The sequence below is a fragment of the Nymphaea colorata genome, chromosome 13 (genome assembly GCF_008831285.2).
Source record: "Nymphaea colorata isolate Beijing-Zhang1983 chromosome 13, ASM883128v2, whole genome shotgun sequence".
Taxonomy (NCBI): domain Eukaryota; kingdom Viridiplantae; phylum Streptophyta; class Magnoliopsida; order Nymphaeales; family Nymphaeaceae; genus Nymphaea; species Nymphaea colorata.
This window is the reverse complement of record NC_045150.1, coordinates 9,608,043-9,664,102: the sequence shown is the minus strand read 5'-3', so window position 1 is coordinate 9,664,102 and position 56,060 is coordinate 9,608,043. Positions and strand designations below refer to the sequence as shown.

Genomic DNA, 56,060 nt, shown 5'->3' with positions numbered 1-56,060 from the left:
CGGTGATTGAAAAAGGGGATTTCGGGCCACCAAACGCGGAAGCTAATGAGAAGGGCCGGGGGATGCGTCCAAGTTATCACGTTCCCTCCCTTCCAAAGGTGCGCAGGCACTTTCGTTTTCATGGAGACATCTCGCAAATTAGCTGCTGAAGTGCAATTAAGGTGATGCTTGACTGGCTCTGTGCGGTTGGAAATTTCAGTCACCGCTGTATGATTCATAATTTCATTAGTGCATGATCCCGTAAGAACAAGCAGGATTATACTTGAATAGGTTTGAAATATCTTCCAAGACTGGTTTGAAACCTCTGATTCTTTGAGAGCTTTATGCCGATGGAGCTGCAGTTTCCTCATGTGGCAGACTCTGGAAAGAACTTGATGCCCGGTTAGGTGCTGTGAAAGCTCCTAGACAAAGGCTTTAAACTCTTCCTGGATTGAAAAATGACACAAGAAGACAGAAATTTGCCGTTTTATAGGCTTGCTCCGGCTGACAGGACCTCTTCAACTCCAGCAGGCCCATCCGAACGTGGTAAAAATGTATTTGTGAGATCTCTTTGATCTTCCCTCGCATCGATATTGATCTGCCATAAGAATCCTGTCAGCCAGAACAACTTATATTTACAACTTTGTGTCTAACCATTCCAAAAGCAAGTGATAGCCATATGTGTGAATGGTGATACATTGACATCTATAATTAGTAGACGAGCTGCGCAGCATTTTCTCAGATGTGGCCGGCTAAATCATTTGTTAATCAGCTTCTCATTTGATGGTCGATACCTGCGCTTAAATCAACTCGATCTGTTTTATAAAGAAAGTGTCAAATGGGTTATCGAAATTAGACTCATTTATATAGTAACGTCTATATGTTTCTTTCGGTGGTGTCCGCTGCAGCACTTCTGACGACAGTCAGTCAACCTAGCAATTTTTGGTATTTATATTTAAAATGGTGGGAAGCCGCAGGGTTCGATTTGGAACGACAGTCGGCCAATCTTGGAAAAGCCCCTTTTACGCCAATGGGCAGTCTGGGCAATACAACATGATCTTTAAAACTTTTTATTTTATTTTAAAAAAGATTAGAAGCAAAACAAACAAAATATTCTTTCATGATCATTAAAGGTTATGGCTTAATACACCGCAAGTTTAAGATGTCGATACGCGATGGCATCTGATTTTTGCAACATTGATATATAAATTTAGCATGTCTCAATGAAAAATAGAAACCAATATTTACAACATTGCTCATAAAAGTGATCTACCTCGCCAGAGTTGTCTAGGACCGTCATCGTTGGAGACCTCCTGTATGTCATGCCTCGAGTAGGGGTGGGAGGAATAAAGAAAGAGAAAAGAAACCCGCTGAGAAAGGGAGACGTGGGGTGACAAGGGACCTGAGAACAATGTACACTCACATTCCAGTAGAAACCTGTCTGGTGTCAGGTTGCTAAAAAGATCGAACCATCAGCCTTTCTAGAAACATTTCTGCCTTTCTAGAAACACTTCTCTGAGAACAAAGCTGGATAGAGAACATTCACACTCAACTGATTCTTGCAAACTTGGATAAGAGATTATGCACTCAGAGATTAGCAAATATAGAAACAGAAAAAGAGCATGAAACCATAATGATACTTGTCGACAACGATCGACTGTAAGCCTGTAATGCAGTTTATTCCCGTAGCAAGTAAAAAAAATTCGATACACTGAACCACCAGCACAAATAGAATATTATGCCACTTTCCCGACTGGGCATAATTCAAGTTCTTCTTACGACTGTATAAAACAAAAATTCAATATCATGTGAGGTATAACCATTTTGCTGACACCAATCTTTCACCTATACATAACCCTGTATAAAGCACAACCTACTGCCGTATCATTTCTTTTCAGACTTGCAGAGAAGGCTGCAGTCACAAGCTTCATGGAAAATGTCAAATATAGTAGAGACCACGGAGAGACTCAGTTTGTTCGAGACATACCTGTGAAGTGAACAAGTCATCCTAGGGAGATGCTAATCATTTATATATTTCACCTTTACATGAACCCTAACAAAAGGGTGATCGCATTGTTTCTGCTTATATGCGAATAAAACCTGGCTTATTTACGGTTTTGGCCATCCTCTCCTCTAATCCTTTCAGGTATTTCCACACCACGGACTGGATTCAATTTTACCCTACGCTCAGGGCTACCATTTATCTGCAGGATATTTCATGACTGTTCTGAACTTTCATTGATATACGTACATCTTCCAAGCCCGAGTATCTGACCTGCGTCCATTTTGGTGCAAGCAGCAGCATGTATAACAGGAGACTTAATCTTCAGGTTCTCTTGTTGGCCCTCGAAAACTTTTTTCCAATCAATCACTTTTGATTTTCAATTGGTGCTCCTCCAGAACGAAAGACCAGGCAGCTGCGAGAGAGAAGATCTTCTCGTTGGAGGACCCTTTCTTGGAGATGGGCACTCAGATGCAGCTTCTGCATCACGCCAAAATTTCAGAACATGAAGTCTCTCTTCCTCGGTTGACCTCTGAACCACAATCCGAGAAGCATATCCCTTGTCCCTCATCAGGCGGCAAATTTGTGAGGGATTGTTTGCAGTTAGTGTGACCATATAGAACCAGCCCCTCAATGAAAGAAGCTCATCGATTACTGGCAGGAATCTGTCAATTACAGTTCGCCCATTCTCACCACCGGCCCAGGCAGCCGTTAGTCCTTCACTGCCCACTTCGTCTTCAGGAGTGGGGACATAAGGAGGGTTCACCACAATTACATCGACTGATCTTGCCAAACGCTTACTCAAACCAGAAGCAATGTCGGTTGAGATGACCTCGGCATGAACTCCATGAGCTTCCAATGTTTCTACCGTTACACGAGTGGCATCTTCATTCATGTCCGTGGCAAAATAATGGGTTCCAAATTCCTCCTGTCCAAGCATCAGGGCCAAAGATGTAATCACATAACCACTCCCAGAACCTAACTCCATGCAGATCACAGGTCTAAGTTCTAACAAATTGGATCGATCAGCAAGGAGAGCATCAACGAGTGCAAATGAATCATCACATGGCTCATAGACATCAGGATGACGACCAACTAATTGGATTCGTGCAGTTCTGAAGGAATTTTTAGGTGTACTCTGCCAAAAAAAAAAAAACAGCTAGGGTAAGAAGACTGCACATCAATCCAAGAATAAACACAGTTCTGATATGTTTCCAAACATGAACACCTTTGGGTGAATCAAGTGGAAAACCAAAATCAGTATAATAGGACATCAGTCCGTACAAGCACAGATGTGATATTCTATTCCTACATGCTCCGAATGGAAGACTTGGCCTCCACAACTGGTTACAGAAGGACATCCACAAGAACCAAGGACGTTGCTAGAAAGGGAAGGAAAAAGGTTATTGGCTTATCACCAGCAACGCCTAAATCCAGAACCTCAAAGAGCAAGGGCCTTGTGGGGATTCACCATCCAACCCTTTATCTCCCATTGCTTGGCTCCCAGAAAGGAGCCTTAGTTCAATAAAAATAGCAAAAAAGCTCCTGTTTGAGGAAAACTTGATGCCAAGCTAGTTTCTGTTAGGAAGAACAGCACTCACCGCTTTAACTTCGTTGTGCGCCATGTGAAAGTGAACTTTCTGAAATGAAGAGAAAAATATTTAGAAGACAGAACAATATGTTGCAAAGGATAACACAACAAGAATCAATTACGGTAAAAAACAAGCTCTGCTTTGCAGAACCTGCATAGCACATCATGGATAGCATGATAGATGTCAAAAGAAAAGATAGGGAAGACACACATGATGATGCTCCACTATGTTTCTTACATGATTTTCAGAAAATAAATTGAAACAGCAAGAGACCCATAACAGTGTTTTTAGATGCAAATACATATGGGGGCCAATCAGGTTTCTGAAAGTCCTCATTTTTCATGAACCTGCACAAAACTATTTCAAAGATTTGTGGTGGTGCAACCTAAAAAACAGTGGAAGGCCTCCAATATTAATTATGCAATTTCACAACCAACTTCTTCTAGCAGCAGGCGAATATGTCAGAACATTCTGGATCACTTCAACCATCTCCTACATCAAGGGTCTCATTTGAAAACCATATCAGCTCAACTGCTCGTCCAATAAGCATTATAAGACACAGAAGGAAGACTATGTTCTCTTAAAACATTGCTAAAAGTAACCTCAATCACAGATCACATTAGTTTTCTGCTTGAAAACCAAATGTTGCTAATATTCCTTCCACTGCTAGGAGCTCAAGGGTTCGCAAAAAACGTATTAACACCATCTTCTTCAGGCTGTATTTGGCAAGCCTGAGGAGTAAGTTGAGTCGTCCAAGTTGAAACAGGATAAGACTTTAAATAGGTGACCAATTCATTGCTTAAAAACTGAACCTCAGTTACTGATCACATCAAGTCTGATAAAGAAACTCAACCATTTAGAATTTTTTCTGCCCAAATGCACCCAATATGTGAGTCACAAAGTCTATCCAGAATGCACCTCAAACAGCTCACTAATGCATTGATTAGACACAATCGAACTCTAACTTTAGTTTCCTATATGTATAACATCATGGTCTTCAACAAGGACAAAAAGAAAAATGTGGTATGCATCACAATGATTACACAGCTTTTGTACCATGTATTTTACGGTTTTCTTGTCAATATTCACATAACCATACTTGCTCTAAAAAATCAAATATTGGTCAATGTTGATGAATGCACACAATTGAATATTTGTATAGGTAAATAACTATTAACAATTTTTGGTCATGAGGGTGTTCCACCAGCATCAAGTCTTATAAGCACAACACTGAAAATCTCAGGCAAGAGAATAGCAGAGTTGGAACTTGATATAGGGTCTTCAACTTGGCACTTTCCACAATTCCCTTTTACCGCCTTCTCACCGACTACGTTGCTATTTGTACATGTAAATTATTGATACTATGTGCTTGCTTTAACGATTTACTCAGACTTTGCTTGAATGTATAATTCTATATCTTATTTGTATGCCGAGAATAAAAAATTAAGACCCAAACTCATCTAAGTTACTGAGTCAATCAGCGGAACAAGTGGCAGGCGGTTAGCATTCAAACTCATGTTGCCAACTCTGCTTCAAACTGATTATAAATACAGAAGTTTAGAGTCTTCGACATGTCATGTTAACGGCCCGTATGAGACACATGCTGTTAAAGATTTGTCTTGCTGCAAGAGGTCCAACAATTATCAGCAATAGATTAACCAGATCCTTGAGGCCACACACAACATCTAAATTTAGATACGTAACAGAAAGATTCTCGCTGAAAAAATAAAGATTGATATAATGTCTCATGCCAAAGAGGCAAGATGCTTGATATGGGGCTAAACAGTATAGTGGTTCGCTGATTGCTTCAAGGTTGGTAGCTGCACATAAAAATTTACCAATCAGAGAGAGTGTGAAAAGACTTCTACTTTTACGCTTGGAACCAGAAGCCAAGCAGGTGTCGTAACATTTGAAAAGAGAAAAAAACACTAGAGAGATTAACTCAAGTTTGATTGTTTCTATCAAAAGACAGCATACCATGGAAAACTTGGAGACTACGATCCTAATGACAAAAGTGAACTTGACTGGTTAGGCATTATCCTATCTCTTGAGACTAGGATCCAAAAAGGAACCTGATGTTCATTTTAGACTTGAGAAACCATCCAGATTGGAGCATATCCACACCCACAGACAACACCAAACAACTACACGCCAAAGAAATTATCGAAAAGTTCAAACCATATACGAAGTTCCCCTCAACTCGTCTGGGCGTCACTAAGCTCTGAGATTCATGGTCAGACTCTAAGGATCAGAAATCAAAAGTATCAATCTGCCTATCAACTAAATCATACTACAATCAGACAATCAATAAAAGCCCCATGATTTGACACAATTCATGCTCAATCTACCAATCAATTAAATCATACCACAACCAGACAATGAATACAAACGTCACCTTCATAACTCAGCAATGTCAATAAATAACTCATTTTGAAAGTTAAGGTAAACAACAACCACATGTCGTAAACAGGCGCCGAATTAAGTCCCAACCTTATTATTTTGATATTCTCGTAAGGCATGAGGGTCAGGCTCACCGTCATCATTAAAAAATAAATAAATAAATAGAATCATACGCATGGACAAAAGTCTTTTATGGATTTTTTTCCGAAACTTAAAATTTTTTCCGGGCGCACATAAATTCGCCTTAAATTTTTCTCGAATCCAGAACGGATGCAGGAAAAAAATGCATGGAAAAAAGTCGGACCATGAGGGATCCGACTGTTTTCCACGCATTTTTCTTGTGTCCGTTAGGGGCCTGGCGACATCCACATCCTCTCTCTCGCCATCGCCTTCTTCCTCTTTCAGCTTTAAGTATTGGGCGAGTCTCTAGCGTCTCTCTCGCTTGGTGTCTCTCTCTCTAGCATGAGTATCATCTCGTCACACACTCTCTCCGGTTTCAGGCAATCGGCGAGACCGGCCCCAAAAAGAAAGCGCCAAGGCAACCCAACGCCGAAGAAACCACAGATCCACAAGAAAACAAATCACAACCCCCCACCCCCAAAAAAAAAAAAAAAGAAAGACAATCACCTTGCCTTTTCGTCGGTTTTTCTTCTCTGAAGAACCTATTCGACTCGCAGGGACGCGTCGCGAGCAGGATGAAACCCCGGTTGGGAACAGCAAACCCTCGAAGACAGGAGAGAAGAGAGAGAAAATGAACCAGGAAAATGAGAAAAAATAGCGTCAAAAGGGTATTAGAACCTGCTCAAAAGCAATTTCATGGAGCCCCCTAAACTTTTAGAAAAACGGTAAATCATTTTATAAAAAAAGATTTCATATGATCGTTTCAGAAACTTTCAATAAAACTATGCTCTTTCATAAGATATTTCGAATCGCCCCAAAACTTTTCAGTAATCTTCAATAATAGAACGGCCATAACCTTTTACAAACATCGTAGTTCTTAAGTGTTGGGATAAATAAAATTTATGTGGAAGAATATCACGCACAGTCAGGATGGCCGAGTGGTCTAAGGCGCCAGACTCAAGTTCTGGTCCTCGTTTGAGGGCGTGGGTTCAAATCCCACTTCTGACAAATATTAAGCGTCCTTTTTATCTGACGACTTTCATGTCTCCACCTTTCGCATTTGTCAAAAAGGCATATTATATTGTTGGCCTATTTTCTTCCTCATCAAATTTTTTGACGTTTTTACAGAAACACGTTCAAGTTTCAATAGTATAATCTGATAAGTTTGTACTCCCTTTATTTAGCCATGTAGCTTTAAAGTTAAATAGGAGTGACTATGTCCTTAGCGCTACTTTCTTGCATTTCTCTCTTGTCCTATTGATTATTTATTCAAATTTATTTTTGTGTTATAAGGAACAAAAAAGTTATTTGAATCGTGCTTAGGTTCACCTTATAGTGTCTACTAGTTTATAAAGATCTAAAAATCATGGTCTAAACATTTTCATTCTGTAAATTTTAATTGGTAAGAAGGAAACGATCGATTCTATGTCGGTATTGCTAACTCCATCATATGAAGAAGCATTTTTATAGCCTTTGAGTTGAATAAAAGCTGCTCGATGTACTCCTCATAGACTAATAATTGCAAATAGTGACGTAGTCGGAAGCTTCTAGGTGAGGGGTACTAATTGCCAAAAAAAAAAAAATTCAAATATATAACTAAATATATAACTAAATGATTAAGGGGCACTCTATATATACAAAAGTGAATCTTTGGAAGGCCCGATATAGGTCTTTAACATGCAAATGTTAGACATCAACGATAAATAAAGAAATTTTGTGGAACTATATGGGCAATGGCCGCACAAATGCAACCTCCAAAGGAATCGGGATATTCTTTTTTAGGCAGAAAAATTTTCAAATAAAGATTTGAAAATTTTAATGGGGGTCAAATTAAAGCTTTTCAAAATATTAATTTAGCTCTCAAAAGAGATTTCGTATTTGATCCTCGAGTGGTTGTTTGACAACAAAAGGAGTTTGTAAGTGTTTTACAAATATGTTTTACAGATTAGATTATTAGGTACATGAATTAATCTTTGGGTCAAATTCATAGGACACTTAAAAGGTGTTCTTACTTTCATAGGACACTTAAAAGGTGTCCAAACTACCATTGAAATTTACAGGTTCAATTTGGACATGATCGGACTTATCCGACTTAAAGAAAAAAAAAGATCTAATTTAAAGAATAACACCCAAATGTAATCTGAAACAAGATCAAATCAGCTCGAGCTCGACTCAAGCTGAGCAATATGCGACTCGAGGCAAGCTCGAGCTTCCATATAATTCGTGTTCTGCGGCGAAATAAACACGCTCATATAATGCCCTTTGGATATATATATATATATATATATATGAAAGATTTAAAAAATAGAATAATGAAGGGTGTTTTGGGGATTGAGTTTGGGAGAAAGGAGCAGCATGGGATGGACCATCCATGGATGCTGGTTCTTGTGTGGATGAAAACAAGGGGCTACAGTGAAGAAATGGGAGGAGGGGACTGGGAAAGGGAAGGGAATGTCTTTTTGTTATGGCACAAGGAAAGGCATGTCCCCTCACAGCCACTCACCAACATGTGACCGAAGCGGTGGCTCTGTCCTTCGCCATTCAATGGGCACCACTCGCTCCTCCAATTTGCCACTCAATCACTAAGTTCTGTGAAAGAGAAGCCTTTGGCTATTTCTCCAAACTCCACACTTTTCACTCTCACTCTCCTTTCCTTTTTCTCAAAAGCTTTTATCACTATTGGTCAGGCTTTGCTTTGGATTCTTGTCTGTTATTCAAGATTGGAATTTCTAAATGCTTACTTTGTAAAAGTTGGAAAGCTCTTTGAGGGAATTGGATAAGTTTCTAAATTGATGTTTGTTCCTATAAGCGCATGCGGGCGCATTTCTTTTGTGCTTCTATATTTTTTATGACGAGAAATATGTGCGCGAAATAAATGTAAAAAGTTCAGCTTTGCATTAATGTAAGGAGCTAGATATCGAAGACTCTAAGGGACATAGAGTAGCTGGTCGGCCCGGTGAGTCATAGTGAGAGTATGATTGTCAGATTAATCCTTGTGAGTGGTCAATGCGGTGAGATGCAATAACTTGTTGAAGGTAAACTAACCGCGATGCAGTCTTGGACCTCGGAAGCCTCTATTTAACAAACATATACAGTAATACCAACATAAACAAACATATATTCATAGCTAGCTAATTAGATTTTAGATCTGAGCATCTTTTGAGCATCGCCGTTGTAAAGAGAGAGCAATTGAACAACTTCAAATCAGAGAACTCGACTAATTATTTAGTTGATCTGTGATTCAGAAATGGTAGCACCTATTATATTTGGATGACTAATTAAGGAAGAGGTAAACAAAAAAGAATGAAAAGTTGCATTTGGTAAAAATTTTCATTGACAGTCAACTGGACCATAAATATCACACTGCACCGACCAAAGTTTTGAGAAAGAAAATCTAAAATAAATTGTTAATACATAATTGTACAAGAATTTGGATTGAAACATGAGCAAACTTTAGAACAAGCGCATGTAGTGGTCCACTTAGACGTATTATCGATCAAGCAACGTGGGCACAAAGAACACAGGCACATGCATGAACACATAATGTGCATAAAAAAGCATGTAGCTTCTTTGTCCATTGTAATTGTCCTCGCCCCCACATATTTTTTGTCATATACTTGAGAATTACTTGCTTTAAATATACTAGATAATTAAACTTATCCATAGGATATATATATATATATATACATAGCATGTGAAATCCGTCAACCATGCAGACATCTGTCTCATCATGGCCGCCTCATACATTATGGCATGGCATGATTTCTGATATATATATATATACCACTCCTACGCTAAATGTAACTAACACTCTACCAATGTTACATGAATTTGTCAGGGTAGATTCATAGGACATTCAAAGTGTGTTCTTGGCTTCTTGCTGCCAAACATACCCATAGAGTCGAAAAGAGGGGCCCGCAAGGGTGGGTTAATCTAAGATTGTAGGATCTTAAATTCAAGGCCTTCAAATTCTTGTTTTCTAACAAAGATTTGAAATCTTATGTTTGAAAGATGCAAGGATTGGCCCACATTTTTGTAAACCTGATGCATTTGAAATTCATGGATGTTAAGTGAGACCCCAATCTCCTCCGACTTGAGATCCACGAATTCGTTGGTCTGCCAAGAAATTTACCTCAAGAAAAGTTTTACCCTGAGATAAACCGGCATCGAGAAGAATACGAGTTCATCAAGCCGGAAGCGAAAGTCATTTTTTACAATCTTTCACACAACCCATCAAATCGAACGCCCCAAGGATTCCATAAATCCACCTTTTGTCAGTTCTCGAGATCCATGGCTCAAAATCACCAACGCAGCTAAAAGAGAACAAGAAAAAAAAAAACCGGATCTCGGGTTCAATATCTTCAATATGAAAAACAAAAACACTAAAATTTACATGTCCAACCAAAAAAGGACAACCGAATCCCCCAGAAGACAATGTTTGCGTTCGTTACAGCGTCAACCCCAACAAGTCAGTTGTCCTCCACAAGCAATTCAACAATAAATACATACATACATTTTCTACATACTTATAACATATATTCGGTATCGATCCAAATGAAAATTGAACTGTTGCTTTTGGCGTTACTGTCTTCATCCACCCGTCAGTGGTGAGACGCTGGTTCCAGAACTGAACCAAGATGGACGGTGGTCTTGGTTGGGGTAATTGAAGTCACACATGGGACTCGTGTCCTGGTGTGGTAGGACAAGAGAAGCACGTTCCCAAGTTATCTGCACAATAGAATTAGCAAGAAACGTGAGCCAATAATTTCCACTTCTTTTTTTCTTGAAAGGGCAAATTAATAAAACAAAATAACAACTAAAGTAAAAGCTACAACATTATAGATAGAAACCAGAATGAAATTTAAGTCATTTGTTTTATAAATTGTAGTTCATATAATGATCTTAACTTATAATTACGTTTATATGAAAGAGTCATGAATTGAGGCTGCATTGGAGTCAAGAACAGCTGGGTGGCTGATGTAGAGGGCTTGATTTAACAAGTCAAGTCATGGTCATGGCTCATGAATGAAACCACCGTGCACACACTGGGGATGAAAGTGTCAAAATTTTTTTGTCCGAATGCTCCCAAAGAAGGACAAGAAATTGCCATGTGCCAAGTTATATGGCTCTTAGTTGAAATTGAAAGAGACCTATAAAGAAAAAGAGAAAAAAAATAGGAAAATAGGAAATGACAGTCCTGCCCTTGACTCTTATTGACAATGACCTGATGTCCAGGGGCAGGACGCCTCCTGGTCGGGGAGGGAGACAAACATGGATTTTGGGGACAATGGGGGTCGGGGATGTGCCCCAGCTGTTCACCCCTAGTGGGACCCAAAAATCAAGCTCCATAATCTCATGCCGCTGGTTACGCAAAAGAACAAAGTCGAACGGTCGATAAAGAAACCTTTTAAAAAAGTAAGAACAGAACACCCTTTTCATGGATTACTTTCTGAGTTCACCAATGCGTCAGATAGCATTAGCCAGAGAAACCCGGAGTGCTATCAGTTAGAAATATAAGAATACCATCTATGGGCTCCATGGATTCATTCATATAGCCATCTGTTCAGTAGCAGTCTCGTTTTTTTAAGACATTTTTTTGTGTTGATAACAACTGAGGGATATGTAATCGTTTTATAAATCAGTTGAAAAAATTTGACGTAGATTTATGAAACACTAAAACTAATGTTGGATGAATTTGACCTAACTTTATGCTTAGAATTATAAAGCACTCAGTGACATACTATGAGTGCTTTATAATTCTAGCCTAAAGTTAGGTCAAATTCATTTAACATTAGTTTTAGTGTTTATAAGACGATTACATGGTATCTTTGCTGTCAAAGGACCCCTAAAACAAATAGATTTGAACTAGTATCAAAATGACACATATCGATTGCTATGATTCAAAATCCTTGGAAATTAAACACCTAACGCCATCTGGAATTATTACAATACGGTCTAAGCAAGCTTTGCCAGCAGCAAGGTCATAAGTGCCAACCTTACAATTCGAACACAGTATCTTATGTTTCCATGAAATCGTTTTCGACCCTTGGAAAGTACCAAACACGTTGAAGAATTGCTAGGAAATGAGGTTGCAAGAGCATATAGAAATAACACACCATTCACCCGCCCCGACCTCCTATGATGATGACAAAAGATTCCAAAGGGGTGGTCGGACAAATTTTCCGGCGACGTATTTTCCAAGTTCGCCGGCGAACTAAAGAGTAAACCCCATGTGTAAAAATCCCAACTCTGACGACCTAACTCTTTGAGCCTTCGAAACGACAAAACCAACCACTGAACCACATGCATCGTATGCGAATCTTCTTTGGTTCCAACACATCTTGACAATAAGAAAAGACCAAATGAAGTGTTGTTACAGCTTGCCTGTATAAGTTCCTGTTGTCTTGTGTGTATTGAATAGAAAGAAGAAGCAATATAAGTACTATTCTTTCTCGAGCATGTTCAATTATGTATTTTAAAAGTATCTTAGATGTAATAAAGCTAAAGGCGTTGCCAGAAACTAAGAAGAAGAAGAAGAAGGTGATCGAGGTTACGCTTAAATATAAACATTACCAAATTCAAATAAAGAAATTTAAACGAAAACCAAAAAGCCAGCAAAAATTCAGGAGCGAATGGGGAAAAATGAAGCCAAATGAAATGAAGCTCACCTGCAACTCGAGACGATCTCTGCGGGTGAAGCATCCCGTCGTCCACGGACCACCTGTGCCCCGAGCCCATCCCGCCGTACCCAACCTCGGCGCACTCTTTCCTCGCCGTCTCGTTGACCGTGCTAACGTCAGAGACCGAGCTCCGACTCTTCCGTCCGGCCGGCCTCCTCTGGCTCCGGTTCAGCTTTCTGAAGATGCGGTGGATAGACGTCCGGCACCTTTGGAAGAAGGTCTGGCGTTGGCGCGGGCAGCCGGGGGCGTCGGAGCTGTCGGTGGACTCCGGTGGGGAGGCGGCGGAGTCGAGCAACTCGGGTTCGAGGTGGGTGAGGTGGAGAGGAAGGAGGTGGCCGTCGAGGAAGAGACGGTCGGCGGGGACGAGGGTCAGCGGCTGAGAGGTGGGGAAGATGAAGTCGTTGCTGCCATGGCAGTGGTGGTTGCTGGAAGCGGTGGTGGTGGTGGTGCACGTCGTGGTGGTGGTAGGGGCGGCGGTGGCGGTGAGAAGAGGGGTCATCTTGAGGAGGTCGATCTCGATGAAGGGGCCGTCGTCGAGGGAGTCGATGGAAAACTTGCGGGAGTGAAGGTCGCCGGAGGCGTCGAAGGAAGAAGGCTTCAGGTGGAGCACCCAACTGTAGGAGAAGCTCTCATTGTACATCGGTCTCGCATCCATGGCCAATCCAAACAGCAATCTCTCTCTCTCTCTCTCTCTCTACAGGTTGTCACAGGCAATATGAAGCTCCTCCTCCTTCCATATATATTGGTGATCTGTCCTCTCATAGAGAGAGAGAGAGAGAGAGAGAGAGAGAGAGATTCCCGATCCCTTAACATATTGCACACTTTGGAAATGGCGAAACTACCCTTTACGTAATTTGGCCTTACATATGAAAAAAAATTCATTTATAAACATTTAAATAGTTTCACTTCTGTGAATTTTTTTTTAAAGAAGATTAGACTTTTCATAAGGAACTGTCACATGAAAGGCATAACGTAAACTTTCGCCAACTTTGGAAAAAAAAAAAATCTCGGCTTCAATTTTTCGGTATTCCCCCAAATTACTAAATAAGTTTTATTTTTATGAATTTTGCTTGGCAATTTCTTTCTCAAGCTGTTAACAGGATATCTAAATAGTAGGGCGCGTATAATAAATTATTGTTTTAGGCGACAAGATCAACGCTTCTTTATGGTTACTGTTCAAGTTCTTAAACGAATAAATTTAAAATGGCAATCTTCACGCAGATCTGGTGATGATTCCTTTCCACTTTTCTTATTATATTGCCCCGATTAACTGCTCTCCCTCGTTACGAAGAAACAAGAAAAGCATTGCAGATCAGGCCAAGAACCGTTCTTCCAACTTAAGATCTAGAATCCATTTCTTGGCCAGGCATGGATCTATGGTAAAATCCATTGTTGATCAGACTAAAGATACTTCTTTTACTAACTAGGCAACACTAAGATCCTTATTTTGCTTCTTTTTTTTTTAAAAAGGGCCGGATTTAAGATCAAAAGGAGGAGGGTCCGATCTTAAATCTATAGTTTTCAAATCTTAAATTCGATGCAGTCAATACCCAACTAGTTTCATGACATAATAAATACGCTGCAATTCCATTTCTCTTCATTTCATTATCCACCGACTTCTTTACATTTCACACCCGACTGCTTAACAGTTTAGCTAAAATAATATATATATATATATATAAAGAAAAGATTGCATCTCACTAGAAAATCATGTTAGGATGCAATCATTTGGCCTGTTGCATATGAAGTTATGTTAGACCCAATCACGGCTCAATCATAGTACATAAGGTGTGGATTATTGCGATCTACCAGATTTGATGTAGAGATATGTGTGGATTCATCAGATACGGGCTCGATAATAAACTAATTAGTGAAGACGATTCATTCATTCACAGGCAGCTTGTTTTGTTCTCGAATTTTGGAGGAGTATCTATGCATGTGATGCCGGAAAAATAAAATAGAAAAGCAATTCTCCTCGCTTTCGATAGGAGCGCTTGATTCCCGGCCAACAAGACCTTTTTGATCCTCTGAAAGAAATATTGTTTTCTTATTTTTAATCTTTATTTAGCCCACTTAATGAGTTTTTTTGTTTTCTTATACATTACTAGATACAGAAAGGTACATGGACCATATTATTTCATCTAGAAGTTTACCTCAACATAAATGTCGGGTCGGATCCGGATCGTTAGATGATGGGCTGAATTTCAAAAAGTTTGTTATATATACATTAACTATTTTTAACCTTCATCTTCTTATATATATATAATGTTTTCATAAATAAATATGCATCACTATTTGAAATATATAAGAAAGGGCAGAAGTCCTCCACCCTTTGTCAAAGATACCAGTTCTGCTTTTTGTGTTGGTGCCATCGTTAAACTTCCAATTGCACATCGGTTTTCTTTGCAGGGTACAGAAAAAAAACAAATACTGACCAAGGAGATAGCCATGAATCTCCGTTAGATCGCCATGAATCTCCCTTGCTCTCTGTGTGAAGTAGTTGAAAAGAAGTGCCAAAGAGTTATTTCCAAATTTACTGTTCTGGTTGGCTTTGAAGATATGAATCGAAAAGTGAAGTGCATGATTAATGGGTGCGACCGGTCGGAAGCTGGACAGCTCCACGCCGAGCAACCCCCACAAAGAGAACACGGCCAAATCGGAAAACTGGTGAGAAGAAGACGATGATGGCCAATTGAGCAAAAAGCGTTCCAAGGCTGCCATTTTGTCCCGGCACGACTACAACAAAGCCCACTGCTGAAAACGGCCGGTGCATCCAGCAGCAGCTACAGTAATGGCCAACCTGCCTCGTCTTACATGTGAAAGGGAGATAAGATCTCCCACGTTACACGCTCTTTCATGGCCCCTCTTTTTACGTGCAACCCATAGCCTGAACGTGGTCATATGCACCACCGTGCACCATTTAGGCTTATAAGATTCACTACCAAACTCTTCTGTTTCTCTCCTTCGTACCAACCATTTCTGTATGTTCTTACATGAGCACGAGCGCCTGCACCCTGTTGCGGCTCCAGTTTTTTTTATATATTTATGGTCTCATTGCCTACCCACTGAAATCACTGTAGACTTGAAAGTCAGTCTTTGAGGGGAAGGCCGGTAGGCACTAGGTTTTGGAGTTCAGAACTGACATCAATCTTTTGTATTGCAATATGCAAGTTGAAGGGCACTCAAAGACACCAAAAGTATAATTATATTGTAAGGAGATAAAGGGTTGAGTAAAAGCTTCGACTCTTTGCTGGGTGGTAGGTCTTTCCTTTCTTAGTATTCAAATATGTAAGCATTCTATACATCCGATATGGTCATTCGATTCTGATCTAACTCATTGACATTCCTAACTAAACATTCCTAACTAAGGTGAAGCCTCGTATTGCAGCTCAAATTGAGCAAGAATTTAACTAAGGTGAAGCCTCGTATTGCAGCTCAAATTGAGCAAGCATTGACAAATATAAAATCAGCATTGAATCGATTTCATTTGAAAACAATAATACTTTAATTATGAGCAATGATAAACGCACTAAGAGTCTGAAACTGAAATGATCACATGTGTCAAAAAGCTATGAATTGTCTAGGAATTGCAACTCGTGTATGAAATTAATATTAGGAAAATTGATTATGTGTGAAAACTTTGGTCAACCATTGGCTAATTTATTACCACGTGCAAGCATGAACAAAACTTGCAACTATGATCCTACGCTACTACATGAAAAAGTTACATACTCACAATTTTGGTTAATCCAAACAAAAATCTTAGAAATATGCTCTTTGTCATTTTCTTCACCTGAGCTATTATTAGAGTTTTTTAATTCCTATATAAGAGATCCCTCGAACAAGGCAAAACATTTTCTTTGGCCCAATGGGGTTGAGATAGGCCTGCTTACAAGCCGAGTCGAACTCAAGTTGGGTCAGCTCAAACTCGACTCGACTCAAAAACTCAAGTTCGATGAGCTCGAGGGAACAAGCTCAAGCTAAACTCCTCATGTAGTTGCTACTTGTTTAATCATTTTGCATTTATAATTTAATATTCATTGTGTAGTAGAGTTGAGTTGAGTTTAAACAATTCATACTCGATTCATTTAACATTTCAAACATACAGTTGAACTCGACTCTCGTTTATAATATAGTCGGCATTAAACAAAGTTATGCAACCCTAAGTATGACACTGAAATAGGAAAGATAACGACGAGAGCGTCAACCCACGGAAAGCAGGTTTCTCATGTTATCAGAAATTGACTTTCAACGCCCAGGAAGGACTCATGAAGGTGGAGGTGTCCATATTTTCTGCTAGCAGCCAAATCGTCACATTCTTGTCCCCTCCTTTGCATATTGCCGGATTCCGGCTGTCGGGTCCGGTGGAGGACCACCCCGGTAGGTCACACTCACCCTGAAAGGCTCCGACCATCGGAATCTTTGCCACCAGATGTGCATGGCTTCCCATTCGTGAAGTTGGGTCCATCTGCCTGAAAATGAAATAAGATAATGGTTGCGCCCGTAGTTCTGCTTCCGGTTCACACCATAGAAAATTGCCTGGTTCCTGCCAGGGTGCAGGATCCATTGTAGAGGTCATCTCACAAATACTACACCGGTACCTACAAGTATGATTGAACAAAAATTCATTTTCAACAATGAAAACATGTATACAGGTCAAATAATAGCTCCATCCACCGTAGCCGAGAAGTTGAGCATAGGGATGCTTTTGATGCCGCAGAGAGGTTATCAGCAGTACCCACCCCGTACAGGCAGTGGAGGAAATCAAACACGAGTCCTTGCACAATCCAAGGGTGGCTGCTCTGTGCCCAACACACCCTAGGCAGACAAGATGAACACGAAGGTAATGTTCTATTGAATCTGTCCTAACAATTGTAGCATTTTCATGAACCACTGGGGACAATGTTTTATAAATATGTCTAAACATATTTATAAAACATCTACTGTCCATGAATATACTTCAATCTTTGAGACGGAGAACCATATGACTCAATACTATTTAAGGTGTCATCCTTAGCATAACTTAGTGAAGGTATATGTGTGTGTGTTTGTGTGAGCCGAGCCAAGCTCGAGCTCGGCTCAAGCTCGATTTGGAACACCCAGTCCGAGCTTGACTCATTTAAGCTCGTGTCACTTAATTCATAGCATTTTTTCCTTAAATGAAAATGAAAAGCACAAAAAAGTATTGACATTCATAAAAAGGTACCGACATATCCTTGAAAATTAACAAACAAGGCACAAGCTGAGTTGAGTTTAAACAAGTTGAACTCAGCTTTTTTATAATTCAAGTTTTAACTCAAGCTCAAGCTCATCTAGAGCTTATACAAACAAGTTTGAGTCGAGTCAGAGTTGTATGTGTGTGTATATATATATATATATATATTCTATATAATTGGTCCAGGCTAACTAGAGTTTTTGTGGGACTTCGCCTACACATAGATTTGCCACTTGCCACACACACACCAAACAATCAATCTCCCCTCTTAGAATAATTTGTAGAGGTCTACGCAACCCTAGCTTATACAATACGTACATATATGCATGCGTGGCCACATAAACATCCACATAATGTCTTTGATTCGAGTCATCAGGGATGAGATTAGCGTGCCTTCAAGGTTCTATTATGGATATCAGGAGCCTTGAGTGGTTTTGGTTGGTTCAAGTATATTAGACACGAAAATAATTTGAAAAAGATAGTCTATGGAACTGGACTGCAAATGTTGGCACCTGTTGGACGCAACACAGACTTGCCGGCAAAATTGTCCCAAATAAGAACAAAATACAAACATCAAGTTTCACCGAAACTGAGAAAACATATATCTTGGCACCCAGCACACCTTACAGTTGCAGACAAAACTGAGAACAAAACTCAGACATCAAGTTTTCATATGAATCCCAGATTTCAAATTGTAGAAGTTCTCATCATCCAGGAAAAGACTTACAGTTCAAGGAGTTACAAAGAGCAACACACAATGAAACCAAGTGTTCTGCAGTGCCTTAATAAGAAGCTCAAGAGGAGAGCAGGCCGGGTAGATAGTAATTTAACATGTAGTTACTAAGGAACGCTCTTCAAATTTAGTTTTGAGAATGGAAAAGCAAGCACAAAACTAGAAGCGAGGGCGGAGTTAGAAATTTTTTTCTGTGAGACACTAAATATATAGTTAACAAATTTTCAGTAGTGACCTAGGTTTACTGGGGCTACTTCATACATATAATTGGACACAGGTCCACCGATGACCAACATGTAAATTCAAAGTTTCAAATTGAGCTCCACCAATCTCCACCCCTGACTAGAAGGTGAGAGCCCCTTGAGTATAAGGATTAATCTTCACTATCATAGTTAAATTTGATCTCATGACCAATTGCCTAGTGGCTGGAGTCCCATCTCAATTGTGCTAACCCTTAATGAACTCAAAATATGTCTTTTACATGAGAAGAATTGTAAACTACTATTATGAATCTATCTTTTATTTTTTGACGCATATTTATGAGACAGTAACATTTTGTTGTTATTGACAAACTGTCATTTAAAGTAACCTAGTTCACTCTATCCTCCATAATCAAAAGAAACGAGCTCTTATTTGTTCCAATTATTGTGATAAATCCTTGTGAAAATGATGTGATCGATGAACTCTGTTAATTTTCAGTGTCATTTCATGGAGAATTTACTGTTTATCAAGTCCATATCAACACGGAAGAGCTCAATTGGATCTGCTGTGAACTGGGCCAAGCCCGGAATTAGTGGGAACTGAATCTTAGTCAACGAAAACTTTTTCACGTCACATTATGAAATGAAAATTTGACCCATGGTTGTCATCCATTGTGCTCTCGCTACTCCCATGGTTGTTCTAGATCCACAATTTCTTCTTTGACTAACAAAAGGAAAAAGAAAGGGAACACCTTCGATTATGTGGTTGATATAATATATGGTAGATGATGAGAAAACCGTTGCAACATCACGCATGGATTTGGCAAGTTTTCCTTCCTTATTAACTCTGCTACTGTTGCCATTCATGCCTCATCTAGCCGTTAATGGGACGTTGAGAAATATTCCTTTATTGTAAATCTTTCTCCAACGTATATCTATTCCTTGTAAGTCTGGAAAATAATGGAATGGAAAACCAGAGCGAGACTGCGTGATGTTTTTGCCGTGGATGTAGGATTTACAAATCCGAACCACGTAAATCCGTGCGTGCACTCTCCTTCCTCCTCTTTCTCTCAAATTCTAACATGGTATCAGAGCAGTTTACCTGAGCACTTGGAGATAATTAGTGAGGAGCTGAAATCGGTTCATCTCTGACATATGCAGCAGAGAAATTCTGTCGACTGTGAGAATTTCAGCGATAGGAGTTGCTGTGGAGTACAGGAAGAACGGACAGAGATAGACGCAACGCTTGAAAACAGAGGACCGACAGAGGAGTCTCTGCTCAGTCCGTGATTCCAACCTATGGCGTTGTTTTCTCCCATAATCTCAGCTGTCGAGCATGGAACGAATTGAATTCTAGGTCTTTGAAGATCGTTCCTGTACTATCCCATATTTTTTTGGAGAACTCTGGAGGAAGCAGTCGATTTTTGCAGTTCCGTTTTTTTTCAGGAAGTTGTGTGAGACAGCCAGTGACCAACTCTCATCCGCTCCCCAAATCTGATAAGGACGTTTTTGTTCTATGTGATATTCTTCATCCTCTATGTTCAGTTGATCATAAAGCAGTGATAGCCTTCAAAGGGTCAAGTTCTTTTTTTATTTTCTTACTTATCCATGGCATCGTCGTACGATGGAACCAATGACTCTCAGGGACAGAACTCGACAAATGGATCTTCTACACAACAACATATCGTCGTGGAGACAGGTACCACTATTCTCAAAATTACAAATGTTCCATTGAATGGCTTAAATTATATGTCATGGTCCAAAGCTGCTACTTTGTTTTTGAGTGGGAAACTTAAACTAGGGTACGTTAATGGAAAAAAACCAAAACCAGCCATTGACGATCCTAACTATGATGAATGGGAGTCTGGAAATCATATGGTCATGTCTTGGTTATTAAACTCGATGGATTATAAAATCGCTGAAAGCTTTTATTACTTTGATACGGCCGAAGAAATATGGAATGCTGCTAAAGAATTATATAGTGAAAAATATAGTACGGCGCGCATGTATCAACTCTCCCATGAAATCTATGAGTTGAAGAAAGGTCATATGTCCTTGAGTGACTATATTGCTACACTCAAAGGAAAGTGGAATGAGATGGACTCACATTGCCCCCTCTCAACCGATCTTGCTCGCATTAAGAGGCAGCGAGACCAAGAAAGAACTTTCAAACTCTTAGCTGGTTTAGGCGAGGATTATGAACAAGCAAAAAGCCAAATATTAATGACCCCTGATCTGCCCTCTTTGGATATGGTGTGTAACACCCTTTTACGAGAAGAGAAAAGGAGAAAGGTGATGAAGACCAGTGACACTATTGATACTAAAACCACCAGTGAAAATATTGAAAAAGTTGCTTTTAATGTCTCGGCCAGCAAAAGATTTGAAGGAAAAATAGAAGCTCAGCAGTCGTTCAGAAATAGAGGCAAACGACCAGTGTGCACTTATTGCAAAAAAGAAGGGCATGTTCGAGAAAAGTGCTGGAATTTACACGGAAAGCCTACAAACAAGGGAGATTTTCCAAAGCAGCAGTATAAGCCTCAGGCCCAGCTAGTTCAGTCCGATGTTCAATCCGACAAAGGTGAGGTTACACTTGCCACTATTGCAAAGATGATTAAAAATATGAATGGCCAGAGACACACCAACACGGTAACAGCCGCATCGGCATTCACTTCACCCGGGAATCAGCCAGGTATGAATTCAAACTTCTCTCTTACTAGAAAATACTCTTGGATCGTGGATTCCGGCGCATCCAAACATATGTCTTGTTTTCACAATAACTTGAAAGATATAGAAAATAAAAGTGAAAATAGAACTGTCACTATAGCAGATGGTACCTCCATTAAAATTGTTGGAGTTGGAAAAACAAATCTCTTTGAAAAGGAATTGAAGACTCTTTATATGCCTAATCTTGCATCCAATCTTTTATCTGTCTCTAAGATTACACATAATCTAAATTGCAATGTTATTTTTTCTCCCAACAATGTAATCTTTCAGGACAGGTTGACGAAGAGGACGATTGGTGAAGGAAAAGAAGAGAATGGAGTGTATGTGATCAATCAAAATCATAATGTTGCTATGATTGCTAGTTCGGGATTTGATTTTCACTTGTGGCATTGCAGACTTGGTCACCCCTCCAATAGAGTCATGTCTTTAGTTTTTCCTCATGAAATATTTGACTTACATGTGTGTGAAATTTGTCAATATGTGAAAATGACTCGCCCTCCTTTTGGTTTGTCTGAAACTGTTGCTAGTAAACCATTTGATTTGGTACATGCCGATGTTTGGGGTCCTGCCCCAGTAGTCTCTTATAATGGTTTTAAATACTACTTATCTTTTATTGATGATTTCTCTAAGGTAACTTGGTTATATCTTCTTAATTCCAAGGACCAAGTTTTTGAAAATTTTGTGATTTACTATAATATGGTAAGAACTCAATACAATGTTCGTATTAAGACCTTGAGAACTGATAATGGGACTGAGTTTAAAAATTGTTTTTTTGAAAATTTTGAAAATACGAGTGGTATGATGCATCAATACTCATGTGTAAAAACTCCGCAACAAAATGGAGTAGTCGAGAGGAAAAATCGTCATATTCTTGAAATTACTCGTTCCTTACTTTTTCAGTCTTGTATGCCTAAACAGTTTTGGAGCGAGGCGATTATGAGTGCTTGCTATTTGATTAACCGAACTCCTAGTTGCAGACTAAGAGGAAGATCACCACTTCACATCCTTACTGGGCGCAAGATCAGTATCAATCACTTGAAGTTGTTTGGCAGTACCGTGTATGTTATGATCGACAAAACTGAACGCGACAAACTTAGTCCGAAAGCTCGCAAATGTGTGTTTATGGGATATTCAGTCAGCAAAAAGGGCTATAGATGCTACAACCCTCATGACCAGCGCATGTATATTTCTAGAGATGTCAAATTTGATGAGTCAGTGCCATATTTTAAAAATCACCGTCATCAAGAAAGGCGACAGGGGGAGACTACCTTACCAAATATTAGCATATATGATGATTTGGTCGCTATTTCTACAAACCAAGGATATCCAAATGAACAAGAAGAAGCTCAAGTGCAAACCTTGATCGAAAGCATGGGAGCTCATGAAGTTGAAATTGAAGGCCACACAACTGGAGTCGCTGAGCCAAGAAGATCACAAAGAATCATTCAAGCGCCTAGGCACTTGAAAGATTATGTTACATACAAGGCAGTCATGCATCCCATCGAAAAATGTGTGACATTCAAAAATTTCTCCGAAAAACACTGTGCTTTTTTGGCCACCATAGAAAAAGAAGTAGAACCAAGATCATATGAGGAGGCCAAAGATAACCCTGTTTGGATCAAAGCCATGCAGGAAGAGATTGATGCCCTAAACAAAAATCAAACATGGGAAATTACTCAATTGCCTGAAGGAAAACACGTAGTTGGCTGCAAATGGGTTTTTAAAATCAAATACAATAGCGATGGTACAGTGGAAAGATACAAGGCTAGGCTTGTTGCAAAAGGGTACACTCAAACACAAGGATTGGATTATGAGGAAACTTTTGCCCCGGTAGCCAAGATGAATACTGTTCGAATATTGCTCTCGATCGCCTGTAATTATGATTGGCCATTATTTCAATTAGATGTAAAAAATGCCTTTTTGCAGGGAGACTTACAAGAAGAATTATATATGAAGCTACCTCCTGGATGGTCTCAAGAGAACTCTACATCAGTATGCAAGTTACGAAAATCGATATACGGACTTAAACAATCTCCTCGAATGTGGCACTTCAAATTGAGCAAAGCTCTCGAACAATATGGATTCTATAGGAGCAAAGCCGACAACTCTCTGTTTATCAGTAAGAAAGACAATGACATTACTTTGGTGCTTATATATGTAGATGACATAATTATCACAGGTAGCAACGGTCTCAAAATCAAGGACGCAAAAGAATTGCTTCAGAAAACCTTCGACATAAAGGATTTGGGAAGGTTAAAATATTTTCTAGGGATAGAGATTGCTCAGTCGAGGAAAGGGTTGTTTATGTCACAAAGAAAATATGTCATTTATCTACTCAAAGAAACCGGAAAACTTGGATGTCGCCCTGCAGATACACCTATGGTTTTCAACCACAAAGAAGATATCACAAAGAGAAATGACATCCCAGAAATTTCAAGATATCAACGATTGGTAGGGAAACTTATATATCTCACTGTTACAAGACCCGACATCACCTACGCAGTAAACCTTGTTAGTCAACATATGCATGATCCAACTGAGAAACATTGGAATATGGTTGAACGGATTCTCAAGTATTTGAAAAAGTCTCCCGGCCAAGGATTATTATATAAACGAAATGGTCATGTTAACATTAGAGCATATTCTGATGCAGATTGGGGAGGAAGCATAGATCGTAAATCCACTACCGGTTATTGTATTTACGTGGGTGAGAACCTTGTATCTTGGCGAAGTAAGAAACAACGAGTCACTTCTAGGTCCAGTGCAGAAGTAGAGTACAGGGCGATGGCCACTACAGCTAGTGAAATCATTTGGATTCGCACTCTTTTATTTGAAATTGGCTTAGAATTCAATTCTCCCACGCCAATGCATTGCGACAATCAAGCTGCTATACACATCGCAGCAAATGCTGTGTTTCATGAAAGAACAAAACATATAGAAATTGACTGTCATTTCATACGAGAAAAAGTTCAAAATGGTGAAATCAGTACTCCCTTCACACCGAGCTCAAGACAACTTGCAGATGGATTAACCAAAGCGATATCAAGAAAAGAATTACATGATGCTATTAACAAGTGGGGCTGCCATGACTTGTACGCCCCACTTGAGGGGGAGTGATGAGAAAACCGTTGCAACATCACGCATGGATTTGGCAAGTTTTCCTTCCTTATTAACTCTGCTACTGTTGCCATTCATGCCTCATCTAGCCGTGACGTTGAGAAATATTCCTTTATTGTAAATCTTTCCCCAACGTATATCTATTCCTTGTAAGTCTGGAAAATAATGGAATGGAAAACCAGAGCGAGACTGCGTGATGTTTTTGCCGTGGATGTAGGATTTACATATCCGAACCACGTAAATCCGTGCGTGCACTCTCCTTCCTCCTCTTTCTCTCAAATTCTAACAGTAGAAATTGCCCACACACGTCGGAGAGTGTTTGATTTCCCATCTTGGGAAAGCCAGAAACAGAACAATCTGTCTGGAACGATCCTAACATTCAAAAAAGGGACGCACAACGAGGGCCGGGAACAGCCTTGTGCGGAATGTCAGTTCCCTGTCGTTCGGCTATTGTGGCGGAATGACAAGCAACGCCTGTACCTGCTTCTAGAACAAAGTTTGGATGGGAATTTTTGCCTTTGTATACTCAAATCATGTTCATAATTAATAGGTACGTACCTTGTATTTTATTCCATTGTCATATATTGTTCTGTTTCCCCTATCCCTTGAGGTAACACAAATACTGACACCTATTTTGTTATTTTATTTGATTTGCGAAGATCTAGAGCTACTTTTGATAGCTTACTTGGTTCGAAAGCTAACTGATTATGACAACATCACTCTTAATTAAGTCCATTAATCTCCTAATGTGTTCCTCCTTTTAGTATTGTAGTGAAGGCACGCTGGAAGCCATTCATTTGCTCGCCTTCCTTTTGTCATGTAACGTTCTGGTGTTCTCTCAAAAGTTAAAGGTGTTTCTATTGTTGAATCTACATAAATCAGTGATTCCAAAGTAGAAAACTTCCATGATGGAAAACTCCCATGAACTTAGTTGCATCTCCACCTGAGTTGAGTTCAAATCAACAGTTAAACTTGATGAATTAACCAGGCTAGCCCGAGTTCTATATGCTTGGCGGATGAGAGGCCGAAATCTTCCCCCCACCCTTGGGGTTTAGGGCTGCATCCGGACTTGACTGATCCTATAGTTAGAGTGTGGCGTATGTCGCAGTTTGCAAAAAAGAGAAGTAGCGCTCACATGAATCGAACTGATGGCTGGGGTTCTCACCAACCCGCCAACCCAACCAACTGCACTATGCCCTTTGAGGCAAACTGGGCTTCCTATGGCCCGAGTCATCTAACTTGGCGCAAAACACGGCTTGTGGACTAGGGATGTAGAATTGGATCTAATCTAATCAGATTTCAAGTTAGATTGGGACTTGGATATGTCGGACTAGCTCAAATACGTGCCTGCCATAGCCGAGGTGCATATGTTTTGGATTTTCTCGTCTGATTTTGGAATCTATTCGAATAGCTCGGGAATGAAATGCAAAGCTACAATCGGATTATGAATCTGCTTAGTAAATGGTTAATATTTCCTCTACCAAGTTTGATTAGATCGATCAAGAGTAAGGTCAGCAGACGAGACTTCACGATCGGGCAAGGGTTTGGCAGCTCTTTCTGCAATGTCAACAGGTCGGATTCATCTGATTGTCAATATGGATTCGGTTGAATTGAACAAGACGAGAACTGATTAGCAAGTTTTTGATTTAGGCTTTAAAACACGATCTCGGATCCAAGTCATATAAGCAACTAGCATTTGGACTCTACTCTAGTTAGCGATAGATTTAATAAAATAAAACAAGTTAAATACATCAACAAATCACGAAGGTTATGGTACCAAATGATCAAGATCAGACCTAAGACTGCAACATAAATGGGCCTAGGCGTGACCAGAATCTCAGAATTTGAACACAAGGATCCATATGCATTACCGCCAAATTCAAATCTGAATATGGATGAAGAATTTTCATGCCCATCTTGCTGCCTAAGCACATTTGTGATGATCAAACCAAAGATGTGGCTATATCCATGTTTAGATTTTCATCATATGCATCATCATGTTGCGGTATCTTACTTTTTTGGACCGCAAATGGTGGCAAGTATGATACCCGAATTGAAGTATGTATTGTAAGTTTACCTAAGCCCCAAAAGCAAACCATAACCTTGTAAGGTATAAGGGAAATGACCTTTGAGGTCAAAGACAGTTTTCTTAAGTAAACATTTAAACTTTAAAAAAAAGTTTACTTTAGGAAGTATAATTATCAAAAGATTGGTGTAAGTAGAAAACAATAGAAGCCAACCTTTTTAACAACCAAATCCGTAAGAGTTACAGCAATTAAACATCGAATCGCTCTAGTCCATTTCACACTGCAAAAATATGTGGAGATTGTAGATATTGATCAGTTTTATTTCATAACTTTGCAAAGATAAAGTGACCTGCCAACTTTGTTTAGGTGAACATGTTTAAGCCAAAGATGATGAGCCCATGGCCAACTAAAACAGGTGGCCTGACTCCAAATCCATATGCCACCAGAACTCCATTAATTAATATTTGATGCTTCCTTGTTCATGATCAACTGGCAAATTAATGGCAACAAGGTTTTTGGAAGACGATGGAATCTCAAGAGATGCTGATTAAGATCCCTGGTAGATGATACGATAAAGATTGCTTCTTTTTCTCATTAACTAGGGAGTTGCTTGTACACTTCATCTACTCGTTGCGTTGGAGATTGCTAAAGAAGTTATAGATGACAATCAGTAATGCCTTCAATCATTCTGTGAGGAATAATGCTCGTATATTGCCATGTCATTCTGACGAGATCAAAGAAAAGAGAGGGTGGATTCCAGAAGCATGCTTCCCCCTTAAGCATAACATATAGTACTATGCCTTTCAAGGAAAACTAGTTTTTTAAATCGTGTGTTCGTGAATTCTTTTCTAAACCAATTTTAGGTAGTCATTTGCAATTTATCAAGCACCAAACTCGAATATCTGTAAAAATGTGAACAGCTGAATGCTTATCGTAAATTTCTCTTTTATATTTTAAGCATTCCCATAAGTTCTTGGATCAGCTACAATTTTTTTTTTTCATGTTGGTTGATAGGGAGCTCTGAAACTCACCATCTTGTTGTTTCTTTAATGTGTTCCAATCATTTTCTTTACCAAAACCTGCTTTGACAGCTAAACAAGCATACAACTAAGTCAGGTTTAGAGGCAAAACCATGTTCAGTGGAAGAACCCTCCTATAAATTAATTAATTGAGAGCAGTGGTAGAGCTAAAAAATTTTCTCAACCAACCAAGACCGATAAATATATCAGTCCGAAAGCCAAAAAAAAATGTACAAATCGGGGTGAAAAGGAGACCGACTTATACATTGTGGTCCCTAACAAGGAACCATGTGTTATGGACAGAAAATAATCAAAATATTTTTATTTGTTAAATAAAAAACTTTTCCTTTAATGGCAAAAGTGAAATTTGAAAAAAAAAATATTTCATAAAATTACCAAATTGTCCCCTCTTATAACAAGTGCGAACATGTCTTCCCATGTTGTTAACAGTATAATATGTACATCGATTTAACAAGTATCACTTCTCCTTATTTCCCCTTGCCCCCCCAAGGATTAGGATTGCTTCCCCAAATGGATGGCTGATCATGCTTTGTGCCTATAGAATTAAACCGATAATGGAAATTTCATTTGTTCAACCAGTTATGCTATGCCAATTTATCCAGTTATACTAGGTCCCTTATTATTTCTCAATTTACCATTGCAGGCTTGTGACTTAACGTCCGGATGCATGTAAAATATAACTTTTCCTAACTTTTCAATTCAAAATACACTACTTTATTTTGATTATTTTGATTTTTTGATTTTTTTTTTTTTTTGCGGCTACGGACGAGAAACAAATCGCAAACCCTAACTGGCGATCCCTCCACGCTCACGGCCAATATGGTAGGTTTTTTAAATATTGATTCTTTCCCCCTAATTATTTGAATAAAAAATGGAGAAGATAAGTTGGTTTATTTTGTGAGAGAGGAACATGTGGCGGACACGTGGGAGAGCGTACACAGAGTGCCTGAGCACTCGACAAAACCGCATGCAGATTTGGACCAAAACCGGGTCCGCTAGCCCGTAGTTCATCTTCTCCGATTTAATTGAGTTTCCCAACTTTTACCAGCGTTGCATCAAATATTACTATACAGGGCGTTTTAAAGATTTACCATCTTATATATATATATATGTAAAGTTGAAACGTAACAATAAAGACATTTTAAGATAAAACAAGAGATTGAATCAGCTTTTCAATCCAATGTTGTAAAAAATGGCAGTGGCGGATTAAAAAGCAATTTAATATGTTTCATATCGATGTTAATTATTTCTAAGTTTTCCGACGTCTAGGAGTCATGATTTTTAGAGCAAAATGATAAATGCGATTCAAGCTTTCCGTTTCAACGTGAATAAATCTTCAAAGGACCAACTGTTTCTAATAATGGGCTCCCCACATTTTTATAGCCCAAAAGAATAATTATAATCAGAAACATACCAAGGACCAAACTGTTTTAAACGACTTACATTCGATACTTAACAATCCCAAGTAGGATCCAGCCACCAATAATGCAGAAATGAAATGAAATAAAAATAAATAAAATAAAGAGCCATTCAATAGCAAAGCTGGAGCTAGATATTTTTTGCAAAGAGACAAAAGTGATGGCTTGAGTAAGCAGAAGAAGATTCTCTCATCAAATTACAGTAACAGACTCAAGATCCGTTCACAATTTAAAGGACCTTCAGTCTCAAAGTTTTGGGCAGAGGTCAGTGGAAGCACCTCACATGGCTGCACCCAACTCAAGCCTCATTTTATCTGCGTGGCCTTCGTACTCGAATCTTCGAAATTGTCTAAAGAGAAAATAATCCATTTTTTAAATTTTAAGAGGTTTTAAGAGACATATTTCAAATGGTAATTTGAAAAAAATGTTGTCACTATCCGACTAACTGCTGGTGATCCTGAACTCTATTTCAAAGTATATCTGCTGATTCATAATATGTTCGAATGGATCCATTTAGGAATTGGCAGCTTTGATTATTCATGCTTTATGGATCTGCTTTCATAATTGGGACAGATTTGTGGGCCGCTCATTGAATGTCAGCATTTTTAAATATAAATATACAAGTATTTAAACGTCTTAGCCCCTCTGTTTATATCAATATGCAAGCAATCCAAGTGCTGAATTCCAGACTTACAATCACAATAACTTTCGAAAAGAACATTAAGGATGTCTTCCTTTGTTTTAAAAGAAAAGAGGGACGCATAGCGGGAAAGTAGATCGGTCACGCAACAAAAGGTTTATATGGTTGTCTGACTGAGACTTCGTGGGCTCCTTTCTCTACAACTTGCATTAGGAATCACGCATAAAACTCTATAGATTCTTGCAATTGAACAAGAAAAAAGAATAGTTTTATGTTGTTAGTTATTAAACACTTAGCAACTCCGATATGAGATCATTCATCTGGATATCTAACCACATGAGGTTGTTTTTAGCTAGAAAATTTTAGTCAAGGGGCACTAAGCATAAAATTTATTTTGAATTTATACGGAGCATCAATATGTAAATGAAAAAAAAAATTACCCAAAAATATCAATATAAAAATAAAAAAATTTTGAAGGACTCTGCGCTGCGCTGCGGCAATTGTCCACATGTAGCCCATACCTGCCTCGGCTCCCGACCATGAATGAATTGGAGAGATCCAACAACCATTCCAAAATGAGGGGAGCCCTAATTGTGGGGGTGGATGAGTCATTCTCCTTGGGGTTTTTTGGTGGTACACTGGCTGCCAAGCTGGCCCTTTTGAACCGTTTCCCATGGATTCCCTGGACATTCCTACTAGCTGGACCACTGTGATGAATTTTATTTGTTTACCGTTAATACCATTGCTTTGTGATCGAATTCACTAAGGTGCCCAATCCAGGAGCATCACAAACTCAGATCTCAGTTTTGCTGGCTCTTCTGTAATTGTTGTGTTCAATCAAAATTTCTTCTACTTTGGATTAGTTGCTGGCTATAGGCCGTATTTTGTGATCCATGGCTCTTTTGTTTTTCCTTTTTTTAGATGTGAGAAACATTTAGAGAACCAAAAACCAAACAGTTTTGAATAACTTGGTGTAGTAAAAGATAAAAGAGTTGTTTGAACATAATTACGACTCGAACAAGAACAAAAAAGCAGAACCTTGAATCATGTTTAGAGAGATATGAACACATTTTGAGTTTCTATCCTTGGTAAATTGAGTGAATGGATTGAAGGTATCGGCAAAAGGAGCGGTTTTAGACTTTTAAACAATGGTGAGTTGATAACCAACCGAACGGTGGCTCGCTCGGCCAGAATTGCTCGTAAACCAAGAAAAATCATCTAAAAAGGAGGATAATCTTGTAGATATGAGAAGAGTCAGGGTTCCCCAATTTTAGGCTTCCCCCAAAAGAATCCCCTGGCGTTGCACAGAGTATTACCATTTGGCTCTCGCTTCCTCTCTGTCTCTCTCAAAATGTTTATAAAAATAGCATTCGGTTTCCCTTCTTCTTGATCTCCCGGAACGTTATAGCCTTTGGCTTTTCTCTCGGCTTCCATCCCACAGAAAGGGGACGGTTTTCCCCCCTTCAACCCCAACAAAGGAGGAAGACGAAGAGGGAGGCTGTCCCTGCATCATCAGGTTGGGGGTTGGGAGGAAAAACTCGGGCTGCACTCCAATGGCTGCCTCCGCTCCCATGGCCAAGAGGTACATTACCCTCCAGGAGCTCCAGAAGCACAACTCTGAGAAGGACCTCTGGGTCTCCATCCAGGGCAAGGTCTACGACGTCACTGGTTGGCTCAAGGACCATCCTGGTGGTGACTTGCCATTGCTGAATCTTGCAGGCCAGGACGTGACGGATGCATTCGTTGCCTACCATCCTGGCACTGCATGGAAGTTCCTTGACAGATTCCTTGTTGGGTATCTCGAGGGCTACAAGGTTTCCGAGGTCTCAAGCGACTACAGGAGGCTTGTCAATGAGTTGGCCAAATCTGGGTCCTTTGAGAGAAACGGCGTCTTCGTCTATCTCTCCGCCTTGTTCATGTTCTCCATGCTCTTTCTCTGTTTCTATGGCGTTTTGGGGTCCCAGGATTTCTGGGTGCATGTCGGTTCTGGTTGCTTGATGGGTTTTGTGTGGATCCAGAGTGGGTGGATCGGCCATGACTCTGGACACCACAAATTCATCAAGAACACGGCCTTGAACAGGTTCGCTCAGGTCCTGTCTGGCAACTGCTTGACCGGGATCAGCATCGAGTGGTGGAAGAGGAACCACAATGCACACCACATTGCCTGCAATAGCCTGGATTTTGATCCGGACCTGCAACACATGCCTCTCTTTGCCGTCTCCTCTAAGTTATTCCAGTCCCTCACCTCATATTTCTATGGGAGGCAGATGGCCTTTGATGGGCTTGCTAGGTTCCTTGTGAGCTACCAGCATTTGACATTCTACCCTGTGATGTGCTTTGCTAGGATCAATCTCTTTGCGCAGTCTATAGTTTTGTTGCTCTCGAAGAAGAAGGTGCCCAACAGGGGACAGGAGATTTTAGGGATCTTGGTGTTCTGGATCTGGTACACATACTTGGTTTCATGCCTGCCCAACTGGACAGAGAGGGTGATCTTTGTTGTCTGTAGCTTGGCCGTGACGGGGATCCAGCATGTGCAGTTCTGTTTGAACCATTTCTCGTCAATGGTGTATGTGGGTAAGCCCACTGCGAATGATTGGTTTGAGGTCCAGACTCAGGGGACCCTTGATATAAAGTGTCCCCCTTGGATGGATTGGTTCCATGGAGGTTTGCAGTTTCAGATCGAGCACCATCTGTTTCCTCGTCTCCCCCGTTGCCAACTCAGGAAAATTGCACCCCTAGTGAGGTCTCTGTGCAAGAAACATGGGCTCCCGTATACCAGTGTATCGTTTCTTGAAGCGAATTTCTTAACGCTTAAGACGCTGAGGACAGCAGCATTAGAGGCAAGACAATTCACAGACCTGCCGCCGAGGAATCTGCTCTGGGAAGCAGTCAACACCCATGGTTGAGCACTGGAGATGCTTTCATGTTGTTAAACCTTTTTCTCTTTTGGCTTCTCTGTAATGTGTGCTTTTTGGCCTTAAATCTCTAATGGGTAGCCGTCATATGCAAAGACATGGGTTGATGCTTTGCTAGAAGAATTTACAGATCGAAATGAAGAATCACGGTTTGCAACATTTGGAAGGGGATGTGTAGCCCTTGCAATCGTCCTTGTTTTTTGGACGAACTCTGTTTGAGGATCTTTTGTAACCAGACTTTTATGGTTTTGGATGAATGCGTGTAAGTTTTCCATTACGAACTTGATTTCCTTTGTTGCCATTGTGTATCCCTCTTGCTTGTTCGCTTTCATTGTTCGTTTCGTTTCTCCGTGAATTTAAGGTCGTATAAAGGAAAATGCTGTTTATGTATCTTTGAGTGGTGGACTTTCACTGGCTTTTCTAAGTTATCCTGTGGTTTTCTGGTGTTCCTTTGTGGATTCCTTCCACTTAGTTTTATGACACTAACGTTGCATCTTGACCGAAAAACAGAAACAAATCGACATCTTTATAAATCTGAAAGTTATTCTCTTTACGTGACCATGATCGCCTCTGAAAATGGCAGTCTTTTTCTTACCTTGTCGAATTTTCTGTGATCCTAGTTGCACTCATGTGTGTGCTATGGATGCATTTTGCCGTTGGTTTCATAATGTACAGCTGCATATGATGCTTCGAATCATTGTAGGGAAGAAACCCACTTCTATGCTTCCAATTGACTTCGTTCTCTATATCATTTCCTTGAATCCCGTCATGTTCTTCAAAATCTTCATTTGTATGTTCAGTTAGCTGGTAACTGTGGTTCGAATTCCTTACTATTTTCTTGCATCAAGTGGTCATGAATTACTCATGTTTCTATCAGAAACGGAGAAGGCAGTAATAACGTTTTATGCAATTTGAATGTCTTCTCGTCTTCCAAATTTGTTCTGAAAGAGAGCAAAGGAAGCACAAAATTTCGCTGTATCTGAGTTGCTCTTTCTCGTTCACTGATTTACACATCTGCTGCACCAAATTTACCTGTTATTTGAGTGGCTCTTTCTCGTACATTTATTTCTATATTTGCTGCACCGAACAGCTAGTGACTGTTGTTTATCTACAGAATGGGGGTGCCAGTAACATTCTTTTGCTGCCGTCCTTTTAAATTTGAAGCAAGGGAATTTTTGTTTTTAAATTATTCTTCGAATCATTATCTGTAAATCAGAAGTATTTTATTCAGAATGCTTTAAAATATAGCATGCGTTGCTGAGTAGTAAACATTGTGGTATATAGATACCTGCTCTAAATTCTGGCGATAAGCACCCCAAAAATTCTGAAGAGTGCAAATAACTTGATGTTCCCATGGCAGAAAATGAAATTATTGGCTGGTTTCATTCATCTTCATACAATGATATATTGTGCTCTGTGCAGTAGAAAATTCTTGGTGGCATTTGTAAGAAAGAGAAATGGTAGTGCTATCTCCTGAGATACATTGATAAATGTACCAATTTCTGCTTCACAAACAAACTGTATTTCCTCCATGGATTTACTGGATCATGGTTTTGATAGAAGATAACCTGAGATTTTTCCTCCCTGTGATCATGAAATGTTTCAATTCCGAACTCAATGCCAAGACTGTGACAGCTTCTATTACCAACTTCAGAAAAAACTACCTTTGATAAACAAATTGCTCCACTTTTCAGCTTTTGGCTTCAGAACTTTCCTGCAACAGTAAATATAGTGACAAACTTTTTCAGTTCAGATAATTCAGTCAGGCCAAATAAGATGTCAAAACCATATGGTGTCCATTTCTATTCTCAAGTAAGCATGTATTGCGCGCAGATGGTGCAGCCTACCCTATGATAGTTCTCACCTTCTTCCCCTTTCGCGGAATCTGAGCTTCTAAAATTTTCCCTTCAGGGTTCATGTTCTCTGATTTTGACATCTGCGGTTACTCACTGTGAAGGTAAACTAGCACTAGGAGTGATCTGATCACATAAACAGTTTTCGCTTCTTTTTCGTTTAATTCATTCATCCCCAGCTGTCAATAGTTCACACTTCCATTGGGAGTTGCAGATCCCTGGCAATCTCTTGTCCAAAATATGCCTCCATGCAGCGATTTCTGACCCCTTCTTCATCATGTTTAATAAAATTGAGTCATGAACATTTTCAAGTAATGAAAAATGTCACTATACTACACTGCACCCTGCTCATTACTTGTTTCTTTCCCCATTTTGAGTTGTCAAAATCAATGCGTTGGAAAAGGACTCGTTGAGAGAAGTTGGTTTGAGTCCAGGTCAGTTAAATAAAATAAATATATATACATTGTATATATACTTGCAAATATCATATGGTCGCATGTTTCATTAGAGCTTATAAATCATGTCCATTTCATTAGCAAACTCGTACTTATCGGATTTGACATCTATTATGTACCATCAGCAGGAACTGCATATCATTCTGAGGTTCTGTATATATTCTTACATATCTCTTGTCTAAAGGTGCGCTACTAACAAAGTTTCAAAGATAAATGCTAGATCTGCTCTTGTATTTGCAGTTGAGGATCTGCTCTTGTGTTTGCAATTGAAAAGACTCCATCTTCTATTTTGGCATAAGTGAACTAATAATCGTTACATCAAAAGGAGGAAAAGCATGTGGGATCTAATATGTTCAAGTGGGAAGCTGAATGTGTTCTGTCAAATGTGTCGTGCAGTGTGGGACACGTGAACAGAGCATCCCAGCCTGATTTTTAGGCGACTTCTCATGAATGTTGGGCATATCCAGTACACTTTGAAATGAACTTGCGCCAATAGAGTTCCCTTACAGCATATCATAAGCTGTCCACGTGCTGTCATGATCGATCTCACAACTACTGGTCAAAAATCATTTTCTGAATTCAAATCGTTTTCCAAAACATATGGACAGGATCCAATTGGGTAGCGAATTATGAAGTTACAGTTTGCTTCTTTTCTAGAGAATCCCAGATATAAAAATAAGCAAAAGAATAAAAAACCATGCTAAGAAAAGCATTACGGGAATAAACTAGAAAATGACTTTCAGGGTTTTATACTTTGCCTTCATGCCGACATGAGAGTTGTGATACTTCGTAACCATAACCATAGTTACGAATATGGTCTTTGGCAGTTTTTTTTTTCTTTGATGCAATACGGCGAGAAAAGAGAAGAAATATGAATAATTTTTTTTTATAAAATTTAAGAAAATCCTAAAAACTAGGAACCTAGAATAAAGGAGAAACTAGTAAAACAACACCAAAAAAATAAGTAGATAAGCAACAAATAAAAATTGAGAATGTAAACGAGAAGCTTGACATTAAAAAACATGCCTAAAATAAAACAACACTAAAAAAAAAACGTGTTCTTTTTTTGTGTTTTTTTTTTTCATTTTTTAGGTTGACTTGTATTTTTCCTTGTGATCATATCGCCTCTCCTATACAGGTTGCCCCTAATTTTGAAAAAAAAAAAAAAAAAAAAACCACTTTAGTGATTTTCCTAAAGGAGCCACATTTTTCATAAAAAAACTAAGTAGGGGCCTTGAACGCGGAAAACGCAAGTAAAAGTGTAATCTAATGACAGAGGTAAATCTTGAAAAAAAAAAAATTGCAGTTAACTTTTTCTATTTTTTCAAATTAATAGAAGTTCCGGTGTCGATGTTGGGTGCCCTAACACAAGAACCCATTTTCCTCCATTTCACCACCAGAGGGGCATTTTCATCTTTTTCATAAGAAATCATTTTCGAATGTCAATTTTGCCCTTATGAAGGGGAATATTTTTGTTTGTCATTTTTAGCCTCTAGCACACAGATTCTGTTGACAGCTTAGCATAATAGCCCGTTTCCCTTCAAGACCTTAATTGGCAGTTTTCGTGAAAGAGTGGTCTATTTAGAAAGCTGTAAAACGTAGGCTCTTTTTCAGAATTATAAAAAAGTTTTAGGCCTGTAAATGTAAAATACTCTCTACGAGAATATCCATGTAATCCTAATGCATCTCCTGTATGAACATGAAAATAAATCTGAAATTGTATCTGGATTAAAATTCACTGTTGTTCTTTTACGAACGAATTTGAAAGGAAAACCCAAAGCTGCATGGAACGAAAATGACTTTGAGAATTAGGGCGACTCTCAACGTAGCATTAATGAAGGCATGAATGTCGCTGCTGTGATAATGGGCGTATCCAAATGGAGGAAACAGATGTAGCAGTTACCAAATTCTATGGAAGTTAATCAAATAAGAGTTACCATTGCGTGCAATGTCCATTGTTAATAGCTCCTTTTATTAGGGGCATAAGCATTCCTTTTGAAAGGCTAGAGGAGCTATGAATTTTAAAGTTGATGGTAGCCTTTTCTGTGGTTGAACAAATGCTCATGGTTAAACTCTTTTCTCTTTTCTATTTTATTTTCTTCCCAACACTTCATGAACCTTTTTGCTGAAGAAACGAATTAATGGTTTCCTGCAAAATCCTCTTGCTAGATCGTTTGGCACATATATATATATCATGTATATATATACCACACGTTGAAATATTTTTTAATGTTTATTTAGGGAAAACCACCTTCTTCGTAAAACCTCCAAGGCCATACTTTTATGCCTCCAACATTCTGTCCTGCTTTGCACTGAGTGGACGTACAGTACATCCTGTAACTTGGGTTTGTACTTATAAACCCTTTAAGTGTAAGCCGCCTCACCCACCGATTGCGCAATTTTGCAGAACTCATCGTGTTAGTTTCCATTTTGTATTGAAAAGATAAACTAGTTTACGGACATTCAAAGTGAACAGCTGATGTATCGTAGGGACAAGCCATTTTAGGTCCTAAGAAGGTAAATGTAACTCATCATTCTACTTGTTTTATTTATAAACATGCAAATTTATTGCTATGTAATAGATGGTTCTTTGTCTTGTGTTTCACCCAAGAGTCAGCAGATATCAAATTCCGGTTTAAAGCAGTTGGTTTCAATTGAGCAGAGTCAATTTTGATGGGTAGTTTATCCAAATATTTTTCTAAATAACTTGCATATTCTTTTAGCATTAAATGACATATTCCACTACAACCTCAAAGCTAAATAACTAGCGAACAAAATCAGCTACGTACTTTTATCTGTTTGCATACTGTCATGGTGCAACCAAACCACTCAAGGTCGATATATAGTTCTTAATGTACAATTTTAAGGAGGTTAATTTTTCATCTAATGTTCCTCTTTGGTATTCTCTTTGAGCATGAACACCCTTTCTTGGTTCGAGCATTTGGAGTCTGTCGCACTCATCTACCTAGAATATTTTTTACTATTTTTTGAGGATGCTAAAAAGGAATATGCTTTTGGAATAAGAATAGAAGTTCTAAAGCTTCAAATATGAAATCTTAATATATCACACTAAATATGCGATAACGATGTCAAAAATAGGTAAGCCAAATAAAACTGAAAAAAAAATAACTTGTTTTTTTTTTTTAAATACCCACACCAAAAAAAACATGAAAAAAAAATGGTATATGGAAAACAAAGCATATCAGTCTGGAAATTAACATTGTGAAAAATCTTTTCCTCAGTTGCCCTTTTGCATTTTCAACTCTCAAGTAGATGATATCAGTGAATTCATATGCAACTAAAAAAGCAACCCAACATTAGTAGATCCACCAAAGAGGCCAAGTACCATTTCGATGGATCCCGTCTCAGCCAGTTTTGTTGATATATTTATTAAGGCTCTCTCCTCATATTTGTTTGAGATTCTAAGAGCCACACTTGGATTTTCTGGTTTTCACTCCCGTTTGAAGGAGGATGTAAACCAGAAGATTCTAAAAGCTGCAAGAATTTTTGTTAGTACTAAGAAGAAGATTAGGGAAAATAAATGTGTTGGCACAGATAATGTTGCAAAAGTCAGCAACAGTAAATATCATCAAACAAAGCAACAGTCAAATGACTATAGCAATAGATTCGTAACAAGCAAAATATATCATCAAACAAAGCAAGAATCAGATGACTATAGAAATAGATCCGTAACAAGCAAATATATCGTCAAACAAAGCAAGAATCAGATGACTATAGCAATAGATCCATAACAAGCAAAATATATCATCAAACAAAGCAAGAGTCGAATGACCGTATCAATAGATCCGTAACAAGCAAAATATATCATCAAACAAAGCAAGAGTCAAATGACTATGGCAAGAGATCCGTAATAAGCAAAATAAACATGCTAAATTTGCGAGGGTTGGGGATAACATGTAAATGCTTAAAGTTATGCACCTCTTTCACCACTATCATTATGGTGGCTGAGGCCTCATTGTGAAAGCAAGTGATTCACTGAAGCAAGTGAAATTGATTTTTCTTCAATATTCATTTGCAATAATAGTGTCAACTAAATTAATCTGCCATTCCAGTCAAGTGAACTAATTAGAAGTAATTAAATATCTGAGCCAACTAAGCAACATTTTCTACTGCGCTCAACCTTTTTACTATCTGAGGCGAACCAGATATCTTGATGAAACATAGAATCTAATGAGTGTTGCAGGTCAATTCAATCCATGTAACATGTATAGTAGATAGCATGCAAAGATTAACCATATATAGCAAGAGTTGCAACTACCTAGCTAGAGGCTATATAGACTTAATGCAGTGTATGTCTAGGAATATCCAGATATCTTGCTGTAGCTAGCTTCCACAGGATGAAGAGAGCAGGAAGCCGCCAGCAATGACTTTACCCTCACCTCAACCAAATCTTTCCATTCACTGCTGTTAGCTGTAAGAGTGATGAGGCCCAGAAACTCCCCTCTTGGCCCCCTTATCCCAGGTCACAATTTGAATAGCCACCGTAGCTATCTTGCAATTAATTTTTTGTACCCTGCTGAAACAAAAAAGAGAATCAAATGGAAAAATGCTATGTTCCTTAGGATCTCTGGATAAACAGAGGAAAAAGCTAGCAACCATTAACACCATTATGATCACTACATAAAAGGAAAAAAGGGAAAACAAAGTGAGGAGGCAAGAGAAGATGCGATTAGGAGATGAGATCTGGGAAATAATCTTGTTGGGTGCTTCTTTCTACATTGTTCGAAGTGGTAGAACACATTATGAAGTTAGTGTCGTTTGGCTGTAAGAATACTCTGTGAGTACTCTATCCAAACAACGTGAACAGCGCACGTAACAACATACTAATAATGCAAATGCATTCAAGTGGTGGGGAAAGCGCGCGAAATAGCATGGGAAAAGTGTGGGAAACAACATACTGGTAGTGTAAATGCATGCATTCGACTCCAGTAGTGCGGAAAGCACGCGAAACAACATACAGCTGCTGTAAATGCATGCATTCGAGTAGTGCAGAAACTGCCGCGCAAATGTACTTCAATAACACACATTGGAAACTACCATAAAAAGCCTCCAATTGTCCCTCGGAAAATGAAAATTCCGAAAATTTCCAAACATTGAGACAATGCTAGACTTTCTAGATCCGAGATTTTCTCTCTCTCTCTCTCTCTCTTTCTTGTAAGGGAAGGAAGAGGCACAACTTCCCCGTTACGGCATATTTATTCAACAACATTTTGTGAGTATCCCTACTTTTGTTGTTAGGCCTAAGCTAACAACATACTACACTAGTGCAAATGGTGGGTGGCATAGGCCGCAACAAACAATATCATCCACATGGAGGGAGAAGTTTCAAATTAGGTAAGTTGAAGATCGCAAGATTGTGTGGATTGTGCAGCAGTATTGGTTCAACCTGGCTTTTGTATGTGTGTGTACGTGTGAGTGCACATATATGCATGTGTATGTATGAAAGAGAGAAATAGAAAGATAGTATGTGTGTATGTGTACAAGTATATATATATATATATATATGTGTGTGTGAGGAAGAACCATGTTGCCTAATTAAGGATTGGGCAGACATGAAACCGTTAGGTCGTTGTCGAACCAGTCCAAAGCTGCTTCGGTTCATATTTAACGGCGTCCGAGGTTTTAGATTCTGGTGGAAAGCGAAATTCGATGATTCCGAAAAGGATACTGCTTTTGATTTTTTTTGTTTTTTTCCTTTCAATGCTTTAGAATCAATCGATAGAATCACGCAAGATTTTATTTGATTTTTTTTCGAGATTGGCGATTCTCCGAAATTAATGATCGGGTCCCTGGTGCGGCCAAATATCTAGATCCGGTTAAGGAGGGACGGACTTCCTCGGGCAACGGCATGCATGGATGAGGTTGCAGCAGTCAATTGAATCAGATTCAGTTTAGGATGCTTTGGATTTAGTCCAAAAAATTATAAAGGAATTTGGATCCAGGTCTAGGGGATCAGGCTCCAGCCTTGTGTAGAACATTTTTTACGGGGTCTAACCATGTGTTTCAAAATTATTTTTACAGGAGTCAAATAATATTTTTCAAAACTTTTAAAGGGACAAATTTTAAATTATAATAAGTATTCTAGTTTTAAAAACAAGTATAGAGTTATTGGAGCCACTGGCCAAAAAAATTGTTGTGGTCACGTAAACCATGAAAGGGTTGCGGACCCCTTCGACTTTGGTTCTATTACTTAGGGTTAGAAACATATTAGCCAATGTTGGATCTGCCTCTTTTTGGAGTGTTTAGATGCACCGGCGGAGGGAGGGAGAGTCGCCTAGGCTGTGGCCCTATCCTAACTAACTAAAAAAAAAATTACATCAAAAATTTTGAAAATCTTTAATTGTCTAATGTATTTTTTGTATTCTTATTTAGTTTGGCCCAGTTGAACGATTGTTTGGCCTAGTCGAACGACTGTTTGGCCCACCCCTGAAAAAAATTCTGGCTTCACCCCCGTTTGAATGACATCAAAAATTGAATTTGGAAAAAAAAAATCTAATTTGGACAAAACGACAAAACCTAGGTTTTTCTAAAAGGAGTGAAAACCCTAAGATCGTGGATAGTAGTCACAAAAGAACTTGGTTTTTAGTATGTCACATGAATAGAACTAAGTTTGCACAACTCATTTTAAGACTTAGTTTTCGCAAACCATTTGGTTAAATGAGGGTGTCATTAAGTAACCCCATTGGCTTCTACCAGCAACACAAACGAATCTTGAACCCCTCTTTCAACTTCAAGGCTCTGAGTTAATACATTTCAATGGTGCCTCCCAATCCAGACTCCATGTTGTTCATGGATCCTTTAGCCTGCCGCCCCCCATAGATCAGGTTGGTAGTATTTCCAGAAAAAATCGCAAAAATCACACCAAAACCATATATGGATATCATCATTTATTACATATAAATTTCTCCATAATTTTCACAGATATTTCATTTCATATGTAGGGGCATCACTTTAATCAGGGAAAAGATGATCAGGGAGGATATGAGGCCAAGAACTGCACCTCTCATGGCTACCCTATATGAAAAGAGGCCTTAGAACCTCAAAATTAATCAGGGAAAAGATGAGGCGAAGAACTGCAGCTCTCATGGCTACCATGGTGCGGATCGTGATCGCAAGTATTCTTCTTCAACAATATTGGAGGTGTAAGGGCTGCGAATTTTCCAGGGGCTTCCACATGAAGCCCGGAAGTAGGCCGTGGAATTCCTGCAGTGGCTTCTTCAGCTTCGGGTTTCTCCCTGCTAGCTATTCCTGCAAGTATTATTTGGCAATCTGGGACGAGATGAGTCCGGGGGTTCGGAACACCATCTGGGTCGCCAAGAGGTGAGTCTAACTCTCTCAGACCTTGCAGGTTAATTTCATGTCTTCTTCACGTAACCCTGAGGATGGGACGAGAGGACGAGATGATCTAGAGGAATTAAAGATGTTCAAAATGAGAACGGGAAACTTTATCAAATCAATCTTTCACTTTTTTTCGCTCGAGAAGGATTGATAGATTATGCATTTTCGACACCTTTCTAGCTCTGAAATGTTTTTGGTTTCTGTTCGAAATATGCGCAACGTCTTGAAATTGTCCACTGACTCATCTCAATCATAGAGGCTCCAAGGTCGCGATGGTCGGCAAAAACGCCACCCTGCGGTTCGAAGTTTCCGGCAACCTCCGGCTGACGGACGGCAACGGCGCCACCGTCTGGGAGACCAACACTAGCAATTCGGGAGCGATTTTTGGCAGGTTGAGCGATTGGGGCAACCTCGTTGTCTACGCCATGTGGGACGTCACGCCCTGGCCCTGGGAGAGCTTCGGCCACCCCACCGTCGCCCTGCAGTTCAGTCAAAAGCTGACCGAGAAAGCAGAGCTCACCACCGTCCCGAACGCCCTCGGCAACTACCACAGGCTAGCCTTCGTCCGGAGCGGCTGCACCGTCCGCCTCGCCCTCACTTACGTCCGCGCCAAAGCCTCCAACTTCACCTACTGGTGGGGACCCGCCCTAGAGAGCTGCCGCGGCGGTAGCGCGTCCACCTTCTTGACTACCGGCGGCAGCTTCGTGATGACGTGCGGAGGAGCAGCCGGCGCAGTTACCTACATCTTCCGGAGCCGAATGGACTTTGAGACGCCCGGCCAGAAGTTCGGAGAAACCCTGCAACTCAAGCTCGAGGACGACGGAAGGCTCGTACTTTCTCGCTTTGACGTCAGCTCTCGGCTGTGGGTGCGCGAGTGGGCGACGGGTTCGACCCCGTGCGCGGCCCCCGGAGTTTGCGGCAACGGGATATGCAGCCTACACGCCGGGCAAAAGAAGGGCCAATGCAGCTGCCCGCCAGGGTACTCGCTGGCCGCCGACGGCGACTGCAGGAGAAACGTAACGGTCGAAGCCGGCTGCCGGGGAGGAGAAGGATACGTCATGGCGAAGCTCGAGAAGACGAACTACTTCGTCGGGGGGTCGACGATAGCGAAACATAGCAACGTGACGAGGGGAAAGGATTGCGGGGAGCTGTGCAAGGCGGATTGCAGGTGCGTTGCGTCGCTCTACTCGCCGGCGTGGAAGGCGTCCCGCTGCTGGACGCTGAGGGCGCTGGAGTTCGGCGGATTTCCCGAGCCGTCGGTGGAGTTGTACGTGAAGGTGAAGGAGGCCGAGCAGTCCCACCCGTCCCAGCCATTGGAGACGGACTCCAGTCACTCCGAAGAGCTAGTGGAGAACGACCCCATCAACTGGCTGGTACCTCTGACGTTGCCGCTGTCTCTGCTTCTTTACCTTTTGGTGAATCAGAAGAGGAGAAGAATTGAAGGAAAGGATGAGGGGGGAGAAGGGAGCCTTACAACAGTTCCCGGCATGCCGGTGAGCTTCTCGTTTGCGGAGTTGCATGAGGCCACTTCAGGTTTCTCACAGCAGATAGCCAGAGGTGAGGAGTTTGCTTTCTGATCGTACTCTTATCAGCCAAAAGAGAGTGCTCTTAGTTTGGGAACCATTGAATCCTCGTTTCCATTGTTTGATCATTGATGGTAAAAAAAAAAAAAATCGTTTTAAATTGTCATCCAAATGCTCTCAACATTTTCTTAAGGTGTCATCCAAACATAATCTAAACCTAAACCGTTGCTTTTTAGAACTTCTACTGGTGCGAAAAGAACAATTTTTCATGTAATCAAACTTAATTTTGTTGTTCAATTGGAGAAACTAAACCTGATGCGGTCGGTTTTGATGGTGTGGATATGAATGCAGGTGGGTTCAGTTATATTTACAAGGGAAAGTTACAGGACGGGACCGAGGTGGCTGTGAAGCAGCTGGACGAGCGGCTGTCTCATGGGCAGAGGAACTTCGAGGCGGAGGTTTTCACCATCGGCGCCATGAATCACACCAACTTGGTCCGTCTCCACGGCTTCTGCTCGGAAGGAGCACACAGGTTCAGATTTCTTTCAAACCTTTGCATATAATCTTTAGACGAAACGAACGTCTTCCAGACTGAATTGAAATCTGAACCGTTCTACTAAAAATTCATTACTTAAATAATGATAGAAGGTTTTCAGTCCTAGCAGATTTCACTTTGCCTTCTTTTCTTATTCTTTGTAGCAGAAATATCATCAAAAAGTGACATTCTCTGTTATTCTTATTGAGTGGTCACATTGGAAATTGATACAAACTGCTTTGAAATAGATATCAGGAGGTGCAAAGGAGAGAATTTTCTTTCCTTTTCTCAAAGGTTAAAGCAACAAAAGAACACATTTGACTTCAACCGTTATCGATGACTGTGAGGAGCAGATGAATTTTCGTATGTCCTAAATTGGACATGAAATTCAGAAGGTCTCAAAGTAAATAATAACTCCGGAAAAAAATGCTTTCTATGTCACAAAAATTCATTCAGTTAAATTGTGTAAAAAATGGATGTAATTGTTCGAGGTGTCACGTGCATAATTGCAGAAAAGTTAATGCCAGCGTTTGAAATGTTTTCAAAATTCAAATGCTATGTAGACCGGATCTCATGTGACTTCAATCTTGAACCAATTACTTGAATCTGCAGACAAGGTTTTATGTCTTGCTAAATTCCGAGAGGAAAAAACCAATGAGTCAAATTTTTCATTCTTGTAAAGTCTTATGACTACGTTAGAATAAACTAATGGAAAGATAGGTCTATCCATGTCTTTAAACTCTATATATAATCAGATGAATTAGCCGAAAACTGTTGAAAGGAAACTTTTCTTGAACTTTCAAAAATCTTTCAACCGCAAAATCTTTCATGCTTACATGATCCAACTAAGCAGAAGTTACATGAAGAATTAATTTACGAAAATTTGAAAGAGATTTAAATCTTTAGAAATTTGATTTCTAAGATGGATTACCATAAATGTTGTGAACACGTACATGGCTGCAGTCCATCTTCTCTCACCTGCACACCTGTCTGCAAACAGGATTCTCGTCTACGAGTTCATGGAGAATGGCTCCCTCGACCAGTGGCTCTTCACTAGGGAAGACGACAAAGCAAAGCGCCTGCGCTGGAAGACGAGATTCGAAATCGCCATGTCGACGGCGAAAGGCATCGCTTACTGCCATGAACAGTGCCGAAACTTCATCATCCACTGCGACATCAAGCCCGGCAACGTGCTGCTCGACGGCAGTTTCCGGGCGAAGGTGTCGGATTTCGGGCTGGCCAAGTTGGTGGCAGGTGGGGAGAATCCGACGATCTCCGTCAGGGGAACCAGGGGTTACTTGGCTCCTGAATGGTTGAAGCACAGGCCCATCACCGTGAAAGTCGACGTCTATAGCTTCGGGATGCTGCTTTTGGACCTCGTCGGTGGTCGCCGAACGAAAAACTCAGCTTCCGATCCAGACGACTTCTACTATCCGATCTGGGCCTATGAGGTAGTCTTCTCCTTTCACTTCTAGTTTCTAGAATTCGTTGTGACGAGAAGGTGTTAAAAACAGGATGAAATCAAGTGATTCTTCGTTTTAAAAGTGGCCATTTATAATTGTCTCCGGTTTGAAACAGCAAATGAAGAATGGCACACCAGAAGCGACGGCGGACCCGAGGCTGGAAGGGGATGTGGACGCAGATGAACTGATGAGGTGCCTTCGAGTTGCCTTCTGGTGCTTACAGGAGAACGCCAGCACCAGACCTACGATGGGGAAGGTGGTGAAGATGCTGGAGGGGGTGGTGCCCATCGACACCCCTGATGTTCCCAGGTCGTTCCTCTACCTGATGATGGCCAACGGCGAGTTCTCTACCAATTCTCACGGACTCATCCATACAACGCATGCCACAACCACAACCAGCATGTCTCCGGTCGAAGGAAGATGAATCTCTAAGGAGCCGGCATGACGCGAAGAGCCAAGATCGTTTTTGCCGCGGCGCTGTCGTCGACGCAGGCGTCGCCATCATGCAACCACCAACAGTGGCATATATATATATATATATATAAGAAAAATTATGCAGCAACGGCAGTATTGGCAGCGGTGGAGATTGAAATTTTGGGGTAAACTCCTTTAATTTAAACAATTTTAGATCGTTCAAGGTATTAACATGTAAAAAGATGAAAAAAAATGAAGGTGTCAATATGTAAAATAAAAGAATTTGTAGGTTGATGGAACAAGTGCTGTGGTGTGGAGACATAATGCATCAGCCCACATGTGGCTCCACCTTTGGTATTGGTTTGCCAGATCTGATCTAAATAGGTTATGTGCACACCCATATGCATAGAATATTGTAAGGATGAAAAGACGTTATGAGAAGTTAAAAGGTTAAAAAGTAAATTTTTTTTACAAAAAAAAATATCCTAAAATACTCCTCCTCCTTTTTTTTAAGTGTATATTTGTTACATGTACAAGATAGTGCACACAACTCGATCTCAAGTTAAACACTGAAGTGCATTTACATGGCAATTGGTGCTCTATCGAGCCAAAGTGAAAGCATCTCTTTCATCTCCCATTTTCACACGACCCTGCATTCTTTATAGGGATGGAGTAAGAATTTTTTTTTTTTTTTTTTTTTTGGAATGAGCTTGTTTATTATGTTGAAACTTTTACCGGAGCTGAAGTGCATTCTTTCAAGATCTTACAGGGTCAAGCAAAAATTTTTCAAAACACTGTAACCATAAAATTTTGTTTTCTCAAAATTTGAGGGGCTGGCCGACCCCCTGTCTTCGCCCCTAATTCTTTAGAATACAATACTCTATGAATATCCAAAAAGATGTAATGTTCAAGTTGTCAAACACACCTTTTCAGGTAATCTCGTTCTAAAACTCATAGTTGCATATGTATTGCTTCAATCAGATCATACTTGGAACGAAACAACGTATTCTTTCTTTTGTTCCTGAGCCTACGGGTTGCTGCCATTTCAATTGGCGTGGGAGGAAAACTATTACCTCCCAATATGAACAAATTTGTTGATTGTCAAGATAAGTTATAGAAATGTTTTACTTCTAAGTCCATGAGATCAACCTCACAAATCTGTTGATAGAGTCCAAAAATGTAAACAGAGGTTTCATGTCCAAATTAACCCGACCCCATGATTGTACTACAGAAACCAAGCCATTTTTGTGGCTATTTATAGGAGGCAATGCGGACCAGATGATTAGGCTTTATCATCTTCCAGTACTTAAGCCATCTTTTGTTTATTAGTATCATCTTGATCATTTGTTGTCGTAGTCAATTGGGCCCATAGTAGTCGCTTTCATTGATGTCAATATCATTGTTATGTTGGTGGAACGGGTGCCTACTGTAAGCAGGGGAGAAGGCAAATGGGCACTAGTTGATCTCTCGTTTAGGAAAATGAGTGGTTGCAGGGCATTGACTCAGGTCTGGTGTGGGCAGCACATGCGACTGGATCTACCTAAACCTAGGTCTAACTTAATCACAATGCAAGATTTCAAGAGCTGGCATGAACAATGGCGCATGCCAAACACATAGTAGCTCTGCTACTGAGTGTAAGGAGCTCTATCAGCATGATAGCATGATGCAAGAGTGATACTCACAAAGGCATCAGGAGTTCCAAAGGTCCTTTTAAGGATTGGTGAATTAAGAAAATAAAAAAAGTGTTTTGAAAGATGATGGTACAAGAGTATTTTTTATATATTTGTTTGTATAAGTAACCACCACTTATTCCAATTTGACAACACTAGTAGGATGGCAGATATGACAGAAAAGAAGTGACAAGAGGCGGTTCATGGGAGGCGAAGTCACCCTCTCTCCCCTAGCTTTAGAGCTGCTTCAAGGCCTGGGTGGTTAAACAATCTACCATTCAACACAAATGTCAACCATGCTACCATTTACACTGAAAAGTGTCACCAATGCAACACTCAGGCTGACCGGCTATCCTACGCCCTCGGGGCAAAAGAAAGCACCAAACTGAAAATGTCACCAGTTAGAAACAAAAAACCGAACCACCTGACTTTATATTTCAAAAATACTTTGAACTAAAAGACATGTTAACATGTTTATGATTACGAATTTCTCACAAGACATGTTATACTTCAAGTTATTAATCTTTTGATGAGTAAAATAACACACATATAAAAATTGTTATTCCACGTATGCCTCTTATCAAATCAAGCTTAAGGTTATATCTATAAGGTGAAACTGCACAAAACAAATGCATCGCCCCAAGTAGAGGAAAAGTAGGTCTACTCGTCAAGTTGCCTGACCAGTTGGCGCTCCCATAAACAAACGGTTTGATATCTCCTAGCTTCAAATAAAATAAAGGAAATGCCGGTCCCAGCATCTGTCAGCAAAATCCGGATCTCTCATCGGCATCTAAGTCCAACCTTCCCTAATCAAAGACCCCACCCATCGCGCCGAAGATGATGGCGGTTCGCGCATTACAAGTATGATGTAACGCTCCAAGGGCGCCCAAGGACCACTTGAAGCCAAGGGGACGTTGGGCCCGCCCCATCCAACACCACTCAAACGCGTATCCACACCAGTCGAGATGCCAAGATGCCAGGCTCCGAACTTTGCCTTCGTTGGCATATAGGTAGGGTCCGGACCACACTGAAGTGACCATTTTCTTCGATCACGCTAGTTCCTGAGATTGAAGAAAGTTTAAGCAGAAAACATTCATGGGCACTTGCAGAAAACATTCATGGGCACTTGCAGTGTCCATGCCTGCAACCAATACGATCATTTTCAACCATCCTCTCCAGGCTACAGCATGTAGACAAAAAGAAAATCTTTGCCGAGTAAATATGAATAATTACCTTTTTCTCCTTCAGCTCTCCATATTAAAAGTGTAGAAAAGATACATATGCATACATGTGCTGGCTGTTATAACATACATGTATTTGTAGGGAGGAAAAGGTCGCATACCTATACAGGATACTGTACATTAATACTAATACTACAAGAAAGCTCTTTTGAAGCGCTCCCAGGGTCCTTGAACATGTATGAAGCTCTACTGGGACTAAAATCACTCTTTAGGAGCGTCACAGCAAAACTCTAAGCGAAAACCAGATCGCGTATGTACCTGCTCATCTGTGGTATTTGCCTCAGGGGAGAACTCAAAATAAGTGGGCCGAGCAGTAGAAGGGCAACCCAGCGTCTGTATAAGCTCTTCTACAGCTAAGACTCTGAACTTGGGAGGGGAGTTGAATGCCACATTGTCAACGCGGTGCTCATAGATCTTACCATTCCTGTCAAGCTTGTACTCAGATGTCGCATCAAAACGGCCATGGCTGTCCCAAAAGACGCGAGGTGCACCATGTACAGTCCAACGGATCATTATCACATTCTCAACAGGCTGCCATATGCTCAAAATATCCACCCAGAGTGCCTTGAAGAATATCCTCCCATACATGCGTAGAGCCCTGAAGATCATTTTATAGTTGTTTATGCCCTCAAATGTGTTGAGAGGATCTTTGAACACGATGTCCTCCCTATACATGTGTACAAGAGGAATAAATGATCAGGAAAAATGGTTCCAGCTAAAATTTCGCAGCTTAAAAGGCATAAAGGCCAATGGTTGGGGAGAAATGAAACAGAGCCATTATGCAGCAGAAGGGCAACGTTCTTGATATCTGACAAACAAATCGCCTCTGCCACATATGCACATTTCATATCGATCTATTGACACCATGACCATAGTGGCCCAAATTTCCTGCTATCAGTTTAGAACTGCTACCTAAGCATAACACAAAATGATAAGGTGGCGTGATCTGGAAAAGGAAAAGAAATGGCGATCAAAGTATATGACATACCAGCTGAAAGCGCTAAAAAGAGAGAAAAGGCTTCACATAATCCAATCAGGCCAGCTTGGGTTATAGTCTAAATGAAGTGAAACGTCAAACATGCACCATCTTCCTTTCGTAACTAACAGAACTCATATGCAGATACTTGAGCGGAGTAGCTGGCATAATCGACTAGATGGCAAAAGTGACCAACATAGCCGACAGTTGTTCCATCAAAAGGTAAATAGAACTTTTATGACACCAACATCAATCATGATGTCCTGCTAACTAGCTACAGAAAGGTACCATTGTTCACCAGAACAGCATAGATCAGCCTAGGTGATAATATAATTATGTACTTAAGCTATCGGAAGCAAAGCAACAAAGCTGGCCGCTTTAGTAACTAAGCCTTGCAGAACTATGCTAACTCCCAGAGGCCACATCTTCACTAAAGGCCCTTCTCAGCACAGAAATCTCTGAAGCTCAACCGCATAGCACCCTACCATCGCCGTTGCACACTTCTAATCTATGCAAAGCTATAACAGGAACAGGCCAAAAGAATATGACGATACGGTGGAACATAATTTCAGAAAACTGACTATAACAATACGATAGCTATTCAATCATCTGAAAACAGTGATCACAGAAGCAAACGAAATCCAATTATTAGCGTACTTAACCCCAGAAAAGCAATAAGGAATGGGACCCCGAAGAGCACCAAATTCCTCTCGAGATGAAATCACAGATAACAAAACCATGTACAGAGTAAGAAAAATCAATACGCAAAATTCTGCTGAATAAAGAACCCTAAAAAGGGACCAAGGTACAAATCAAAAACAAAGAAAAGGGGCAAAAAACTTCACCTATATATATCGAAAGTGGGCTCCTTAAAGAAAACATCGCGAAGCTCCTCCCTCAACGTCCGAATGGCATATCCCATATTCACATAGTAATCCTGCTTATCGTCCTCCTCGTCCTTCGTCCTCGTCATCGCGCTCGACTGAACCGGCGCCGAGAAATTGCTATAGACCCATCCTCCCTGCAGGAAATCCCGCTTATCGCCCTCCCCTTCCTCCGTCTTCCGCGCCTCAGGAAACTGAATCGTCGCCGGCAAACCAGACCGAATCCAATCACTGCGCAGGGACCCGGCCCCCTTCCCTCCCGTCCCCGCATCCTCCGTCAGAGTGGGAATCAGATTGAAGGATCTCGTGTATTCCCTCTTCGCGCAGAAGAAATCGAGATTCCTCCAATGGGAACGATCCCTCTTGACGGAGGGAGCCGCCCTGGCGCTACTGACTTTAGCGAAGGACTTGGAGGCGTCGAGGATGGAGACTCCGCCATTGACGGAAGGGAAATTGGACATGGTCTCTAAAGGAGGACAACGTAACGCCATGGCAGAAAAACAACAAAACCCCTAACTCAAGGGATCTCAAGGCGAAAAAAGGTCTCAGAGAAAGCCCCAATTGCAGGGATTCTCGAGGAAAGAGAAGATCAAAAACACCTAAGAGATCCCAGGGACGACCGTGAACCCCACCGACCGGATAATCTCTTCTCCCCGCATCGAAAACTAATTTTTTTTTTAAAAAAGGGAACTTTTCCATATTCATACCTACCTTATGCAGTATTGACAATTTCGTCTCTATCTTTCATGCAAGCGTTTCAATTGGGGCCTTGGGATCTAATCTATCACTGGAAAACTCTACTCTTCTCTAATTTAATGACATCAATATCTTCTTTTTAGCAAAAAACAGTGACGTAAATATTTTAACATGGGTCAGATTTGATACATGTTCATTAGACATGAGGTCAGAATCGAATCTCCTATAACAAAAAAAGATAAAATCTTCAACATTTAAATATATCAGGTCGATCGAATCTGACAATAATAAAGAAATCGATGAAACCCTCAACCGAGATCCAATCTCTACGCTATTCTAAAAGAATGATATTGGATAGAAAAATAAAAATCAAGTTGAATTTAATATATTAAAAATGTTTGAACCTTTTCTCATGCAAATATGTTTGTTTATTGCATCGCTGCTGCGAGCCACAACGATAGCTAAAGCAATGAATAGAAACTTTTACAGTGAATGTTAACAATAAATTTTCCAACCACAATAGGATGGAAGTAGATTTGCTAGTTTGCCTGTATACTGAAAAAGTGTGTCTAAAAAGACCCCCTTCAAGAGCAGTTCAAGTGGATCTTACAACTTGAAATTTATGGATCTCAAGCCAGGCTCTCTCTCCACTTGACTTAATATTCATGAATTTGTGATTTTAAATCCATGGCTCTTAAATGTATTGTTAAAACCATCACTTTTGTTAAATAAAACCCTCTCTTTTGAGATTTGGGGTAATCAAATGCCCCTGAAAATGTCCAACTATTTGGAATCTCTAGCATGAAATGATATGAGGTTGCTAGGGGAGGCAGCTTCTCGCTGTTCCATGAATTTATCCCGACAGATTAATAACACATTGTGTTATAGTATTACACAAACCTACCATAATCTCTGGAGCACATTCAAGGGACAGTAATAAACTACTACTGTTGCCAAACATCCTCTTACAAACTGTATGGTATGAGGAACATTGTGTAAGTGTTCCACGAATTTGCGATGAATATTAAGACAAATGCATGGAACATTTGTTCCAGTAGTCAACGGATATAGCTCAATATTTGGGGAACTTCGTGGAATATTCACACAATGTTTCTCATGCCAAACAGCCGGTTTGGGATCATAGTTCCCAAAATTTTGTGTTACAGACTTTATGATTTTTTTTTTTCATTCATTTTTTAAATAATATGGGAAGGGAGCCCTACCTCCCAGCGTGGATTGCATCGGAAGTTGATTTGCTTGGAGACAAAGTGATCTACAGCTCAATCCAGTGGAGCCCAAGTTGTGAAGCAAGTGGATCATAGCTTGGACCAAATTGTGGAAACCATCTTTCTATTATCTGAAGATGTCAATTTCATGTAGCCCACTGTTTGAAGCTTCATCCGTTTCATTATCAACAAGTTTTTCTTTAGTTCATTTTATCCATCTTCAAGTGATACAGTCATGCGGGGTCCCGATGCGAGGTCTCCAGGAGTACAGTGCACCTGATTGTTTCGGTAGTTAGTAGGCAGCCAGTCACTGGTTCAAATGCCAAGGGTGTTCAACTTTTAAAAAAGGCAACCTATGAGATAGGGGAATTACCATGGTGTCTTATGTCTAAGCCTGGGCATTGGGCCTAGTACCCGATGAGTACCCAATACCTCGGCCCGATAATATATTGGGTCTTATTGTTTTTTTTATTATTATTATTTATATATATATAATATATGTATATATATTATTAAAAATATATTTTATATTAAAAAAATATTTTATATTCGACTTGTTTAGATCTCCTTAAACTGGCTTTGGGTGATCAAATATATTCGACTTGTTTAGATCTCTAAAGTTTTTGCCCTAGAAAGTGACCCCAATCTTTGGGGATGTGGTCATACATCTAGAATTGCTGATAGAGAACTGCCCACATGAAAATAATTTTGAAGCTCAAATGAAAAAAAAGAAAAAGTTAATTCCACGTTTTGTCGAACTTAAAATCAGGAGTGCGTGCAAAATTAATCGCATTTACAACGTAACCATTAGATTAGACCACGAGAATCGCGTCTCTTGGATCTAGTGCGGATGTCAAATTTAAACTTCAAGTTGGTTTTGGATTTTGTCCAGAGTCTGGATTAATTTGATGAGTGTCGAATCTCGAGCATTTATTTGCATATAAGCGAGAAAGAGAGAGTTAAAAAATTGCATGGGAATCAGTGAATGTTTCTCTTAAATTATGTGAAGATTCCGTTGACCAGTGTGCTTGGGGATGCTTTAAATTTGTTTTTTTATTATTAATTGGACTCAAAATTAGTCCGCAGTTCGATAACACAATCCGAGTCTAATATCCAACTGGGATCTGATAAAGATTTAACCCAATTATATAAATCCAAAACCCTAACAGCAAGGTTTTGTTGTATTTTTCTTGGCACCCGATCCGTTTCGGACGTAACGTGGATTCGACTGTCCGGTTTAGATAATTGGATCAGATTTCTTCTTGTTAAATTGTAATAAAGACACTTTGTGGGTGTCTCACTAGTGAGGGCAAGTTTATACGAAATATTAAAACTATTATTATATGAACTCGTTTCAATCTTTTGGATAAATTCATAATTGGATAAATTTATAGGACAAACACAAAGTGTCTCTATTGTTAAATAACTTCAAAAGTATAAAGTTTGTTTTTAGTGTTTATAAGCATCGTAATACTTCAACTTACATATTGATGATCTCATTTTTTAGAGTAAAATTGACAATTAAACGGCCCTTCAAGCTGTCGTGCCAACCCCACTAAAGCAATCACTTGCTTGACGTGAAGATATCTTACTGGCAAGCCAACAAAATACTTCCTATAATTTCTCTATCCTTGTGAAAGCAATCGATAACTAACTTTGTTATACATATATTTTTTCCTTGTGAAAGCAATCGGTAACTAACTATGCCATATTTTTAAGTTGACGCCAAAAAGGGGAAGAAAGATATGGGAATGAAACAGATAACCGGTAACAATCCCGTCTTTCAAATTCTTTTCCAGAAAACTTTTACCATGTTTGCTATTTCCCTAATCATGCTTTTTCTTTTCAAGTTTTCCAATTTGAAGAGTTGCACATGAAATGGAAAAAGAATTTCATGACAAAAAAAAAATGTTTTTGATGTTTTTTTTCATGAAAATTATTGATCACATGGATGTGGAAAAGTTTATGGATTGCCAGCTTCCAAGTCAGTGTCCAGGACTAGTGGCCATTGACATGGCATGTGGGAAGTCCCGAGGGCCGTAGGGTAGTTCATTTGGTTGGTGGGTCGGTGAGAGTTAGATCATTAGTTCGGCTCCTATGTGCGCTATTATTTTGGATTGTAAATAGTAATAGTTCGGCACTCTGGTTGATGAGTATATCACTTAGTCGACTCTCATATCCCGAGTGAGGTCAAAGAGAAGCCATGCATGCCTCTCGTGTAAATTTGGATCTCGTCGGATCTATAAATTTCAAACGAGATTTTGGACTTTCTATCAATTTCAACCCACACTTTGGACCTTTGCATGAACTACAACGAAAATTTAAAACTTTTGCTTTTTTAGTTAATGGATATGAAGTCAGGCCTGCCCTTTGATTATAGATATGAATGAATCTTAGAATCGTACTCTTAAAAATCCTCGATTTGATAGAACCATGAATTTGAAGTGGGGGGCATATCAAATCTGATATTTATATTTGCAATCAAATGCTCCTTAGAAGCCCATAGACATCGAACTTATTGCCGACAAAAATGACAAACTGTTACTCTAAGTTTGGCCTCTTTATAATTTCTTTCTTAGTTTCAACTCCCAATTGAATATTTTTTTGTCGCATTAACGTCCAAGCTGGGTCCGCTCGTTTGTCCTATGGATCGCCTACGATTTCCATGCTTTACAAATCCAATTACTTTGATAGGAATGTATTTGTATTCCAATCCGGATTCAAATCCAGATGTATAAACTGCCATACCATATATGAATCCGATTCTGAAACTACAAACAGATCTCACATGATATCGGACTCGGGTTTCAATACATCTGAATTTCAATCCCAATATATTGTGACAGGTCGCAGGTTCACTTTAAGCTTGTGGTTTCAATATTTGAATTTAGATTCTCACATCAGGTAATGAAGATATCAGCTGGATATCAAATGTTATCAAATGACTAAATATTTAAAACTGT

At 39.8% G+C, this 56,060-nt stretch overlaps 5 protein-coding genes and 1 non-coding gene across 9 annotated transcripts; 3 read left to right on the top strand and 3 right to left on the bottom strand.

The window, feature by feature from the left end:
• Positions 1–1,637: 1,637 nt before the first annotated feature.
• Positions 1,638–6,742, bottom strand: LOC116267078 (uncharacterized). 2 transcript variants are annotated; one of them, XM_031648638.2, is made up of 3 exons: positions 6,601–6,742; positions 3,583–3,621; positions 1,638–3,119 (listed from the first exon to the last, which is right to left on the bottom strand). In XM_031648638.2, the coding sequence occupies exons 2-3, from the start codon at positions 3,604–3,606 to the stop codon at positions 2,361–2,363; spliced, it is 783 nt and encodes a 260-aa protein (XP_031504498.1). In that variant the 5' UTR covers positions 3,607–3,621; positions 6,601–6,742; the 3' UTR covers positions 1,638–2,360. The 2 variants fall into 2 exon arrangements, with proteins under 2 accessions (XP_031504498.1, XP_031504499.1); XM_031648639.2 differs by having other exon boundaries at positions 6,606–6,742.
• Positions 6,743–7,017: 275 nt separating this feature from the next.
• On the top strand, positions 7,018–7,101 carry TRNAL-CAA (transfer RNA leucine (anticodon CAA)). Its single transcript has one exon. It is a non-coding gene; the product is annotated as a tRNA-Leu (tRNA).
• A 3,320-nt stretch (positions 7,102–10,421) lies between these two features.
• Positions 10,422–13,528, bottom strand: LOC116266733 (uncharacterized). The gene is made up of 2 exons (XM_031648042.2): positions 12,762–13,528; positions 10,422–10,821 (listed from the first exon to the last, which is right to left on the bottom strand). Exons 1-2 carry the CDS (start codon positions 13,426–13,428, stop codon positions 10,763–10,765), a joined length of 726 nt encoding a protein of 241 aa, XP_031503902.1. The 5' UTR covers positions 13,429–13,528; the 3' UTR covers positions 10,422–10,762.
• A 17,600-nt stretch (positions 13,529–31,128) lies between these two features.
• LOC116267278 (delta(8)-fatty-acid desaturase-like) lies at positions 31,129–33,103 on the top strand. The gene has a single exon (XM_031648918.2). It carries the CDS (start codon positions 31,441–31,443, stop codon positions 32,791–32,793), a length of 1,353 nt encoding a protein of 450 aa, XP_031504778.1. The 5' UTR covers positions 31,129–31,440; the 3' UTR covers positions 32,794–33,103.
• A 9,088-nt stretch (positions 33,104–42,191) lies between these two features.
• On the top strand, positions 42,192–46,552 carry LOC116267073 (G-type lectin S-receptor-like serine/threonine-protein kinase At5g24080). Its single transcript, XM_031648633.2, has 5 exons — positions 42,192–42,451; positions 42,726–44,026; positions 44,344–44,524; positions 45,528–45,978; positions 46,106–46,552. The coding sequence occupies exons 1-5, from the start codon at positions 42,192–42,194 to the stop codon at positions 46,412–46,414; spliced, it is 2,502 nt and encodes an 833-aa protein (XP_031504493.1). The 3' UTR covers positions 46,415–46,552.
• A 2,131-nt stretch (positions 46,553–48,683) lies between these two features.
• On the bottom strand, positions 48,684–51,822 carry LOC116267303 (uncharacterized). Of its 3 annotated transcripts, none has more exons than XM_031648977.2 (3): positions 51,137–51,822; positions 49,574–49,982; positions 48,684–49,135 (listed from the first exon to the last, which is right to left on the bottom strand). In XM_031648977.2, exons 1-3 carry the CDS (start codon positions 51,664–51,666, stop codon positions 49,124–49,126), a joined length of 951 nt encoding a protein of 316 aa, XP_031504837.1. In that variant the 5' UTR covers positions 51,667–51,822; the 3' UTR covers positions 48,684–49,123. The 3 variants fall into 3 exon arrangements, with proteins under 3 accessions (XP_031504837.1, XP_031504836.1, XP_031504835.1); XM_031648976.2 differs by lacking the exon at positions 48,684–49,135 and adding an exon at positions 49,297–49,416; XM_031648975.2 differs by lacking the exon at positions 48,684–49,135 and having other exon boundaries at positions 49,297–49,982.
• Positions 51,823–56,060: the final 4,238 nt, after the last annotated feature.

Bases quoted from the DNA above. Each gene is read 5' to 3' on its own strand.
- LOC116267078 (XM_031648638.2), bottom strand. From the start codon at position 3,606: ATGGCGCACAACGAAGTTAAAGCG. The intron at 3,120-3,582 runs GTGAGTGCTGTT...TTTTTTTGGCAG, and splicing joins CGCACAACGAAGTTAAAGCG to AGTACACCTAAAAATTCCTT.
- LOC116266733 (XM_031648042.2), bottom strand. From the start codon at position 13,428: ATGGATGCGAGACCGATGTACAATGAGAGCTTCTCCTACAGTTGGGTG. The intron at 10,822-12,761 runs GTGAGCTTCATT...TCTATTGTGCAG, and splicing joins GAGATCGTCTCGAGTTGCAG to ATAACTTGGGAACGTGCTTC.
- LOC116267278 (XM_031648918.2), top strand. From the start codon at position 31,441: ATGGCTGCCTCCGCTCCCATGGCCAAGAGGTACATTACCCTCCAGGAG.
- LOC116267073 (XM_031648633.2), top strand. From the start codon at position 42,192: ATGAGGCGAAGAACTGCAGCTCTCATGGCTACCATGGTGCGGATCGTG. The intron at 42,452-42,725 runs GTGAGTCTAACT...TCTCAATCATAG, and splicing joins ACCATCTGGGTCGCCAAGAG to AGGCTCCAAGGTCGCGATGG. The intron at 44,525-45,527 runs GTTCAGATTTCT...GTCTGCAAACAG, and splicing joins TGCTCGGAAGGAGCACACAG to GATTCTCGTCTACGAGTTCA.
- LOC116267303 (XM_031648975.2), bottom strand. From the start codon at position 51,666: ATGGCGTTACGTTGTCCTCCTTTAGAGACCATGTCCAATTTCCCTTCC. The intron at 49,983-51,136 runs GTGAAGTTTTTT...ACACATGTATAG, and splicing joins CCCACTTTCGATATATATAG to GGAGGACATCGTGTTCAAAG.